Source organism: Ostrea edulis, chromosome 2 (genome assembly GCF_947568905.1).
Source record: "Ostrea edulis chromosome 2, xbOstEdul1.1, whole genome shotgun sequence".
NCBI classification, from domain to species: domain Eukaryota; kingdom Metazoa; phylum Mollusca; class Bivalvia; order Ostreida; family Ostreidae; genus Ostrea; species Ostrea edulis.
Window position 1 is genome coordinate 22,570,624 of NC_079165.1, and position 72,089 is coordinate 22,642,712.

The 72,089-nt window shown below is 35.8% G+C and overlaps 3 protein-coding genes, 1 long non-coding RNA gene and 1 pseudogene across 6 annotated transcripts; 1 reads left to right on the plus strand and 4 right to left on the minus strand.

The window, feature by feature from the left end:
• Window positions 1-3,317: 3,317 nt before the first annotated feature.
• Window positions 3,318-10,913, minus strand: LOC125681027 (casein kinase II subunit beta). Its single transcript, XM_048920911.2, has 7 exons — window positions 10,826-10,913; window positions 8,763-8,838; window positions 8,186-8,288; window positions 7,820-7,935; window positions 6,277-6,352; window positions 4,797-4,986; window positions 3,318-3,828 (listed from the first exon to the last, which is right to left on the minus strand). The coding sequence occupies exons 2-7, from the start codon at window positions 8,832-8,834 to the stop codon at window positions 3,723-3,725; spliced, it is 663 nt and encodes a 220-aa protein (XP_048776868.1). The 5' UTR covers window positions 8,835-8,838; window positions 10,826-10,913; the 3' UTR covers window positions 3,318-3,722.
• An 8,616-nt stretch (window positions 10,914-19,529) lies between these two features.
• LOC130046405 (sodium-dependent proline transporter-like) lies at window positions 19,530-34,892 on the minus strand. 3 transcript variants are annotated; one of them, XM_056156424.1, is made up of 15 exons: window positions 34,807-34,892; window positions 30,840-30,960; window positions 25,457-25,588; window positions 25,119-25,340; window positions 24,258-24,402; window positions 23,889-24,027; window positions 23,331-23,465; window positions 22,962-23,065; window positions 22,539-22,663; window positions 21,982-22,094; window positions 20,997-21,128; window positions 20,591-20,690; window positions 20,372-20,472; window positions 20,038-20,190; window positions 19,530-19,903 (listed from the first exon to the last, which is right to left on the minus strand). In XM_056156424.1, the coding sequence occupies exons 1-15, from the start codon at window positions 34,813-34,815 to the stop codon at window positions 19,715-19,717; spliced, it is 1,920 nt and encodes a 639-aa protein (XP_056012399.1). In that variant the 5' UTR covers window positions 34,816-34,892; the 3' UTR covers window positions 19,530-19,714. The 3 variants fall into 3 exon arrangements, with proteins under 3 accessions (XP_056012399.1, XP_056012400.1, XP_056012398.1); XM_056156425.1 differs by lacking the exon at window positions 34,807-34,892 and adding an exon at window positions 29,678-29,800 and having other exon boundaries at window positions 30,840-30,965; XM_056156423.1 differs by having other exon boundaries at window positions 30,840-34,838.
• An 8,746-nt stretch (window positions 34,893-43,638) lies between these two features.
• LOC130051420 (uncharacterized) lies at window positions 43,639-45,144 on the minus strand (annotated as a pseudogene).
• Window positions 45,145-50,514: 5,370 nt separating this feature from the next.
• Window positions 50,515-53,951, minus strand: LOC125651913 (uncharacterized). The gene is made up of 3 exons (XR_008800550.1): window positions 53,742-53,951; window positions 52,741-52,890; window positions 50,515-50,562 (listed from the first exon to the last, which is right to left on the minus strand). It is a non-coding gene; the product is annotated as an uncharacterized LOC125651913 (long non-coding RNA).
• A 5,938-nt stretch (window positions 53,952-59,889) lies between these two features.
• On the plus strand, window positions 59,890-60,339 carry LOC130052172 (complement C1q-like protein 3). Its single transcript, XM_056156426.1, has one exon. The coding sequence runs from the start codon at window positions 59,939-59,941 to the stop codon at window positions 60,329-60,331; it is 393 nt and encodes a 130-aa protein (XP_056012401.1). The 5' UTR covers window positions 59,890-59,938; the 3' UTR covers window positions 60,332-60,339.
• The last annotated feature ends 11,750 nt before the right edge of the window (window positions 60,340-72,089 follow it).

Here is a 72,089-nt window from a genome sequence, read left to right on the forward strand (position 1 = left end):
TCTCCGGGAGTGGAAGAAATTATTGCTTCTTTTATCGTTTAGTACATTTTTCTAAACAAGATACCACGGTTTACCTTAAATTTGAAAATTTTACAGGGGGCTGTGCCCCCCCCCCCCCCCTTAAATCCGCCACTAGGTTGAACAAGGTAGATATAATAATGTTCCAAGAAATGAGAGAATTTGTAAAATGTGTTCAAGATGAATTTCACTTTTTCTTAGTCTGACCATTTTATGATGATTTCAAAAAAATGTATGTCAATAAATATTACCCAAAAAACCCACAGTCTACTCTGGATATAACGAAATTCAGTGGACCGATCTAAATTGTTCATTATATCCAAAGTTCAATATAACCAATGCTGAACTACACAAATATTGCTACTGGGGGGTTTACTTTATCTTCAATATAACAGATAGTTCAATATATAAGTGAAGTGAACTGTACTTACAAACCAGTTCAGTTATTATCAACAGAAAATGTCACAGAATTATGTAAATTAGGAAAATATTAATATAAGAACAAATATGCATACATAATGCTGAGGTTATCCTCATTTTTTACCATATTATATCTCATATTCATTATGTTATAAAACTATATTCACCATCTCACAGACATCAACTATCTATATATATATATTAACTTACGTATAACTTTTGTTTATATTTATTTATTCCATGTAAAAACGTTAAACCTATGAACTGTATGGTTCTTGGTAATAAACAATACAATACTTGATTATCCATATAGCAACTAGGAACAACTTCAAACAGATAAATTTCCAGACAACAATTTAGAAAAACAAATTGGTACCATATAAGTTTTACATTACAACCCCTGGGCCGAGGCCTCTGCTGGTGGACTGTTACTCCCCAAGGGTCTCTACAGCCCAGTAGCTAAGTACTTCGTTACTAGCTTGAAAATACGGATGTATATTTAATTGCTGTGATAAGATTTAGAAATTCATTTCAAAATTAAGGATCATCTCCCTCATGCACAGCTCTTATCCTTAAGACAAATCTCCAGTCTTTGTTCTTACAAGTTTATTGCTATTTCAGATTTCCAAAATTTCGGCTTGAGCATCACTGAAGAGACAATATTTGTCAAAATGCACATCTGGTGCATCAAAATTGTTACAGTTCAAGTTTTACATGGATGCCCTGGACATTTTAAGATGTTGATACAATAATGACAGAGCGCTCATGGCATTTGTTGCACTTTTTTAAGATGTCGACACAATAATGACAGGGCTCATGGCATTTGTTGCATTTTTAGGTCACCTGAATTCATTCAGGTGACCTATTGCTATCTGTTTTTGTCCGTCGTCGTTCGTCGTGCGTTAACATTTGAACATTTTCAGCTTCTTCTCTGAAACCCCTGAACCAATTTTGGCATATAGCATCTGTGGGTGAAGGGGAACAAAAATTGTGAAATTCGTGGTCCCTGCCCCCTTGGGGCCTGAGGGGTGGGGCAAAAACCATCAAAATGAGTGTAATTCTAAAAAATCTTCTTCTTTACTCCTGGACATCAAGAAGCCAAACTGTGGGCATAATTATAATGAGCATTGAGCCCTCTACCAAATTGTGAAATTCATGGCCCCTGGGGCAGGGGTTCTTGTGTTAGGGTGGGGCTCTATTGGTCATATAGTGAAAATGGCAAAAACCATCAAAATGAGTGTAATTTTAAAAAATCTTCTTCTTTACTCCTAGACATCAAGAAGCCAAACTGTGGGCATAATTATAATGAGCATTGAGCCCTCTACCAAAATTGTGAAATTCATGGCCCCTGGGACAGGGGTTCTTGTGTTAGGGTGGGGCTCTATTGGTCATATAGTGAAAATGTAGAAATTCTTCTCTGTCTCTGGGTATTAAGTAGACAAACTAATAGCATGGTAATGATGAGCAAGGATGCCTCTTTATACCCCCCGCAACAAGTTGTGGGGGGGGGGGGGGGGGGGGGTATACTGGAATCGAGTTGTCCGTCTGTCCATCTGTAGATGCAATGGTTTCCGGGCTCTAAAGCATTATCCTTTCCACCTACCGTCACCATATCATATATATGGACTACCCATGGGATGAAGATGTTCCCTATCGATTTTGGGGTCAAAAGGTCAAAGGTCAAGCACACTGGACATCGAAGTAGCAATATGGTTTCCGGGCTCTAAAGCGTTATCCTTTCCACCTACAGTCACCATATCATACATATGGACTACCCATAGGATGAAGATGTTCCCTATCGATTTTAGGGTCAAAAGGTCAAAGGTCAAGCGCACTGGACATTGAAGTAGCAATATGGTTTCCGGGCTCTAAAGCGTTATCCTTTCCACCTACAGTCACCATATCAAACATATGGACTACTCATGGAATGAAGATGTTCCCTATCGATTTTGGGGTCAAAAGGTCAAAGGTCAAGCGCACTGGACATTGAAGTAGCAATATGGTTTCCGGGCTCTAAAGCGTTATCCTTTCCACCTACAGTCACCATATCATATATATGGACTACTCATGGAATGAAGATGTTCCCTATCGATTTTGGGGTCAAAAGGTCAAGCATACTGGACATTGAAGTAGCAATATGGTTTCCGGGCTCTAAAGCATTATCCTTTCCACCTACAGTCACCATATCATACATATGGACTACCCATGGGATGAAGATGTTCCCTATCGACTTTGGGGTCAAAAGGTCAAAGGTCATGCACACTGGACATCGAAGTAGCAACACTCAGAAAAGAGGTAGTTTATACCTATTACCAACACCCTTTGGGAGATTGGGGTAAGCGGGGGGTATTCTTAGTGAGCATTGCTCACACTACCTCTTGTTAAAAATTGTGAAATTCATGGCCCCTGGATCAGGGGTTCTGGTGCTAGGGTGGGGCTCTATAAGTCATATAGTGAAAATGCATTATTTCTTTGAAAATCTTCTTCTCTGTCCTTGGGTATTAAGTAGACAAACCAATAGCATGATTATGATGAGCAAGGATGCCTCTTTCAAAATTGTGAAATTTATGGCCCCTGGGTCAGGGGTTCTGGTGCAAAGGCGGGGATGACCACATAACTATTCAATGTTTCTTCCATCCAAAAGTAAAATTCTTATATTTAAACACAAACCTAATTCAAACATTGGAAGGTTGTTACATGATACTCAGGTGACCTATAAGGCCCCTGGGCCTCTTGTTTAAGATGTCAACACAAGAATGACAGAACACTCGTGGCATTTGTTGCACTTCTTAAAGATGTCGACACAATAATGACAGAACACTCATGGCATTTGTTGCACTTTTTAAAGATGTCAACACAATAATGACAGAACTATCACGGCATTTGTTGCAATTTTATTTCAACATATAAACACATGTAGACATGAGTAAGAGGAAAATAAAAAAAAAAATCAGATTTCTAACAATGCATTAAATGTTTCCTGTAGTTATAAAACATACTGTGTATCCGAGACATCAGTACAATAGATGAATTACTGTGATGCTGTACAATGATTCAACAATGTCCTTGAATTTTTCTAATGACTTATAACTTATAACTTGTTTTATAAAAGTATTCTAACCATGTAGTACAAAAATTAGTCACCATGGACTGAACAGTACACAAGACCTAGGACTGCACATGAAAACTAAGAAAATGTACGGTTGACATGAAGGACAATCCTACTTGTATATTTGACAATGATTGGTTGAGTGTTTCTTTTTTCTCCTCCCTCGGATGAAGATTCACCGTTTTCCACTACTGTGGGTCATCCTCATTGGCATTTTAAAATTGGATGCAGCTTGATACTGTAGATTGTAGGCCAGGGGATGGATTTTAAAGCCATATAACCTGAAAAAAACAAACCAAGATGTGTTTGTAAAACAAAAACACAAAAGCCCTCGATAATGGCCAATTCCAAAGATGGCCAATGTCACAAAGACAAGTATCTTGGTACCAGTACTTGTAGAAAGATCTTGTCACAAGAAATGCAATATGAAAGCTCTAATATTTACCATTTAGAAGTTATGACCAATGTCAAATTTTTTAAAAGTAAGTCAAACTCCAAAGTCAAGATCACAGGGTCAAAAATGTACCCACGGAAAGGTCTTGTCACAAAGAATACTCATGTGAAATATCAAAGCTCTAGCACTTACTGTTCAAAAGTTATTAGCAAGGTTAAAGTTTCAGACATAATGACAGAAGGGCAAAATCAATATCCCCCCCGATCTTCGATCTAAGGGGCATAAAAACACCCAATAACGTCAGCGTTTAATGACTATTATCATTGTTTAACAGGTCAACAATTTACATTTATTATGTTTACAGATTATATGCTGGGAAAATTTCAAGTATCATGCAACACCTTTAGAAGAAAAGTAATCTTTATGTAAGGTATGAACATCCACTGCCTCTTTGTATCAAATTTGTGGCATAGACAAGATTGCAAGGACCAGTAGAAGGCAATTCCTGGATATCCCTCCCCAGACATTATCTGTGGGGATATAATTATCTCCCCTTCAAAGAAGTAGCTAATCATTGAAAAAATAAAAAGTCCCTATTTACCCAGAGATATTTTGTTCCAGTTTGGTTCAACATTGGTCCAACAGTTCTTGAAAAGCAAAAATTATTTAAAGATGACAAACTTTGATCCAGAAAGCGCACTAGGTTTACAGTAATTCCGACTTTACAGAAGGCACTGCCTGGGCACCATCATGTCAACATTACGGACTGTATTTTATGGACTGTATTTTCGAGCATTGCTTTGCAAAAAACAGTAGAACTGTAGTTATGAAGTGACTGTATCAAGAGATACTTACCTTGCCACAAATTGATTGGCTGGACGTTTAGGTCTGTATTCTGGGTGGACCATAAACAACATATGAGGAAATCCTGTTCCAAAGTAAGCCCCGTCTGTGTGATGATGACGGGAGGATTTAGGGGTGTACACATCCTGACATTTAGGACAATACAGCTTCACCATCGCCTCTCCAGGGACATCAGACAGTCCTAAAATATACATATTAGTATCACTTCTGACCAACCTAAAATCAACAAAGTATTGCAGGGCAATACATGTCCCCTAGTGGCCCTAAGTCAAGTTATCTGCATAATATTCTGATAAAGCAAAATACAAGCTACCAAATATCTGCCAGCACGATGAAATAAAGTACAGAAAACTGATCACCTGGACTAACAAAGTGTTAAGCTAAAGCTTCGCTGGTAAGGGACCAATAATCGTATTCTCAGTGTAACTTCTGTATAGGAGGAAAATAAATCACGGTGAAAATTTTCGCTGTATTTGCGGTCTAGACAAATCTGTGAATTTAAGAAACTGTGAATATTTTTTTGTCAAAATGAGGTGTAATTATATTTTACTTTACTTAAACTACCTGAAAAATATTGAGATTTTGCGTAGTCAGTATATAATACACGTACATTAGAAGTATAGCTTTCAAAAATTACGTTCTGTATATCAATTATTTTTTTAATTGTCATGTATTATGTGAGTAATGTTGCCTGGGGATTAACCACTTGATTTTCAATCCCAGTTTTTTCTAAGGCCTTCTCGATTTCTGCAGTGTAAAATTTTTTAAATTCATTTTGCAGGCACTGCTTAAATAAATTGTTGCGAATCAAGTCGGGGGGTTGAAGAAAAGCACTCAAATTTTTTTCTTTGAAAGGTAATCAAGGAATTCCTCGTTGCAATGTGCAGCAACACGTCAAAAATGCACAAGGCTTTCTGTCCTAAGGGGTAGTCGTTTTCCTCGCGGACTTGCTGTAAACATGGCAGAATTACTTTGTCAATAAAACGTATCATGGTGTTGGTGTTTGACCAGTGATTTTCGCTAGATATCATATCCTTTTGGGAAGGAGAACTTTGAGTTTGCCTTTGTATATCAGCTGTGGGGGGGGGGGGGGGGGGGGGGGGGGGGAAATAACACCACTTCTCGAAATAGCAAGTAATGCCGTCACTGACATAAGGTAAAAAAAAAAAAATAGAGTTACCTTTCTTTAATACACAATGTGTTTTTAAAAAAAAAAAAGGGGGGGGGGGGGGGCTCATAGTGATTCGAATCCAAGAATGTGTCTAAAATGAAAAACCGCGAAGACTACAACCCGTGAAATTATTCCCCATTACAGTGTTGACCAATCTAAAATCAACAATTGTATTGACAGTTTCACTATGAACCAATCTAAAATCAACAAATGTACATTAAAATTTTACCACCACCTTTGTACAGAAAATTGAGTTTACAGTTTTTAAAAGCAGTTAATAATGACTTGACTTTTATTTACCTATTGGAAGCATGCATTGATTCTCACAGTAAACTCGGGGACAGGAGCCAAAATCTCCCTGCTGCCATTTCTCTATCTGCAAAATCATGTTCATATAATGGTCATTGAACAGACATTACTATTTGATATCAAAATGTGTTGGACTCATCCTTCAATGCCTAATTCACAATTGATTTAAATAGAGTGCACCGCAAGGGTACATGATACTGTAAGGAATAATATGCAAAGATCGTTATAACCAAACTTCGTTATATCAATATTTCCCTCTCATAGGGGAATAAATATCACTTCACAATAAACAAGACTTTGTTATAAGCATGGTGTACTGTATCTATAGATCTATCAGCAGACCAGGTTTGATGGAGCTAGGCTAAACACTGCTTAGAATATAATCGAAACAACATTTGAGTATGTAAAGCCATAAAAAATTTCAGGATGCATCAGCTGACCTAGCTGCAATAATGTAGCCCTCTCTGATTTTTTTTTTTTTTTTTTTTTATTATAGGAGAGGGCTACAACTCCTTAGGATCTCCGTAATGGTGCAAATGCGGGAGTGATTCACTCCCGCAACATTTGCGCTCATTCTAAACATTTCCTGACTTTCTTTACGTAAATAAAATGATATTCTATGTTTCTTAGTCAATATATAAATTTACAACCTGCAACTTCAGATTTGTGAGGCTCTACTCTACCGTTTTCAACAATTTCGATAAATTCCAATTTCTCGATTCATATTTGTGCGCCATGTTTGATGTACTGAAGTATAAACTTCCGATTGTCAAGTCATTTGCATATGCCATATAAGGTAGTATTTACATCAATGGAAAAGTATGGAGGCGAAAGCTATTTCGTCGGTATTGAAAAGGTTTGAATTTAATATCAAGTTAAAAACAGAACAGCAGAGTGTAAATTCTTTCTGCAACAATATGATTTTCCTTTCTTTGTCGAAGTGGCTCGAGTAACTACATTTTCGCGCTGATTGTCAATGTTTAGGTTTTTCATTAGATCCACCTACGAGATCTCGCGATAACAAGCATGGCGGAGCAGACGAAGAATTTTGCATGCTGTACATTGTATTTAATGAAAAACACCTTTATTAGACATGCCCGAGCACAAAGTTGGTACTCCTTTTGGTGTAAACAACATTTGGGACTAATACACAGAGTTTGTTATCGGTTATTCATAAAATTATTTTGCACCATTACGGAGATCCTATGGAATTGTAGCCCTATCCCGAAAACGTCAGATTTAAAAAAAAAATTGGATAGGGCTACATTATTGCAGCTACAGCTGACCAGGCTTGATAGTAATATGTCTTACTGTGTGGCTAGTCGACGGGATGCTTACCGCTCCTAGGCACCTGATCCCACCTCTGGTATATCTCTATTTTGTATTCCTTATAGGAGCTATGAGATTGATCACTGTTTGTTATCTTCACCTTTCATACGACTCAGACACGAAAAACTTAACCGACAGGAAAGCCCCTACCATAACCCATCAACACACGAGTGTACAGAAATTGTGATTGTGTATGGTTACTCACCATTTGAGCTATTCCTCGGTTTGTCATTATGTACCTAGCGTGGATTAAACCATACAACATTTCTGCTGCTTGTTCTATCAGATCACTTTGATTTGGGTTATCCTCCAGTTCATCATCTGAGAAACACAATCAACTGACTTTAGAACTCAACAAATACAACATAACAGACATAAACATCAATAATAATCAGTGTGCTTTTATGAATAATAGTATTTTTTGTGTTGCTAAGCCAGAACATGTTTCTGGTGTATGATTCATTTATCTGACATAAAAGATCAAATTAATGAACACAATGAAGTGATTCGGGCCTATTTCTCTCGTTTTCTGTTGAACAGTTTCAGAATTGAACCGATTGTGAACTCTTGCCTGGTTCTAAGTCCAGAATCATGTCTAGAGCTTGTCTGTAGTGAGGAACTTGTTCATTGAGTCCGGTCAAGTTAAACTTGTCCTGAATGTAATCTTCATCAACCTACAACACACATGAAGAGCAAATATTAGACATTACAACATGTCCTATTATCTTTAGGTTGCTGAAAAATATTTGGAATATGCACAGCAGAGAAATTTTCAACAGTAAGGTCAAACTAATTGAATTCTACATTTTTACATTAACTGTTTATAAAGGATTTTTTAAAATTGGAATAACAAAGAATAACAAGCATTCTGAGAGTATCGCACAAGAAATACATGTCCCTTAGTAGCACCCATCGCACAAGCAATACATGTCCTTTATCGACACTCCCATTAATTGACGCATGTAGTTGGAGAGAGTGTACATCTAATGTTGTTTGACCTTGAACTGTGGCCTAAAATATTGGTACCAAGTCATCACACACCCTTTATCCACGAAACTCTATGGGTAAAGTTTGAGCCAGATTGGGCTTAGGGGAGAGAAAATATGCTGTGGACAATGATATCGGATGGATGGACAGGCTAGACATACCTCACAAAAGAATTCATTTCCTCTCAGGCCACAAAACCAGGAAATCCAAGACACTTCCTCAGAGCTGCTCATGACTCTGAAAAATGAAAACAGGAATAAACAAGTCATTACAAAACTTCACATGCTTTCTGTACTTGTAATCTGTAATCAGTCACACTACTTGGTTTTCAGCAGTTAAATTTAGCATTGATAATAAGCCTTATATACCTTCTTCCAAGTTTCTACAGTGATTGGTCTCTAAAATGTCCAATATAACTTTCCCAGCAAAATAAATAACTAAAAGTTACAATATTGGAAAGAGAACTAACCAACAGCTGAATGGACCCAGTGAACAGCATTTAAAATTCCTGAGCAAGCAGTTGGAATTAGGTGTAGTCTACTCCAGGCTTGCAAATAAGCACTCGCCCACTAGCAAATGTGAGCAATTCTAGCAGTGGGCTTTCAAAGTCATGTGTGATTTGGGTTTATAGATTAAGTTGGAAAAGACGAAACATAAATTAGTGAGCTTCAAATGGAAGTGAAATAAGTTGAAAGTTTCATTATGCAAGGGATCTAAAAGGGAGAGATTTCGGAGGCAAGATTATTTAACAGTGAATGCTAGATGTTATTCAGTAATAAAAATAAATAAGATGAAATAAAAATTAAAACCAAAAATACATACACACGACAACATAGGACTAAAATGTAACACCCCACCCCCAAAACACTATAACTTGTAAAGCAACATTTAATTGAATATTGGTTTAAATAATTTTTATGAAAGAAATTTAATGCAATAATTAATATCAAGTAGATAGGCTTAATGTATATTATACATAGCAGAGGGCTTGCATAGGTCCTTCTTGTAGAGATTGGTAATTTTCATGTACAACTACACAATGATCAATTAACTCGTACATGTACAAGATGACAGTCGGACAACCTCAAATTATCTATGTTACACACATAATATCCTGTGTACAAGATGACAGTCGGACACCTCAAATTATCTATGTTACACACTATTTGAAACATAGCTGATTTCTAAACATGGGAGGTGTAAAACTTGGTAAAGGAATATGTTTCATATTGTAATCAAGAATGAGATTAATGGTTCCCTATCCAGAGTACAGCAAGAATTTAATTACATGGGACTGTTATGAGAATCACAACCATTGGACCAACCTGTTCATGTTGAAAATATCACTTGATTCATTTTAATCTTGGTGAGAATAGGCTCATTATTGCCATGGAATCTAAATAAATTGGCGGATTCAGCAATTTCTGAACGGGGGCACAGTAAATGGCTGGGTGTCTTACTGAATTCTGACCCATACATATTTCAGGACTCGAAATTAACATATGTCCGTCAGTCTGTGACTGGTTAAAAGTCTGACATATACATTTGATTTAGTCAGTCCAATGGGACTGGTTAATTTCCTAAAGCATCATTTTGGAAAATATTCTTATGGAATCTTATACATGCATTTGGCATTCCTCTGTAGATATCAGACAAACCTAGTTAGTAAATATACATCTCACATAAGTGTTACAATATTGTCTGAGGCATATTGAGTTAGATCAGATTCCATTATTGAAATTTAATAACATTAACGATATATGTTTAATTACTTCTAGAAAACTCTGGTGGATGGGTAAATTTTTCTGCGGACTGGTTGAAATTATACCCTATCAGTCCAGCTGGACTGGTGACATAAAAAGTTAGCTTCAAGCCCTGTATTCTAGCGATATTTGACATATTTCTATAAAAGTGGATCATAATAAGGTAGTGGGGGTGGGGTCAAGACAGACTACATGAATCCAGTGCGCACGTTTTTATATATTCTACACACACATAAACAAAACACTGCCCTATACAGATATACGCAACACAGATCTAACACATAACAATAGATCTTGCTAACAGTAGGGTTCCAGGGAACGACCCCCCACGCTTCCGCGGTGGATCCGCTAGCAGGGGCCGTTTGATCACAGGAAATACATTGTTTGCTGAGATGAATTAATTACCTACGTGTTCAACTATATTAAACATTTTACAAGAAACAAATAAGTAAACACCCTGCCTTTTTATGGTAGACCTCCAGCGGCCTGGCAAGTTCTCTCGATTTTTTTCTTCCTCTGCACATGCGCAGCTTTTATAATTTTAAAGCCGAGAAGCAACGGAGAAAATGAATACGATATAATCAATGCCAATGCTGGCGATACTAGTTAGACGAGTGTTTATATTTATATTTCTGTTTACCTGACAAGACAACATTCGAAACCTGAAGACATTTATTTCGTACCGGACCAGTGTCCAATGCTGTTATGGGACGAATATAATCGTGACACACGTGCACAATCTCATCCACAGACTATTGTCCATGGTTTGACATTTCATTTTCAATATTCTCTAGGTGTTTAATTGTACTCAGACGTTTCCAATGATTCCTATATAATATACATGTAATTTTGTTTTTACAGCGAATTACAGAAGACCGGTTGAGTTTTCAATATGCCCTCTGGATTTACAATTTGGTCAGCCAAGTATCACATTTGGTCTGAATTTTAGTCACAAAGTTACCCAAGCGTATATTGCTTTTTACAGGTAAATCTGAGTAGATTTCAGTGATGCAGCTGTTTCCTACGTACTGAAGCATCTAAGGACCGCAGCAGTATCTTAATTAATGATTTGTTATAACAAATTATTAATCTATTTTGACAAATTACTACCTACGAAACCCGGCTAGGCTCATTTTGAAAGAGTAAAAAAATATTTTAACTCGTTATAACGATGTTAGTATCTCGTTATAACGAGATAATTAAGTCGTTATAACGAGATACTAACTCGTTATAACGAAATACTAACTCGTTATAACGAGATAACTAAGTCGTTATAACGAGATAACTAACTCGTTATAACGAGATAACCAACTCTTTATAACGAGATACTAACTCGTTATAACGAGTTAAATTTTTTTTTCACTTTTCAAAAATGAGCCTATCCGGCTTTCGTAACTACCGGTACTTTGGTATAAAAAAAAATTAATTTGTTTTAACAAATTATCAATTTGTTATAACAAATTTAACAGATTATCAATATCATAGGCCCTAATATGCTTCCGTAATATCAAGAGATCTTAATAGACAATCGTGGATTTTCTCTCAATAGTCTCCACATACCAAACATCAAAGGCCTAGGCCTATGTCAAAAGACAAAAAAGTTGTGGCTCGGACAAACTTTGTATGAGAAGTGGAATTCACACTAAAACAACATCTCTCTCTCTCTCTCTCTCTCTCTCTCTCTCTACACAGTTTGTAAACAGATTTCTCTCTCTCTCAATCAAACTAAAATTTGAAGCATTATTTGAATATTGTGTTTCTATATCCTCTGTATTGAAAATAAAACTAATGATCCGAGAATAACAAAACAATGTCTAAAACCTACTATTGTTATGTTTACTCTCTCACGTAATATAATGTTTTTGACTGTTCAATCCATGTACAGACACTTTATAGAAGATGGGGATACTTAATACATGTCTAACGTTTTATGTTGCATAATTTAGTGTTGAACTCATATTTGATTTAGCGATACATGTCATCATATATACCTATCGATTTTATTATTATGATATCATAATTATTTTCAGTACAAGAAAATAGTAATACCAAGGCATAATATTACCTACCCCCCCCACCCACCCACACACACACATACAAATTAGAAGAATACGAATTAAAATTTATATACCAATCTTTGATAAAATCTTGTTAAATGTGTGAAATGTGTGAAAGCATATCTGAAAGGCTGTATAACGGTATTATATTTTTCAAATACTTAAAATACACTGATCAAAAAAGGAATCGCATATTAGCAATTTTTTGCTGAATCTTTTCAAATAATTTTTCATATATATATATATATATATATATATATATATATATATATGGTCTAGAATTAATCACTTGATTAGATGTCATTGTTTACTGGATTGTTTACTGGATAGATATTCTATAGAATTTTCGGCCGTGTTTTGATAAAGTCTTATACTCGGTCTCTTTCACTCTCGATTGTTATAAGTTCCTTATGCACGTGATTCAGGCGCCAGTAATCTGTCAAATGCGTGGGTTCTCGATTTGTGGAGGGGGTGCATTATTATATGCCTTGGTATTATAGTACTATTTTCTTGTTCTGAAAATAATCATGATAAATATATATCTATAATAATATGTTTATTCCCCAATCAAGGACCCTCGGGGATGAACAGTTTAACTAACAATTAATTATAACGATATATAGAGATAAATAACAATCATTCAGATGTACTATTACTGTCAGAGTTCACATTTCTGCACTGCACACATCTATAATTATAATATGAAATACTGATTGCAGACAAGATTTATATTAACAAAATGAAATATACAATAATAAACAACCAAACTGCTAATGATAATGTTGTGTGAATACATATAAAATTGTAATCAGTATCAGTATAAGAGTTTAGTAATTACAGTATGCAAATACATATCATACACATGTACATGCAGGATCCAGTTGCCCTGAATGTTTTATGTCTAAAGCAGGAAGGTTAGAATAATTATATAAATGAAAATAATTGTACTATATGAATAAAAACAAATGTTAAAGAAAGCATGATTTGTCGACTTGATTACAGAGGGTACCAAGAACAGCTTCTTCTTTCATTAAATATTCATACCTTGTTATCAGTCATTCAAAACATTACTTTGCTAAACATCACTCTGATTCAATGCTCTGTACTCAGTACTCTGAAGTTGATATTAAACAGATGCCGGAGTTCCTCATCGACAATATCTTCTTAGTCCTTGGTGACAAGGTTTCCCAACAGTCTGTTGGAATTTCCATGGCCACGAATTGTGCTCCTATATCAGCTGACCCATTTTTATAATCTTACGAGATCGAATTTATTCAATATCTTCTACATTCGAAGAAAAAAATATCTTGCTGTTGTCTTCAACTCGACATTTAGATATATCGACGACGTTTTATCTATTAACTATACTCATTTTAATTCATATGTCGATTTGATATACCCCAATTAAATAACTTGAAATGAATTACTCCACAAAGTATTGCACATCTGCTTCATACTTGGGTATTTTATTGAATATAGATGTTGACGGCAAACTAACAACTCAGCTTTATGACTTCGGCTTCTCCACCGTCAACTTCCCATATTTATGCAACAATATTCCATTATCATATGCATACGGTGTTTAAATCTTTCAACTGATTCAATACACTAGAGCATGTTCTGTGTATGAGCAGTTTATCAATCGAGGCAGGCTACCAAAAATAAGTTGATATATAGAAGTTTTAACAGTCTGCATTTCGCAAATTCTATGTTCGTTATAACGATCTATTTACCAATACAGCCTGTCATTGGGTCAAATAATGTTTGACGTGTTTCATATCAATCATTAAGTCGTTCTTTACACACTGAATTTGACTACAGATTACTCCGTCTACATGATAAATTAAGATGTAAGGCTCACGGCGGGTGTGACCGGTCAACGGGGGATGGTTACACCTCCTAGGCACCTGGTCCCACCTCTGATATATCCAGGGGTTCGTGTTTGTCCTACTCTTAAATATCGCGAAGAGCTCGCTCCAATGATTACACAAGTATGTCACGTGATTTGCTCTTGATCAAGTGAAAAATGATTATCCCCAGTGTTTTGGAAAAATGTCGCCGTCACTGCGGAACTATCGTGTCGCCGTCACTGCGGAACTATCGTGTCGCCGTCACTGCGGTACTGTCGTGTTAAATCCCGTTTAAGGACGCCCCTTGAATATTTCTCCTGCTTTGAAAAAAAATAATAATCACGGATCGATGGCGTAATTATGCTATTGATTATACCATAGACGTAAATTGCGTATATGATTATTAGCGCCTCGAAATATATGACGTCACGATACACCAATTTTTCGCTACCCGAATACAATCGCACATTCTCGGGCCTTTCCGACAAGCAGAAAAACAACTTGCAGTGAAGACTCGAGAAGTTGAGATTGCAAAGAATATAGACGAACTTACCAGAAGCATCATAAGAATGAATTCAATTCACAAGTAAATTGTTATGGCGTGTTTATGAATATATTCAAACAACTTATTATCCGTCGATTTTTACCCGCGTCTCTTTCTGTGACTGACGGAAACGTTACCTATCGTCTGCTGTCAACGAACAAACGAACTCTCATTGTGTGTATTTTAGCTGTAGTTATAGAAGCCTGAAGGAATAGATTATTTATAACCAAACAAATCTTCTCATAGCTTTGTACGTTTTGTTGTTATTATCAAATTGCTTAGTTTAAAATGGAAAAAAAAAACCCCAGCGAAGTTGATATATGACGTCACAAATACACTGGTTTCGCTCGTTAAATGAATAGGCATGTCAAATGTAAAGTGTTACGGGTCTTCGCTCGTTTAGAGCAACGGTCATACCGTATGAAAACATATTATGAGATTGTTTGTTATCTTCACCTTTTCATCAATATAGCGACCAAATGTCATAGGAATATTACAAAGCCCAAACAACAATGAATTGGAACAATCCAATTCTTGGACGTAAATGTCGTTTTCGGTTTATCAGATTCTTCCATCTCCTCTTGCCAATGTCCCCGAGTGAAGATCTAAGGTACAAAACCAGGAACATCCACTGAGACAGCAATCTTTAATTTTGGTGTATTAATTTTTATTAAAAGTTTAAGAGGAATATTAAAATCCCGCATTAGACATATGGAAACAAAAGTACGTACCATCTATCCTTCTGTGTTTAGTAAACCAGAAATGATAAAAGAATTAGATAGGTTACATGAGGAATATGTTTTGGTTTCAGCTGACAAAGTTTGTAACAACATTGTCTTTGTTTGTAAGGCTCATTATTACAACTGTATGCAAGGTGAAGATAGCGAACAGTCAATTTCGTAACTCCTATAAGCAATACAAAATAGATAGTTGGGCAAACACGGACCCCTGGACACACCAGAAGTGGGATCAGGTGCCTAGGAGGAGTAAGTATCCCCTGTATTTTAAACGAACTTGACATTACTTCCACTTTTGGTAATCGTACTGCCATTTCAAAAGACGAAATTCTTCAAAACCATGCTTCAGTTTTAGATACATTTAATATCCCAGTCAATTGGTCGGATGAATATGAGTTACCATACCTATACTGGATTCCCAGACTAAAAACCATTACAAACAAAGATACATTGCTGGATCCAGTAAATGTTCTACCAAGCCCCTATCTTTGCTTCTCACGAAAATATTAACAGCTGTGAAGGAGAAACTTCAAACGTACTGTGCGACTACATATACCAGAAGTGGTGTAAATCATTTAAATGTGGATCCTAAAAAAAAAAAATTCTAAAGAACTTTTAGTAAATTTGAAATCACAAACCTTTTCTCAAATCAACAACATCAAAACGTATGACTTTTCAACTCTGTACACAACCATTCCTCACGATAAATTAAAGACTAGACTTTTTGACATTATAGACAGTTGCTTCTTCAACAAAAATGAAAAACGCAAATATTCATATCTAGTGATCAGTCATCCAAAAGGTTACTTTGTTAAACGCCACTCTGATTCCACGCATAAGTACTCTGAAGTTCAAATAAAAAATATGCTGGAGTTCCTCATTGACAATATCTTCGTGGTCTTTGGTGATCAGGTCTTCCAATAGTGTGTTGGAATCCCCATGGGAACGAATTAGGCTCCTTTGTTAGCTGACCTGGTTTTATATTCCTCTATGAAGCAGAATTTATTCAAAAACTTCTACGTGAGAGGAAAACATCTCTTGCTGTGGTCTTCAATTCGAGATTTAGATATATCGACGATGTATTATCTATGAACAATAATAATTTTCATTCATATGTCGATTCAGTATATCCCAGTGAACTCGAAATAAAAGACACCACAGAGTCGTCTACTTCTGTTTCATACTTAGATATTTCATTGAAAGTAGATATTAACGACAAACTAACAACTCAACTTTATGAAAAACGGGATGATTTCAACTTCCCATATTTATGTAGCAATATTCCATCATCACCCGCATATGGTGTTTACATCTTTCAACTGATTCGATACGCAAGAGCTTGTTCTGTGTATGGTCAATTTTTAAATCGAAGCAGGCTACTGACAAACAAGTTGATGGTGCAGGGGTTCCAACAGTCTCGTTTAAAATAAGCATTTCGCAAATTATATGGGGTTAGGATAGAGTCACAATAGGGGATCAAAGTGTTATATGCTGATTTATTTATGAAAAATCATCAAAACTCTTTTGAAATATTTAAGCTAGGGCTTTTATATTTTGTATATACATTCTTTACAGAAAGACCTTTTATGTGATCCCATGGTGTGTGATCTTATGACATTGACCTGGAAGTTTGACCTACTTTTAATAAAATTCTGACCTATACAATATTTCCTGAACTATCTAAGATTGATCTTTCATATCTTATATAAATTTCTTATGGCAAGACCTTTCATTTCATATCATGTCCTTTAATCTTGTGACTTTGAACTCTTAGTTTGACCTACTTTTTAGAAAACATAACCTATCAAGTATATCCGGAACTATTTAGGCAGGGCTTTTATATTTTGTGTATAGATTCTTTGGCAAGACCTTGCGACACAATGGTGTTTGATCTTTTGACCCTGGAGTTTGACCTACTTTTGAAATAACCCCGACCTACTTAATATCTCCTGAACTATTTAAGGTAGGGCTTTCATATTTTGTATATAGACCTTGTTATACTTTGTTTGACCTAATGACCTGTACAACGACAGGGCTAAGATGGCTCAGGTGAGCGATGTGACCCATTGGCCTCGTGTTTGACAGCGTAGATTTCCCGTTATTTTTTACATTCAAAACTATCTTTACAGTCCAAAGTAAAATATATTGGGTTATACTCCCCACCCACTTTTCAAAGTAGTATCGAGGCTTAGGATGTAAGCTTGAACAAGTGAAGGTAACGAGCGTTGGCAGTCGCACTCCGCGATAAGCCCATATCTTGATCAGGCAATCGGAGTAATCCGTAGTCAAAAGTAGTATATAAAGAACGTCTTCACAATTGGTATGTACTGTAACTTGTCAGACAGCATTTGACCCAATGAATTGAACCCGTATAGAGGAGGACGAACACTTGCATCCCCGCCCCCGACCCTTTACGATTTAAGATTGTGAAGTTTGAGTAAAGTTTGTGTTTAGTGTGTGTGTGTGTGTGTGTGTGTGTGATTTTTTTGCACCCCTCCAGGATTTTGAAGGTTAGGTTTATTTAGATTTAAAATTTTTATTGATTGATTGATTGATTTATGTATCTATTTTTTTTTCTTTCTTTGCTTGTCAAGAATTATAGACAACTGTGAAACTTCTCATCAGACTGTCCTCTCCCTTACTTTGAAAAACAGGACTACGAGCCTGTAATGCCAATCCACCAATGAATGAAACAATCATTCATGAAGATATACCAGGTAGCAGACAGTTATCTGTCTGGCACTGAAAAATATCACTAAATGTACTTCATTTCTTCTATAAATCTAAATACGGGCTGACCAAGCTAACAGCAGCTTGGATTTATTTCTGTTGTTAAATATCACGATAAAATATTCAAATAGTGCCGGTAAGATATTATATATAAACTTACAAACATCTGCAAATTACGGAAACCCATTTAGGACTTATCAAAATACTTTGAATTTGAAATAACGAATTCCAGAATTCGTTATTACAGATTTGATTTGTTATTTCAAACTTTTGAATCCGTTATAACGGATTAAAATCTGTTATAACGAATTTGTTGAATTTGTTATATCAAATTTCAAAATTGGTTATAGTAAATTTCAAAATTTGTTTTAACGAATTCAATTTGAAAACACGAATTTTAGAAATGGTTGTATCAAATTCGATATAACGATTTATGAAACCGTTGATATCAAATTAGTATATGCTGATTAATTCGTTATAACGAGTTAATTATCTCGTTATAACGAGATAATCAATTCGTTAAAACGAGATAACTAACTCGTTGTATAAAGATAATCAACTCGTTATAACGAGATACTAACTAGTTATAACGAGATAATCAAGTCGTTATAACGAGATAATTAACTCGTTATAACGAGATAATTAACTCGTTATAACGAGATAATTAACTCGTTATAACGAGATGATTAACTCGTTATAACGAGATATTAATTCGTTATAACGAGATACTAACTCGTTATAACGAGATAATTAAGTCGTTATAACGAGATAATTAAGTCGTTATAACGAGATAATTAAGTCGTTATAACGAGATGATTGACTCGTTATAACGAGATGATTAACTCGTTATTACGACATAAGTAACTCGTTATAACGAGATAATTAACTCGTTATAACGAGTTAGGTTTTTTTCCACTTTTCAAAAAATGAGCCTATCCGGCTTTTCGTACTAAAGTATTCTTGAAATGTGATATACATAATAAACTTAAACAATAACGCACCCCCAATGTTTGTTTTCAAAACAAATAATAAACTCTCTATAATAAGCTTCTAGCACGACATATAACCTTAATTTTTTGTGAAAACTTTTAAACATATTAGACTGTAGATTTTAATCATTTAAAGTAAAAACCAAAATTTAGGGGGAAATCGTTTAAATTAAAGGGTAGATGGGGCGTTTATTGAGGATCAGTTTACTCATGTGTTATCCAGCCATGGTGTTTTCATATTGTAACATTACAATGCAATAACATTTTTGAGAATATTTAATATCATTATAACAAATGTAACAATGACAACATACACATATTTTAAAGTTTTCGCAACACAATAAATGAAATTTTCATAATAAATGTTATTACGAAAACAATTCCATATGCATTATCTTTTTCTTCACAGTTATTGTTGTTCAATAAATATAAACTTGTTGCTTTTAGAACTGGACTGTAATGGAGTCGTGACTGACGACATTTTTCTTCATTTCTATACCGTTCTCCATTTTTATACCGTCTTTTTCGCCCTCGGCCTCGAAGACCATATTATCGTGACCGTATATCCCGGTTTTGTTTTCCTCCAGTGCGGGGCCCCAGTTGTGTTCAGGTCTTGTTGCATTTTTAAAACCCTATATACAAAACAAAATATATCCATGAAAAGAGATATGAGTCATTTTGTAAATCGTAAGTTATTCTCAATAATTTCGTGGTGCTAAAACAAGTGGTTGGACACGAGTTTTGAATTGGTCACGTGGCTTCGTACCCGATATCGGATAAGCTGTATTGCTGCCGTGGCGAACAGGAAGAAGAGGGGCAGGGCTACCAGTCCCCATCCACAGTTCTGGGCCCACTGTTCAAACGTATAATCCTCGTAATGTGAAGGGGAGAATCGAACTGCACTCGCTATCAAGATGGCCTGTTAACCGTAAAACGAAAGCTAATGTCAGCAAAGTTATATTTTCTCTACTAGTTCAAGATAAGCATCATGTGAGAAAGAGAAAACTGTTTAGTTTGATTATTTCAGACTCCCCGTGAAAGGTGGTACACAAAATTTATGCGATAAGACCTTTGATGTCACAGAAAGTTTAGACACTCACCACTATAAAAACTGGAGCAAGGACAGTCCAAGTTCCGATCCAGTAATAATTAGGCTTGAAACCCAGCATCAACTCAATGTCTTCTGAAAACCTGCGCCAACCTACGGAATCAGATACATGTAACAGACGGTGTCCAGAATTAAGTCTTTTGTGTTGAAACAGAAAGCCCAGAGACCAAAACCTCAGACATCCTATAATGAGGACAGAAGGAGAACTTACCATAAACCCATGATATGGCGATTAGTTCACAAAAACAGACGAACAACAGGGAATAACTTCCGGAATAAGCGTCCATCAAAGTCAAAACGTAGATTCCACCCTGTTTGAAAATCGGAGATCATTCAGCAAAAAGAGTTCTAAAGCGTAACTTTAGAGATCATTCAGCAAAAGGAGTTATAAAGCGTAACTAATTCAGCAAAAAGAGTTATAGAAAAAAGGAAACGTTTCAGATTTGGTTTCTTGGTGTAGAGACATGCAAAAAGTATTCGGTCAATTTTATAAAATTATTTGTACATGTATATAGTGTTTGGAATACTTTTTGCATGGCTCTCTATAGTGCTTTGCTGGTCAGTCTTGGCATTATTCTCCATATAGCGACAAACCGTTTTTGTATAGGCTGATTTACCTGTGTAACTAGAGCTAGTCCTGCGACGAATAGAACGAGACAGACGACGAATGTGAGGATGCTTTTGTGTTTGCGGAGATATCTGGGATATTCGTCTGCTAGGGCCGAGATGATGGCTTCCACCATGGCAAACTGAAAGTAGCAAGCGTAGATGAACTATACCGAACAACCGACAGAATTACATCGAGTAATGGACAGAATTATACCGAGTAATGGACAGGATTATACCGAGTAATGGACAGAATTATACCGAGTAATGGACAGGATTATACCGAGTAATGGACATAATTATACCGAGTAATGGACAGGATTATACCGAGCAATCGACAGGATTATACCGAGTAATGGACATAATTATACCGAGTAATGGACAGGATGATACCGAGCAATCGACAGGATTATACCGAGTAATGGACATAATTATACCGAGTAATGGACAGAATTAAATTAAGTAATGGACAGGATTATACCGAGTAATGGACAGAATTAAATTAAGTAATGGACAGAATTAAACTAAGTAATGGACAGAATTATAACGAATAATGGACAGAATTATACCGAGTAATGGACAGGATTATACCAAGTAATGCACAGAATTATACCGAGTAATGGACAGGATTATACCGAGTAATGGACGGAATTAAACTAAGTAATCGACAGAATTATACCGAGTAATGGACAGAATTATACCGAGTAATGGACAGGATTATACCGAGTAATGGACAGGATTATACCTAGTAATTGACAGAGTCATACCGATTAATGGACAGGATTATACCGAGTAATGGACGGAATTTTATAGAGCCAAATATTGGGCGAAATTTTATTGAATAATGATTGGAATTGTACCATGTATTGAATGGGATTATACCGAGTATTGAATGAAATTATACCGAGTATTAAATGGAATTATACCGGGTACTGGACGGGAATTGTATCGGGAGACGGTATGAAAATGAATTATGATTGGTGCTGTCATATTTACCATACTGGAGAGTCCTAACAGTATCAACATGAAGAAGAAGAGGAAGGCCCAGATGGGCGGGTAGGGCATCCTGGCTATGGCCTCAGGGTACGCGATGAATACCAGACCGGGCCCTGTAATGGTGAAGACATGATAATCTGATACTAGAGAAATTCATATGCTTTAGTGGGTTATCTATTTCATACATAATCCTAACATTTCTTAATTGCACCCTCCCCAATATCCCCAAATATTACATAAACTGACAGATCAGCACAATCATCGAATGGGTATAGCGGCAGTGAGTCTATTGTCAGCCTTTTGGCACGACTAATTTCTGTTCGGAGACTGATTTCTCATACCGTTATTGGTTATGAAAGTAACCCACTCCCAAGACTTCCAATTCGATGTTAATTTTGTATATTAATTATGTTTTAATCGATTTTTGGCAGTCTAACGACCACTGATGACGTCACTGATAGATAAGGATGAAATATCCTCGAAAAGGACGTAAACAGCACATAAATAAATACTTTCCGCTAAGAACTAATTGACGATTTAGATCTATAAATACTTACCATCAGCCGCCACTTCCTGAACCGGTCTGTTGGTGACCTCCGACATGAACCCAAGGACAGAGAAAATGGCGAGACCGGCAAAAACACTAGTCCCACAGTTAATGATTGCTACCAGAATGGAGTCGCTGTAATGAAAATGGTATACAGTGAATTTCGATAATTAAGATATCGAGCCGGCATATGTAGGATTAGAAAGTGCACATACCGGTATTTTAGAATGGTTACCACTACACATAGTAACGTGACCAGTGGGTATTAGCGTAATAATAACCAGTGATTTTATTTCCACACTATGTAAATGAAGGCTTCGAAATATCCACTGAATTGTTCAATTAATGAAAACAGGAAAATTAAACAGAAAAATAAAATTCTTATTTCGTTAACTGTAATGCTGGTTCTGGCTGTTAGAGATACGTGTTTTACCGATAGCAGTTGTTGTTGAATGGGTTGTAACTAGACATAGTGATTAGACTTCCGAAGGCTGGGCCAAGCGAGTAAAAAATCTGAGAGGCGGCATCGGTCCACACCTATAAGTAAAGGTCAACGGATCAGATATAAGTAACTGGGGGGGGGGGGATATGTCCTCTTTCACAATCGGCAATTAAAGCCGAAATGTATATATACATGCAGTGATGTGGGCATGCGTAAGATATTAACCTCTTGGGCATGAGAGGAAAGACTTTTCATTTAAAAAAAATAATTATGAACACTATTCAAACGTGCTGCTCTGAAGTATGATATTAATTGCATGAAGAAGCCAAGTCTGTATACAATGTATTGTATATCATTTACCCTGGGATCTGTTAACTTGTCAAACTTTGGAATCAAGTAAAACTCCAGTCCCTTTTGGTACCCCTCTAATGTCACCCCCCGGACAAGAAGAATGATCAGGACTATGTAAGGAAAAGTTGCCGTGAAGTAGATCACCTGTAAAGGTAAGCAAAGTTAAGGTGACACTAATTAGATACCTGTAGTGGGTGTTGAGTAAAAAAACCAAATTAAAAACGAGGAAATCTCCTTCATTGCTATATATAACGGAATCTACAAGAGAAAAGGGGGATGAATGCAGCATATCTGAAACTAAGAACAAGTATTTATTAATATTGCCACCAAAAGCACCCCATCAATCCCGCTATCCGAGTACAACATATTCTAGTACCACGGCACAGCACTTTTTGTCCTCGAACGAAGTTCCCTGGAAACCTATATAAATCTGTTGGCATATCATTACATTGTAATCATGTTTTACGTAAAACGTCGTAAAATTGACATGTGGATTACTTGATGTGCTCAGTATGATATTGTGCACCGGATGTAGAGAACACCGGATGTAGAGAAATCCTAACCAACCTTTCCCGAAGATTTTACACCTTTCTTCAACGAGAAGAAAATAACGAGCCATGCAAACAGCAGAACAGCCACAAGCTTGGGACTTAAGTCTCCGATCCCACCGATCCCATCTGCCTGGTCCAAACCGAGGACAAAATTACTAGAAACAAAGACAAAAAAGAATTTATTTCCTGATGCTCATCATGACCTGCTCTTCCATTCGATGAACTGTTCGGTGGACGTATGCACGGGATGAAGTAACTCTCCACTGAAATAAATAGCAAATGTGGAAAAAACATTGATTATTCTTAAAATTTACTCATATATTTCACCATGTCAACTGAAACAAGTCCATCATCCCCTAGCGAGGGAATTTCAAGAGAATCCCACCTGAAGTATTCGTCACTCGGTGTTCGGATTTTATCCGTGAAACTGCAGGCCGTCAGGTTGGTAGAAGTGATGTTGTATGTAAGGTCGTCCCATTTCATCCCCCAGCTGGTCAGCTCTTTCTCGACACAAGTCTTATTCATTGTTCCTGAATTAAACAGTGAGAGATAGTACTAACCGGAAGGAATACTGGTACAACAGACTGAACAATTACAAGCTGTATGCACGTGTTGAACATTTGTGTTTCCCCTTATCAACATTCGCGGTAGCCCAGTGTTCAGATGCTCGCTTCACCACCGAGAATCCAGGGTTGAGTTCTCGATTCCAGCACCGCGTTCATTTAACATTCCGGTATATAGGTAGTGACAGTTCCTTCACTAAGTGTTCAGCGTTAGAAGTACAGACCACGGTAAGTTTTCGCATGATAAAGACACGGTCTGAGCGCCATACATTGGTAAAATTCTTTGGCACTTCGGCTATATATTGCGGTTGACGACTCTACATGTGTGAAAAATAACAAACAAATAATTTCCTCTACTGAAATATACACAGATGAATTCCTTTTAGAGACACTGTTAAATACTTTATACATTGTTATTACATCGAGACTACATTGGTCTTAGCTTGAGGGTGGTTCTTTTCTTCATTGCAATGCAGTGCTGTATTTTCACTGTAGGCCAAACTCGTGAAAATAAAACTGCATTGAAATATAACCTAGCCATATCATATATATAGAATGGCATAAATACCACGCATTAAAAACTATGTGAAAACATCTGAACAAGAAACCGTGAAAATAACCGAGAATGTAAAGCTGTATAAAGTAATATGTGCTGAAATACGTGCTGCTGCTTGTATACTGACCCAGGGTGATGTTGATTTTCTCGGATTCGTTCATATTTGAAGTGACCTTGAGGGTCTCTGTCCTGCAGTACATGGTGTTCCACTTATTGCCACATGTGGCCCAGGGAACGTTACTGTCCATGTTGACGAGGGACACAAGCAGGAAGTACATAGCATACGCAATGACCACGTTATAACTGATGGCCACCAAGGCAGAAATAATAATGGAGGCAAAACCAATCCCTGTAGAACGCATACAAACGAAATATATGTAAAATTATGAAAATTACGTGCTTGTGATCTAACTATTAAGATATGACCGTAACTCGTCTTCCAATTAAGTATATACAAAGCAGTACCTTTAAACAAGGGACACGCTCTCCATATCGTTATTGGGCCAAGGGAGGCGAATTGTCCGAAGGCCAGTTCCATGAAAAAAGCAGGAAGTCCCACCAAGGCGAGTGAGATGATATAGGGAATAAGGAAGGCACCTGCAAGAAAAGCAAAACAGAATTATCAGATGTAATTAGCAAGCAGGATATTAGTATTAGCTAAGAAGGTGAGACATTTATCATAATTTCCATAACTTTTTATCTACCTGGAAAAAAAAAATACAATAGAAACAAAGACAAACTAACACACTAAAACTAAACTACAAAGACTGAGAAAAATCTCAGAACGTCTACATTTTGAAATCATCATGTGTAACACGGAGCAATAAAAACGTCTGTTGCGGAGAGTCAAAACTGAATTGAACTAATTAGCTGTTTCGCGGGATGAAGTCAAATCACCTAATCAGTATAATTTAGCTGTTCATAATCTCGTTTAGATGAGGGTCATTATAAATATTTCGGACCTGGAGGTGTGAAGCAGAACCGTAATGACGCAGTCCGATATCGAAGATCTACTATCTCAGCGACAATACAGATGTACGTTACATGCAACCACAACAAGGAGAGAAGAGCTGTCCTTCCATCCCGCGAGGACATTATCGTAAAGAAAGTAGACAAAGAGTCTATGGTAGTTGTTCTAGATAAATAATCGTATATAGCTGAAGACAACTGATGAGTGGTTTTACAAAAAGCTGAATTCAGACCCGACAAAGAAATAACTGAAACTCTCGGCAAAATGGACGAAAATGGGGAAGTAGAACACTACATGTATGACACTCTGTCCTGTTGACTGCTTACCAAGGCAGTTCTATTTCCTCCAAAAATCCACAAAGAAGGCATGTCTGGTCGACCCATCGTAAGTGCCATCAGACATCCCACGGAGAGAATTCCGGCATTCATCAATTTATGTCTCCGCCCTCCGTCTCATGTAGAAGATTTGCCGCCATATCTCAAAGACACCACCGATTACATTAATAAAACCTCCCCGACCAGACATTATTGGTGACGATGGACCTCACCTCCCTACACACCAACATTCCACACCAGGAGGGCATTGAAGATTGTAGGAAGTTTGCGATATGTTGTCCATTCACAGACCTTATATTGAACCATTCGTCAAGCTCCAGTAACATGTTAAATAACTTCATGTTCAACGGCGAACGTTATTTACAAGTAAGTGGCACTGCTATGGACATCAACATAGCTCCTTCGTATGCTAATATTTTCATGGGAAGACTTGACTATAACCTACTAATGCAGGCAGCAATAAAACCTCTCAGTTGGTTGCAATTTATTAACAACATTGAGGTGAAATGGGTAAAAAGTTGAGTGGACCTCTACAACTTCATCGGACTAGCCTATGCATTTTCACATCGAGTAACATCTTTCTAGACACCACGTCTTAGATTATTGACGGGAATGTTGAGTGTAGTCTCCACACCAAATCCACAGTCTAAAATTCATATCTCATGTCATCAAGCTACCGTCCTCCCCATACCATCAAAGGAGTACCTAAAGATTTAGCCACCAGATACCGTCGCATCTGCTCCACTCCTGCACTTTATCATGAACAGAGCACCCATCTGCAAAACCTACTCTGCAAGAGAGGCTAAAAAGCCCCAAAAGTGCAAACAGCTATTGACAGAGTTCCAATGGTAACAAAGTATCATCCAGTCCTGAAAGACCTTATCAACGTTTTGAAGACGTATTCCCATTCTTTACACGAACCCCAAAATGGCCGATGTCTTCAAAGAGCTCCATATGGTTGCCTTCAGATGACCCAGAAATCTTAAAGGCATGGTGGTGTCAACCAAATTGGAAAATGATTTGACCAGTGGGGGATTTAAAATTTGTTTTGATGGCAGATGTTTGATGTGCAAAAACCTTGAGCGAGCACAGGCAGTATTAAGAATTTTGTCACCGGACGATCCCACCGAATTCTTGTGGACACATCGTGTCGCACGGACAACAGCGTGTACCTCATAAACTGCAAGGCCTGTGACAAACAATACGTGGGTGAAACTGGGGACCCACGTAGAAGGATCAATAAGCACCGGTCTACCATTAAATCAAAAGGGTCAAAGAACCTTTTGCCCAACATTCTAATCTCGCAGGAGACGAATAGGAAGATATCACATGCAGTAGATAGTATTGATCATAACACTAACTGGACCGATGCAGAGAGGAAGAAGAAGGAAGAATTCTGGAGGCATAGACTGAAGTTTTCCACCCCAATGGCATGAATCAACAGATCCAATGGCTTCACCAGAATAAATGTGGATCAACTTCTCCTATTTATTACCCTGTGCTGTCCTGTCTGTTGTACACTTCGTATTCGTGGTTTACTTTACATTATAACAACACCATCATCAGCAATCAAGTTTTTCCTATTTCCCTAATTTATATTTTATTTATCTGATAATTTTTCGTAATATATATATATATATATATATATATATATATATATATATATATGGATAAATCTCCGATATAATCTTCTAGAGTGCTCGACGTGGCCTCACGGAGCTACATAAATTGACGATCAGATGGAGTTCAATCACATAACATTTATTTCTCTACAGGCTGTTTCGTGAGGGGATGGTTTCCCCTCACTCGTCGGGAGAAAAATGACATCTAACGAAAAACATCCGCGTGGCTGAGAATATGTTACACAGAAACATACTGGATATATATATATATTAGAAGTTGATTCGGCACAGTTGTAAATAAATACCGAAAATCAGAATGACATATTCCATAAAAAAAACAATCATTTACTGCTAGCGCTTTCTCCATGTCTACATGGTTCATCGGGCAGTTCAAATATACAAAAAATTGTTTAGCAACGTCTTTGTTATGACGTCAATTAAACGAGTCCTTTATGACGTCATAATAACGTTAACCGGTAGCGTTTGGTAATTGTCTATAATACGCCGGTTTCGAGATAAACCCGAGTTATTTCCCTTTGGATAACTCGTATATAAGTGAGGCGCGAAACAATTTGTTTACACGCGGGAGTGGGACTAATATTCATCACTGCGTAAGTGAATGTACTCAGTAAGTTTCTCATACACTGTTTGATCACCCGAATTCGACTGATACACAAACTAAGTAAGTTATCAGTATTTAGGAAATAATTAAATACATAGAATTCTTATCATATCACGTTATTTCGTTGGTCAAAAGTACCATATCTAAGATAATATGTATACGGTGTGACCGTTGGACCGAGCGAAGCATGTAATGGTCATTGGAGTGTCCCAAGTGGTAATCATAATTCCGTTAAGTATGGTAGGTTATGATTCATTTAAAAATATATATTTTTAATGAAATTTTCCTTGCGCTAAAAACCCAGTAACATCTCAATATTAAAGGAGTTTATATGGGGACAACAGTTTTACAGGATCCGCCTATTCATTGAACGCGGGAAATAAAACGCAAGGCGACGTAAACTGTGTATTGTGACGTCACATTTAGCCTCAACCCTTTTCAAAGCAAACAATTATAAACAACAATAATACATTTCGTATGCAATGAAAAAGGCCGTTATAAAACTAAACAAAATTAACCAATGAATTCAAAATGGTGAAAATGTAACCGTAATTTTATCGTATATTCTAATTTAAAGAAACTCATGAACTCGTTCATCTATTTAGTCGTATTACGGTTTTATATGTAATTATTTGCTAAAACCTATTACAATGATAATTATACTATTCACTTTGAACAAACTAAGTGTTTAAATTACGAATTGCACGTCAGAGTCTTCTATTATTGGCATTCAAAATTAACACGAATAACTGTTGAAGCAGGTGATGAAAAAATAAATGGCGGCGCCCATATGGATCTAGTCTAGGTCACCTACACGTTTGTCAATGCAGCGTTCTACGAGACAAGTGGGAAGTCAAACGGCTTGCGTGACCTAGGCTAATATGGATCACGAAAATTTCAGTGAACGTATATAGAGATTGTCTCTTTTTCTTTTGCTGATTTTGACTTTTTTCTTTTACATACGTGTTACCTTTAGAGCCTTGCTTCGCGGACAGGCCTTCGGCCCGTCCGAGCTTCGCTCGGTATTACTTGCAAATATGACATTGTTTTTATGTTTTCACTTTAGTAAAACATTTCTATCGATAGTATTTTGTATTTCCCACATTTACATATCAAAAGAGAAGATGCTTTTAATACATTTCATCGTCTTCCTCGCTGACTGTAGGTCCGCTCTGTCCCACTTAGTCATTCAAAGTTCCACTAAATGCACCTCCTACACAGAAGAGTTCGTATCTCGAAACTGGCGTATTCCCACATATTCTATAAAAGTATTATGCTGAATTGTAGTTCAATTGTTCAAATAATTATTTTCTATTAAGGCTTGGATTAAAAAGTTCAATAAAATAGCCCTCTTTGGCTTTGCGAGTTATTTCATATATATATATATATATATAGATATAGATAAATATATATTATATATATATATATATATATATATATATATATATATATATATATATACACGAGAGAGAGAGAGAGAGAGAGAGAGAGAGAGAGAGAGAGAGAGAGAGAGAGAGAGAGAGAGAATTGCACAAAATGTCCATGGTATAGGTAATAAGTAGAAAAAATATATCCAAGGATGACTAAGTACACATGATCCACATTTAATTAATTAATTTATATTTTAACCCGTTGCTTGATTTTGACTTCTTCCCACACAAAGGTTAATTAGTTCAGTTCAGTCTTGACTGCCGTATAGAACCGATTTGTTTTTAATTGCATCAAGTAACACATAATAATTTCAAAATATAGTCAAATAAAGCTTTGTCTACAACAGAGGAGGTGTAAGCATCCCCTGGAGAGTAGGGTAAACACTATAGGATTAAACATTCCTTTGAAGAATTTATCGATGTGTAAACTCCGGACATTTTACCCACAAACTGAATAAAAGTGCGAAGCACTTTTATGTTAAGTCTCTGAGTAAAATGTCCGGAGTTTACACATCGATACATTCTTCAAAAAAAAATAAATGTTTAATTCTTATAATTCCAATTCATTCACTGTATTAACAATTTCAAAAATTTTAATAGTTTCCCCGCACTACGTTATTTGTTTTCAGGTGCGTATGAATACATCGCGTTTTCGGATTTATTGATGTGTAAACTCTTGTTCAGCTTTATTTTGTCCAATCAAAACAATTGTAATAAATAACATTGGAATTATTAAACTCTGGACAAAGCAGAGACATAAGCATCCCCTGTTGACCAGTCACATCCTCCGTGTTTCTGTGAATCGGCCATGATATTTTGCAAGTCATTAAGCTTTGTTTTTATAAGTATGATGTTTGTGTAGTGCTTACCTCCACCATTCCTGTAGCAGAGGTAGGGAAACCTCCATACATTACCGAGGCCTACGGCATACCCCACACAGGACAGGAAGAACTCCACCTTGTTAGACCAGGCACCGCGGGCCACCTCATTCTGTGAAAAAGAGAAAATCAGCACCCTGTATCGTGTAGGGAAACCAAAACACCAGTATATTGTACTATACAGAAAACCAAACAAAATCAACATATTATATTATGATAATATAATAAGAAAAAAGAAATAATAAATAATAAGATAAGAAAAAAAATCAACATGCATACCATGCAGAAAGAAAAATAACATACTAGTATTCAGTTATGGAAGGGGCTAAATCAAAACAATTCAACGTATTTACTTTGTAAGTTTGTTTTAAAGTATCATATACCATACTTCAAATCAACAGATTACATGCACGGGTATGAGATTGATCACTGTTTGTTGTTATCTTCCCCATGCACGGGTAAACTGATCTTTTCGCCAAGTTCTGAACTCTTAATTAATCAATAAAAGTAATTTATTCAGAAAGCGTGTATACTCTTAACCCAAATTATTTAAAGAAGATTATCACCATAAGCGACAAAATAAAGCGATCTGAGTTAAGATGCATTCTGCAGAATCCTAATGTCATGAAGGCGATTTAAATAATGTTATAATCATGAAATAGCGGAACCATGTTTACAGTTGATGTTATAATCATAAAATAAAGGGGCTATGTCTTCTATATTATTGTTATAATCATAAAATAAAGGGACCTTTGTAAAATTTTGATCATGATGTTATAATCATTAAGTGCAGGGACCATGTTTACTTGTAATGTTATAATAGTTAAATACAGGGACCATGTTAACTTGTAATGTTATAATAGTTAAATACAGAGACCATGTTAACTTGTAATGTTATAATAATAAAATACAGAGGCCATGTTTACTTGTAATGTTATAATCATTAAATACAGAGACCATGTTAACTTGTAATGTTATAATAATAAAATACAGGGACCATGTTAACTTGTAATGTTATAATAATTAAATACAGAGACCATGTTAACTTGTAATGTTATAATAGTTAAATACAGAGGCCATGTTAACTTGTAATGTTATAATAATTAAATACAGGGACCGTGTTTACTTGTAATGTTATAATAGTTAAATACAGAGGCCATGTTAACTTGTAATGTTATAATAGTAAAATACAGGGGCCATGTTAACTTGTAATGTTATAATAGTAAAATACAGGGGCCATGTTAACTTGTAATGTTATAATAATTAAATACAGAGACCATGTTAACTTGTAATGTTATAATAATTAAATACAGAGACCATGTTAACTTGTAATGTTATAATAGTTAAATACAGAGGCCATGTTAACTTGTAATGTTATAATCATTAAATACAGAGGCCATGTTAACTTGTAATGTTATAATCATTAAATACAGAGGCCATGTTAACTTGTAATGTTATAATCATACAAAACTTGTAATGTTATAATAGTTAAATACAGAGACCATGTTAACTTGTAATGTTATAATCATTAAATACAGAGACCACGTTAACTTGTAATGTTATAATAGTAAAATACAGAGACCATGTTAACTTGTTATATTATAATAGTTAAATACAGAGACCATATTAACTTGTAATGTTATAATAATATAATACAGGGACCATGTTAACTTGTAATGTTATAATAATAAAATACAGAGACCATGTTAACTTGTAATGTTATAATAATTAAATACAGAGACCATGTTAACTTGTAATGTTATAATAATTAAATACAGAGACCATGTTAACTTGTAATGTTATAATAGTTAAATACAGAGACCATGTTTATTTGTAATGTTATAATAATTAAATACAGAGACCATGTTAACTTGTAATGTTATAATAATAAAATACAGGGACCGTGTTTACTTGTAATGTTATAATCATACAAAACTGATTTTTCATATTCGCGATTTTACCATGTTAATGTACTACATATGTGTTTAAGGTCAGAGGAAACCCAAGCAATTTTGGAGACATTAGATTTTGCTGTGTTTACGTGAGATTTTCTATTATTTGATCAAACGTCAATGTAAACCGGGCACCAATACTTCAAATGTGCCAATAAATAGGATGAATTTCAAGTATTGCGTAATGTTCTTTCGTTGAATTTTCTTACAAAAATCTTATAAAATTTTCAAACTAGTGAATAATTTAAAAATAGAGGAGGTTAGATAGGAAAATTTCGTTGTAACTATGAGTTTTTAACAATATTAAACATTTACAAATAGTTGTACAAAATTCTGTAACAAATTCTAAGGGGTATCCTATGTCCTTAAAAATGGCATCCATAAATCTAGATTCTCAGCCATCGTGGACAGTTTTCATTCATAACTGTAGGTGTACCAGTGGGAAAACAGGTGGAAAGTTTTGCGTAAATTTCCACTAGTGATGATTGCCCAACGTCTCTCTGATAAGGTAATTCTGACATTGTTATGTCGGGTGACAAAATGCATTCCATTGACAAGAGAAACACGCCGCATGCCCAACCCGCGAGTGGTTCCAAAATTTATGTGAATGAATGTGTGGTATTCGGTCAAGTTCTATAAGTCAATTCATTTAGTGCCAACCAGGAGGATAATGAACACAGCCAAGGATCATTGTAATAAATTATGTTGGATAGTCGCTTCCATACTTACCTTCACAGTTCTTCCTAGCACAACAACTCGCTACACACTGCAGTATATTAGTATTATTATCATTATTACCAGTATCATTTTTATTATCACAATTCAGAAGTCAATGAGGCACAAAAAACCGGTAGCAAGCAACTTTTTGTATTTTTATTAAAACTTTTATTTTCGGACATGAAATAGGAACAATTACAAATTTAATCTAATTTGTAAATATATAAGTGCGATGACAATGGTCAATGTTTTATGCAAGATTGACACTTGTAAAACGTTTTGTTAAAAGAAACATAAAAGAAAAACAAGATCCGAAATGACAGAATTTTTATGCCTTTCATTTCATGACGAAAATTCCAAAGCGAAAAAGAAACCGAACTTTCAAAACATATAGGATTGATTACGGTTTTACACCGTTTAGGCAATATTTCAGCCATTTTACGGCGGAAAAATAGAAATCATTTGTATATTACATTGTACATATTAAAGTTCGTGCACATTTAAACAGTTATATTACATGTAACCTGCAATATTCCGTGTAAATTAATAAAAGTGGATGCAATATCAGATTTATTTCTTACAAGATAAAACGACAGCTTTATATACACTCACACTTCAAAATTTACAACTCACTTGACACAATTCTACCGCATAAATATGATTAATGTTGAATAGAAATTTACTATCTTTAACAAATCGAAAAATAATCTCCTGTGTTTTTTTTATGTAAAAAAAGGAATGATAGAGGTTTTATTTTGTGTGTACTTGTGTATCAATCCCAGACAAGAGCTTATTGCGTATTCAGTGTTTGTTAAACACTCCAGGACTGGGGTTTGACGGGCCGCAGAGATAATGGTCGCCAGGTCAAGGCACGAATGAAATTCATCAGTGTCCAAGAAAACAAAAGACAACCTCAATAAGAACTCGTCCACGGCACCCTTAACTAAAACCTTTTTATCTTTTAAAAAATGCGAATAAATCTTTGACCGCATTTTGCATGAAACAATTTACCATATATAATCCTTTTAATAGTTTTCTCCCCGAATTTTACTAATCAATAATTAAGGCATTAAATGTTCAAAGTTGAGAACAAATGCTAATTTTGTTATCAACAGAAAATTTAGAAACTGCAATCCTAAATACTTAAGGTTATCACTTTATATAAGATTTTAAGAATGAAACTGGTTTAATCAAATACATAGCATCATTCCAATACTTTATCAGTGTAATTTGTTTCGAAATTACAGATAATCAAACAATTCTACACAAAAAATTCACACTGGTCTTACCTGTGACATGTTGTAAAGTTATTGAAATAACTGATATTTCTTTTTCGGTCTGAACCGTTATCGGGAAACCAGCACACAGAATAAGTCCGGGTATAGATATGACCCAACGTCGAGGTCACGTGGTGACAGCAAAAATTTCCCATGGATATGTTGCGGTGTAAACCCCAAATCAATTTGTCTAAAGATTTCATGAAAGGGATATTTCACTCAAGCGTTTTACTACATGCAACATTGCTGCAATATCTACGAGAATGCCTATTGACCAGGTACATTCTCATTAGAGAAATGGTCAGGTCCATATTTCCTGTTATTTTACACCTTATTGAACGGCATAAAGACAACGTTTGATGAGATCTGTTGCTTAAAAACATTTTTTTAAATATAAAAGTCTAGTTACTGGTATATTATTTTAAAAGGACATAGGATAACCCAAAAAATGTTATAGAAATTTGTACAAATATTCGTAAATGTTTTACTATTGCTAAAGAAACCCATATTTACCACAAATTTTCGTATAGGAAACATTTATATATAGTTTTGCAAAATTCTATAATTTTTTTTTATTGAATCCCATGTCCTTAAATCCTTGAGTATGCCTGAAATACAGAGTAAGCCGGAATCCAGTTATTTTTCAAGACAAATTCTAGAATGTGAACTTGTATACACACAAGCAAATTCAGTTGTTGTATAAATATGGTTATCATTGACGAATTCTTTCATTGGTCGTCGAGGCACCATGGACATGGGACTCTCGTATCGTCACTACCCTCCAATTCTGGCTTTTTCTTGTCTGGCTTCGATTTCTCGAGAGAAAACCCCCCCAAACTTTAGTTTGAGTATTCCTTATTTGAGCAGTCAAAATTTGAGTAAAATCTCAGATTTAAATCCAAGTTTCGACTTAAAATGTAAGTTTTCAAGAAACCAGGCCCTGGGCCTCTGAAAAGTCAACCCCTGTCCGCGCCTGTAGGCTACGAAGTCCACCCGTTCCTTGTTTTGTTTGCCTAGTTTCCTATCCACGCCAGTATATGCTACGATGTCCGCCCGTTCCTTCTTTTGTCTGCATAGTTCCATATCCACGCCTGTAGGCTACAATGTCCGCCTGTTCCTGCTCTTGTCTGCTTTGTCCTAGTCACGGGTCATGAGGTATACAACTAATGATGATGCTCTAGTGAAAGGGGTTTTAAAGAAATTTTCTGTACATTTCTATGTAAAATCTGTTTACCCTTGTTGTGACCCCAATCTACACTATGCGGAGAAGCTTGTATCTTTTGAGGAAGTATACTAATGTGGTTCTGAGGAAGAGGATTTTAAGACCATTTTCCTAAATACCCCTAATATAGCTGAAATAATGTGGTCCTCTCCAACTTCTTTAATAAACAGCTTCTTCTTTCATTAAAGTGGGAAAAAAAGGGAAATATTCATACCTTGTTATCAGTCATTCAAAACATTACTTTGCTAAACATCACTCTGATTCAATGCTCTGTACTCAGTACTCTGAAGTTGATATTAAACAGATGCCGGAGTTCCTCATTGACAATATCTTCTTAGTCCTTGGTGATAAGGTTTCCCAAGAGTCTGTTGGAATTTCCATGGCCACGAATTGTGCTCCTATATCAGCTGACCCATTTTTATAATCTTACGAGATCGAATTTAGTCAATATCTTCTACATTCGAAGAAAAAAATATCTTGCTGTTGTCTTCAACTCGACATTTAGATATATCGACGATGTTTTATCTATTAACTATACTCATTTTCATTCATATGTCGATTCGATATACCCCAATTAAATAACTTGAAATGAATTACTCCACAAAGTATTGCACATCTGCTTCATACTTGGATATTTTATTGAATATAGATGTTGACGGCAAACTAACAACTCAACTTTATGACTTCAGCTTCTCCACCGTCAACTTCCCAAATTTATGCAACAATATTCCATTATCATATGCATACGGTGTTTAAGTCTTTCAACTGATTCAATACACTAGAGCATGTTCTGTGTATGAGCAGTTTATCAATCGAGGCAGGCTACCAAAAATAAGTTGATATATAGAAGTTTTAACAGTCTGCATTTCGCAAATTCTATGTTCGTTATAACGATCTATTTACCAATACAACCTATCATTGGGTCAAATAATGTTTGACATGTTTCATATCAATCATTAAGTCGTTCTTTACACACTGAATTTGACTACAGATTACTCCGGTCAACGGGGGATGATTACACCTCCTAGGCACCTGGTCCCACTTCTGACATATCCAGGGGTTCGTGTTTGTCCTACTCTTAAATATCGCGAAGATCTCGCTCCAATGATTACACAAGTAAGTCACGTGATTTGCTCTTGATCAGGTGAAAAATGATTATCCCCAGTGTTTTGGAAAAATGTCGCCGTCACTGCGGAACTATCGTGTCGCCGTCACTGCGGTACTGTCGTGTTAAATTTCGTTTAAGGACGCCCCTAGAATATTTCTCCTGCTTTGAAAAAAAAAAATCACGGATGGCGTAATTATGCTATTGATTATACCATAGACATAAATTGCGTATATGATTATTAGCGCCTCGAAATATATGACGTCACAAGCTCGTGCATTTTCACAGCCAACTCGTGCCAATATTCACCAATATAAGTTCAATAACCCTTTTATTATATAGCTAAAGTATTTAGTTGTTAAATTATATCCCTTTTAACTCAAACTACTCCAAAATAGACGAGAATTCATCAATATTGGCAGTGTGCAATAACAGCATGCATTTCTTACCTGTTCAATATTTAATCCGTCATTAATGCATGAAGCAAACTGATTTTGTAAATGGGGACATCATAATTTATGTACAGTAAAACATTTTGCTTAAGTAAATATCAAATACCGGCTCTGTCAGATTCGGAGGACCGTCGTCTGCCATTTTGGCTTGTTTACGTCGTTACGGTAACGTCAATATTGAACGCTCATACTCGGAATGTTTCGGGCGCATACAATTTACGCAATGCAAAGTTAGCGTTCAATAAATTCTCAGGATATTGAACGCTAACATTCTCTAGATTTTACGCAGATTTTATATTAGACTATTTATTAGTTATATAATAAAATCGCATATTCTCGGGCCTTTCCGACAAGCAGAAAAACAACTTGCAGTGAAGACTCGAGAAGTTGCAATTGCAAAGAATATAGACGAACTTACCAGAAGCATCATAAGAATGAATTCAATTCACAAGTAAATTGTCATAGCGTGTTTATGAATATATTCAAACAACTTATTATCCGTCGATTTTTACCCGCGTCTCTTTCTGTGACTGACGGAAACTTTACCTATCGTCTGCTGTCAACGAACAAACGAACTCTCATTGTGTGTATTTTAGCTGTAGTTATAGAAGCCTGAAGGAATATATTATTTATAACCAAACAAATCTTCTCATAACTTTGTACGTTTTGTTGTTAATATCAAATTGCTTAGTTTGAAATGGAAAAAACCCCAGCGAAGTTGATATATGATGTCACAAATACACTGGTTTCGCTCGTTAAATGAATAGGCATGTCAAATGTAAAGTGTTAAGGGTCTTCGCTCGTTTAGAGCAACGGTCACACCGTATGAAAACATATTATGAGATTGTTTGTTATCTTCACCTTTTCATCAATATAGCGACCAAATGTCATAGGAATATTACAAAGCCCAAACAACATAACAATGAATTGGAACAATCCAATTCCTGGACGTAAATGTCGTTTTCGGATTATCAGATTCTTCCATCTCCACTTGCCAATGTCCCCGAGTGAAGATCTAAGGTACAAAACCAGGAACATCCAGGAACATCCACTGAGACAACAATCTTTAATTTTGGTGTATGAATTTTGATTAAAAGTTTAAGAGGAATATTAAAATCCCGCATTAGACATATGAAAACAAAAGCACGTACCATCTATCCTTCTATGTTTAGTAAACCAGAAATGATAAAAGAATTAGATAGGTTACATGAGGAATATGTTTTGGTTCCAGCTGACAAAGTTTGTAACAACATTGTCTTTGTTTGTAAGGCTCATTATTACAACTGCATGCAAGGTGAAGATAACGAACAGTCAATTTCATAACTCTAAGCAATATAAAATAGATAGTTGGGCAAACACGGACCCCTGGACACACCAGAAGTGGGATCAGGTGCCTAGGAGGAGTAAGCATCCCCTGTATTTTAAACGAACTTGACATTACTTCCACTTCCACTTTTGGTAATCGTACCTATACTCCAACTACCATTTCAAAAGACGAAATTCTTCAAAACCATGCTTCAATTTTAGATACATTTAATATCCCAGTCAATTGGTCGGATGAATATGAGTTACCGTACCTATACTGGATTCCTAGACTTCATAAAAACCTTTACAAAGATACATTGCTGGATCCAGTAAATGTTCTACCAAGCCCCTATCTTTGCGCCTCACGAAAATATTAACAGCTGTGAAGGAGAAACTTCAAACGTACTGTGCGACTACATATGCCAGAAGTGGTGTAAATCATTTAAATGTGGATCCTAAAAAAAAATTCTAAAGAACTTTTAGTAAATTTGAAATCACAAACCTTTTCTCAAATCAACAACATCAAAACGTATGACTTTTCAACTCTTTACACAACCATTCCTCACGATAAATTAAAGACTAGACTTTTTGACATTATAGACAGTTGCTTCTTCAACAAAAATGAAAAACGCAAATATTCATATCTAGTGATCAGTCATCCAAAAAGTTACTTTGTTAAACGCCACTCTGATTCCACGCATAAGTACTCTGAAGTTGAAATAAAAAATATGCTGGAGTTCCTCATTGACAATATCTTCGTGGTCTTTGGTGATCAGGTCTTCCAACAGTGTGTTGGAATCCCCATGGGCACGAATTAGGCTCCTTTGTTAGCTGACCTGATTTTATATTCCTATGAAGCAGAATTTATTCAAAAACTTCTACGTGAGAGGAAAACATCTCTTGTTGTGGCCTTCAATTCGAGATTTAGATATATCGACGATGTATTATCTATGAACAATAATAATTTTCATTCATATGTCGATTCAGTATATCCCAGTGAACTCGAAATAAAAGACACCACAGAGTCGTCTACTTTTGCTTCATACTTAGATAGTTCATTGAAAGTAGATATTAACGACAAACTAACAACTCAACTTTATGAAAAACGGGATGATTTCAACTTCCCATATTTATGTAGCAATATTCCATTATCACCTGTATATGGTGTTTACATCTTTCAACTGATTTGATACACAAGAGCTTGTTCTGTGTATGGTCAATTTTTAAATCGAAGCAGGCTACTGACAAACAAGTTGATGGTGCAGGGGTTCCAACAGTCTCGTTTAAAATAAGCATTTCGCAAATTATATGGGGTTAGGATAGAGTCACAATAGGGGATCAAAGTTTTGTGAAAAATCATTAAAACTCTTTTGAAATATTTAAGCTAGGGCTTTTACATTTTGTATATACATTCTTTACAGAAAGACCTTTTATGTGATTCCATGGTGTGTGATCTTATGACATTGACCTGGAAGTTTGACCTACTTTTAATAAAATTCTGACCTATACAATATTTCCTGAACTATCTAAGATTGATCTTTCATATCTTATATAAATTTCTTATGGCAAGACCTTTCATTTCATATCATGTCCTTTAATCTTGTGACTTTGAACTCTTAGTTTGACCTACTTTTTAGAAAACATAACCTATCAAGTATATCCGGAACTATTTAGGTAGGGCTTTCATATTTTGTGTATATATTCTTTGGCAAGACCTTGTGACACAATGGTGTTTGATCTTTTGACCTTGGAGTTTGACCTACTTTTGAAAAAACCCTGACCTACTTAATATCTCCTGGACTATTTAAGGTAGGGCTTTCATATTTTGTATATAGACCTTGTTATACTTTGTTGTTTGACCTAATGACCTGTACAACGACAGGGCTAAGATGGCTCAGGTGAACGATGTGGCCCATTGGCCTCGTGTTTGACAGCGTACATTTCCCGTTATTTTTTTTACATTCAAAACTATCTTTACAGTCCAAAGTAAAATATATTGGGTTATACCCCCACCTACTTTTCAAAGCTTAGGATGTAAGCTTGAACAAGTGAGGGTAACGAGCGTTGCCAATCGCACTCCGCGGTAAGCTCATATCCAGGGCCGTAAATTAACCTTCAATTTGGAGGAGGTAGGAAATTAGGCGGGGGTCTGGGGGCCGCCCAGGCCCCCAGACGCTGAGCACATTTTGTGCACACTGAACACGTTTCGTGCAAAATCCTTGATTCTAGGGCCTTCTAAGATGTTACTTGACTAACTCATTCTAAAAGAAAGATTTGGAATGCTTTTTAAGGGAGGTATCATGTTCTTAGTTATTGGAAACAACATAAATTCTAATGAAGTTTAAATTTTAATTTTTTTTGGCTCAAAAGTTGGAGGAGGCAGCTGCCTCCTCCGCCTCCATGTAATTTACGGCCCTGATATCTTGATCAGGCAATCGGAGTAATCCGTAGTCAAAAGTAGTATATAAAAGAACGTCTTCACAATTCGTATGTACTGTAACTTGTCAGACAGCATTTGACCCAATGAATTGAACCCGTATAGAGGAGGACGAACACTTACATCCCCGCCCCCGACCCTTTACGATTTAAGATTGTGAAGTTTGAGTAAAGTTTGTTTAGTGTGTGTGTGTGTGTGATTTTTTTGCACCCCTCCAGGATTTTGAAGGTTAGGTTTATTTAGATTTTAAATTTTTATTGATTGATTGATTGATTTATGTATCTATTTTTTTTTTCTTTGCTTGTCAAGAATTATAGACAACTGTGAAACTTCCCATAAGACTGTCCTCTCCCTTACTTTGAAAAACAGGACTACGAGCCTGTAATGCCAATCCACCTATAAATGAAACAATCCTTCATGAAGATATACCAGGTAGCAGACAATTATCTGTCTGGCACTGAAAAATATCACTAAATGTACTTCATTTCTTCTATAAATGTAAATACGGGCTGACCAAGCTAACAACAGCTTGGATTTATTTCTGTTGTTAAATATCACGATAAATTATTCAAATAGTGCCGGTAAGATATTTTATATAAACTTACAAACATCTGCAAATTACGGAAACCCATTTAGGACCTATCAAAATACTTTGAATTTGAAATAAAGAATTCCAGAATTCGTTATTACAGATTTGATTTGTTATTTCAAACTTTTGAATCCGTTATAACGGATTAAAATCTGTTATAACGAATTTGTTGAATTTGTTATATCAAATTTCAAAATTGGTTATAGTAAATTTCAAAATTTGTTTTAACGAATTCAATTTGAAAACACGAATTTTAGAAATGGTTGTATCAAATTCGATATAACGATTTATGAAACCGTTGGTATCAAATTAGTATATGATGATTAATTCGTTACATATGTACTGCTGCAATTGACACGTATGACGTCATGAAGTACCACGTGACTAGATAGCTCATTAGTGACGAGTTGGGAAGCGGAAGCTTCGAATTTGTGCAGATAAAATGCATGTTTGTATCAATTATTGGGAGTAATGAAACAAAACAACAACAGAAACGTGATTTATTAAGGTTAGTCCTTCTGATTTCGTATACATTGAATATCGTGGTAAAAACCCTTTAATATTAACTAATTAGTCCGAATTTCCTCTACAAATGTTCTAAATCGAAAACGTATTCATTTTCAGTGCATATCTTTGAAATTCTTTTGGGTACAGATTTATGTTCAATTTCAATGTTCGCAGCCGAGTTAGGTTAATTTATCTGACCTTGTGATGTTGACAGTGAAGAATGTACATATGATAGTAAGTAATAAATACTTGTTCCCTGACCTAGTTTGAGGCAAAGGTCCTACAAAATCTACTAACACTCGACTAAAATGTTCTTCAAAAGCTGGAATTGGATGGAGAGGGACAGATGGAATTTTCTGATTAGGTTTACTTACAATCTGGCAAACGCGACAAGACTTGCAAAATTCAGAAAATGTTTTCTCAACCTAGGCCAATAAAAATGACTCAAAATCCTGTTACAAGTTTTATTGACACCCAAATGACCTGTCATGGGTGTATCGTGAGCAATCTCACGATGTCCAAACGATATATCACCGGGACGACTATCTGGTGAACGACACACCATACCTCATCTGGTGGTGCATCAGAAGGTCGCCATTTTCGCATAAGAACCGGTTGGACAATATCAGGGTAAAAAAAGTCAAATTATCAATTCTAATTTCATGTCATTTAGAACTTCGGACTGTATTTTGAGGTATGTGCTAAGTATTGGAATGACATAGATACATATACTATGAAGTTTCAATTAAAAGATTGGTAGTTATAGATATTAACTTTTTGCAGCTTGAAACGTGAACACATTTTAATATTGAAAGATGAAAATGGCCATGCAGTTATGTACAGAACATTTCGAGTACAAAAAGGTAAATCACAAACACATACACAAACATACGCACACGATTGTACATAAATGTAGTTAGTCAAACAATTGGAAGTTGATTGTGTGCATGGTATGCACCTCGGCACATATTTACCATACACATATCACAACCATAAACAATGTCTCTTCTTTTGCCCCCTTGTGTGCACTATTTACACCGTCCACGCCTCTCGAATTTGATGCTCTGATGTCGGCTCAAACCAGCAGTTGTAATAGGTTGTTGTGTGCTTGCATACCTACACTTTTTTCTTTTGGAAAAGTCGGCAATAAGACCCATGCCAATATCAACATGGATGTGTTTTCTAGGTTTCACAACAAAGGGTATCATCTTCCAAATTAGAAAGGTATTAACCAGGGCCACTTCCGATATGAAATTCATAAAGTACCTCCAGTACTCTCTTAATTGTCGCCCACATTGAACAGTACTGCTTGGCACGATCTACCCCATAGTAGTTTTCCTGGTAGTGGTCGCTTTATCAACATAACACCACCACCAGGTACTCGTCAGCTGTGGTTGATCCTATATGAACCTGTGAAATAATACGCAAAGTGAAAACGGATATCATACCTTTTTCAGTGATATTGAGTTTCCAAATTATGTATATCAAGATCATGAAAACCATGAAAAAGATTCAAATTAGCAGCTTACTGGTTCAGCATATTTCCATGTTGAGTTAACTGAATTGTCATGCTATAGTTCCTCAATTTTTCCACGACCAATGAAATGTGGGTTCTTCGGCTGTTGTGGAAATTCTTTGCGGTTAATTTGTCTTGATCATGGCATAAGCATAGATGCCATTAGCTTCAAGGTTTTGAAGTTGAGGAATCGATGTTAAATATCTGCAATAGAATTACTACTTAGAACTTGCTAATGTTTTATTGCCAATAACTTTATTTTATTAATTACAAAATGAAAACTATCATTTAAGAAAGGTTCTTCTGATTTTGGTTTTTTTTATTCTTTGAAAATGATATTTATTTCAAACATTGAATCACAGAACATAATTAATCATGACAAAATATAAAAGCAGATTTTTTTTTAATTCAAACGTGTACGTACCTGTCAAAGGAAAGATGGTATCTTTTCCTTTTTGATAGCTTAGAGAGATGTTTAACCACTCTTTCTCCAAAGTACTGTCCTTGCATTTTATGTTTTCTCAGATATATTTTATAATCATTGGTTCACACCTCATCCAAACCTTCCAGACAAAATCGAAATTATATTGTCTAACACATGTAACAGTGACTCTAAGATAATTCTAGATTTTTTTTTCTTGGACTATCTGCTCCTATATTTGTTAATTTTGTAATTTGTAGTAAGTTGGTAGTTAGTATTGATAAATTCCTGAAATAGCATCACTTTATATTCCGATCAAACATTTATTATGAAAGATATACAAGATTTTCAACTAATATGATACACTACTGAACGAAATCAACCTTCAATCTTCGTTTAATAGGTTTTGAGGTGTATACTGCTTTGCAAAGCAATTGCCCTTCTTGCGTATAATCCCCTTGTCCATATTTTGAGTGTCCTTGCTTCACGAATTGTTGAAAAACTTGAATTTGAACACAATGCATCGGAATTCTACAAGTCAAGAGCACTGAATGTTGCATTTCCCGCACAACCCTAGTCTACTCTGAGACCAACCATCAGTTACATTGGCTCTTAATACTAATGAAACTAATGAGCAAGATGTAAACGATCGGACTGGAAAACGTGAGAATTCATGTCAAATTTACTAAGAATTGAAAATATGTATAACGGACATTATTGGAAAACGTGAACATGGTCACCACAGTGACATTGATTGTGTAGTTAAACTTATTAACCAGAACACTGACCACTGCATAAAGAAGGTTACTCAGGTGATTGAGAGTTGTACTAAAAAAATGGCCAAGAAAGTGATAAATGCAGAAGAAGCAAAACTCGAGTAAATCGAAAAGGAGCTGTTGAAATTAGCGAAACATCCGAGAGTTACAAGGAAAGACCAACAAAAGACTCTTAGATTTAGAAGAAACAACAAACAACTGTCTTCAAAACCTGGGACAGGTACAGGACATGGGTACTATGCTCAACATGCAAGGTGAAGATAACGAACAGTGATCGATCTCATAACTCCTACAAGCAATACAAAATAGATAGTTGGGCAAACACGGACCCCTGGACACATCAGAGGTGGGATCAGGTGCCTAGGAGGAGTAAGCATCCCCTGTTGACCGGTCACACCCGCCGTGAGCCCCATATCCTGATCAGGTAAACGGAGTTATCCGCAGTCAAATCAGTGTGCCAAGAACGGCTTAACAATCGGTATGAAACACGTCAGACAGCATTTGACCCAATGCGAGGTTGTATTGACGAACTAGATCGTTATAACGACCATAGAATTTGCGAAATGCTGACTTCAATCGAGACAGTTGAAATCCCTGTACCATCAACTTGTTTGTCAGTAGCTTACCTCGATTTAAAAACTGACTATACCCAGAACAAGCTCTTGCATATCGAATCAGTTGAGATATATAAACACCATATGCAGGTGATAATGGAATATTGCTACATAAATGTGGGAAGTTGACGATGGAGAATCTGAAATCATCCCGTTTGTCATACAGTTGAGTTGTCAGTTTGCCGTTAATGTTTACTTTCAATAAAATATCTAAGTATGAAGCAGAAGTGGACGACTCTGTGGTGTCCTTTAATTCGAGCTCACAGGGATATATCAAATCGACATTTGAATGAAAGCTATCATTGTTAATAGACAAAACGTCATCGATATATCTAAAAGTCGAATTGAAGGTCACAGCGAGAGATTTTTTCTTCTCACGTACAAGTTTTTGAATAAATTCTGCTTCATATGAATATAAAAACAGGTCAGCTAACAAAGGAGCACAATTCGTCTCCAACGAAACAATTCCAAAACAGATGAACAATCCTCTGTCATATTCAGTTGCTGCTGACAGCATCCATGTGAAGAACAATGGCAAATGCATAGGTATGCAAGAAATGGTGTTGGAAGAGCATCTAGACCAGACGTATTGTTGATTGGTACATCCAATATATGATTGCTTGATTGAATATTGTTTAACGTCCCTCTCGAGAATATTTCACTCATATGGAGACGTCACCACTGCCGGTGAAGGGCTGTAAAATTTAGGCCTATGATCGGCGCTTACGGTCTCTGAGCAGGGAGGGATATTTATCGTGCCACACCTGCTGTGACACGGGGCCTCGGTTTTTGCGCTCTCATCCGAAGGACCGCCCCATTTATTCGCCTCTTACGACAAACAAGGGATACTGAGGACCTATTCTAATCCTGATCCCCACGGAAACAAATCACTGTGTACAGTGATCATAGCGATATGTTGATGAATGGTAATCCAAGTCCTGGATATCTGGCTGATGACAAATATCACCTCTCTACAAAAGGGATCTTGATATTGGCAGGAAAAAAAAATCAAGAAGTCGATGGATAACAAGTTGAACATTCCCCTTCCTGACCGTGGAAGATCCAAATTCCGCTATAACAAAAGGGGACGCGGTCGTGGTTGCAGCTTCTCTGATAAACTTTAAAGTTCGCCATATTTCGTTACAACAAAAGGGAACACGATCATGGTTGTGAATTTAATGATAAGCCTTAACTACCAGTACTTCATATGAAATATTTAATACATTACATGTAAAACTTTAATTGAATAATTGTCATTTGAATTTTTGTAATGACCATATCTCTTTTGCTGTCACTGGTAAGGTAGCTACTACAAATTATATAGAGAATATACCAAATGAGAAAGTACAAATATCGAGAATTTAAACAATCTTTATTAAGACAGTTAGAAACTTTGCACGTTGAAAACTCACAATAGTACCGTAAATTGATTGAGAAACTTCAAGGAGTTGAAAAAATAACAACACGGATTTAATTGAACCATCAACATTTTACATTCACAACTTTTTCATTAAACAAAGGTTAAACCTTTATAGTAAAGTTAAATTTGCTTAAGCCATTGTAGGAAAACAAGAAAACCTTTTAAAAGCTGAGTGATTGTGCCATTTATTGTCCAGATAAATGACAAGGAGTGAACAAAATCACATAATATAGAATTACCTATAAAAATGTAAAGCTGGGATAAGGTCAAATGATGAATAATTTAAACGAAGATATGTTACATTGCAAATTAGTGCTTATCCCAGGGGTATTGTAATAAAATGATTACAAAGTTTGTGTAACAAGAAGGTGACGTACACAAAAAGACGCCACCAATATCTTATTAAAAGGACAAAATTAAAAATTCTCTGAAAATCAGAAGGTGCAGAATCTCAGAGAGGAAATCAGATTTGCAAGAAGAGCAAGCGCATTAATTTTATTGGCTCTACTTTTTTGGCACGCTGTTTTTGGCTATATTTAGCTCTAAAACTTCATAGTTATTTCGGATTTCAAACATTTCGGTGGAGCATCACTGAAGAAACATTATTTGTCGAAATGCGCATCTGTTGCATCAAAATTGGTACCGTATAAATTTTACATGATAGAGATAATAAGGCTAAAGTTCAAACAGAAAAGATGGGTGAACTTGGCGAACAACAAGCCTATTCATGATTGGGCACTGGTCACGAATCGGGAGTTTAAAATCTGCATTGATGGTACCCGTAGTTACAATATATACAGTACCGTACTAAAACACTGTCCACAATATTTAGAATTAAAGACAAATATATAGATCATACTTCAAAGGATATTTAATCAAAATTATCATCAGAGTTTGTTTCACAGGCAGCATCATGTATATCAGACATTAAACGGTTTTTAACACACACGTAATTACACTGATGCCTGGAGTACCTAAGGTACCAAATGACACTGCACTGTATATAACATTTACAACCTACTGGTACTAATATACCAAATATAATAAAGGCATCAGTTCTCGCCTCTTTTGGTACAACTCTGGGGCCGATATTACAGTTACATGCGATAAAATTTCCCAACAAATACAAATTGGACAGAAACAGACACTTGATTTGTTTTTGTACTGAACTGTACTTCACTGTGCCTTTTAGACTGTCTACACTGATTTCATATTAGGCTTTTGTCATGATCTTTTCAAGTAACTTCTTTAAGCATTGTTGAAATTGATCTCCTTGACTTTCCTTCAAGTTGTCGTCTACATAAACAACGTCCATACTTCACAGGAGGCCCCATACTTGTTTACATTTATTCACTAGCCGCATGTTGGAAACAATTACTTGTGATCGTCATTAAGACTGCATGCTATGAGTAAAACTTAGCATAAAATGCCAGAGACAAATAATTATGGGAAGTCTAGTAACTCATAAGGAAAAAAATAAGTAGGAAATATTGGTATTCGAACCAAAGATATACAATCTGGGACTGTCCAAAAATTCACTGAGGCTGTCTTTATACCACCTCAGCTATCCATCCCATGAATAATTTCCAAATTTCAAGCTATATAAAGGTACCCGACATGGACATTTTCTTGATAATACGACAAAAGTTATACACAAGAAGTAAGTTTTTTTCATAGAATGAGTAAGTCTCCATACTTTTATTTTCAAAACATTTTACACCTGAACATGTGCTAACATATTTTACTGAATTTACAATGGAGACTTGGCCCACTCTTTATGAAAATCTGCTTGGAAATGTCGAATTTACTGTTATTTTGTGCGTTTTTCGCGTATATTGGTTTTAAATAGGATTTTTTTCAATGTTCCTTTGAAAAGAGCATATCGAAATAGCATTTTTGGGAACTATGGATTGTTTTAACTAGAATCCAAATTTTTCTTTTTCTGGAGTTTCAATTTTAACTTTGATATGTGCTTCTGTGGGTTTTCGGCTCGCCAGAGTCATCCATCTTCTTTCCACAATCAGAATTATATATGGGAGGAGGAAGGGAGGTACTTTCACCGGATTTCATTATTTGGAATTCGATCCCGATCTAAGCTTAACCCGATTTTAATACAACAAATAAGGATAATCGCAAAACATAAATTATTATGCAATTACAATGTAAAAAGCTTGCATATCAACCATTTTAAGAGACATAACATTTTATTTATGACCTGAACTAACCTTACCATATTTCAACCGATTACATTGATATTCTTAGTGAGTTGGAAAAAGAAAAATGCTTTAATGACTTGGACATACATATATCCATATCAAATGATATTTCAAAAATAAAAGTAGGGAAAGTTCCAGGTTTAGACAAAATTTCAAACTACATGATTAGATATGGTCAGACCCTTCTGTTGCCGTGCTTGTACAACATCTGTGACAGTTGTCTATAACTTAAGCCATTATCCTAAACCACGGTCTTCAGGTTACATTACTCCATACAAGTAATGACATTAACGATCCTAACAATTATAGAGGAATAACGGTTACAAATGCGGTTGGGAAATTATTTGATAAAATACCGATTGTTAGACCGTTCTTGGCACACTGATTTTGATTGCGGATAACTCTGTTTACCTGGTTAAGATATAGGGCTCACGGCGGATGTGACCAGTCGACAGGGGATGTTTACTCCTCCTAGACACCTGATACCACCTCTGGTGTCCAGGGGTCCGTGTTTGACCAACTCTATTTTGTATTGCATGTGGAAGCCCATCCCCCCTCCAATTTACAAAAATCTCACTGATAAAAGTTCATTCTGAAGGCTTCTTACATTAAACCGACATATGTACTAATGCTCCTCTTTACAAATTTTAACCCACCAGACAACTTTGTTGACAAATATTTAAGATTTATTTATTATGTCATCTTTTTAATATCAAGATGTTAAAATCATTCTAGAAATGGAAGTAATACATGTACATGTCAATATCAATAACAACATGAAAATTCATCTAAAAAGTTATCTATTAACAAATATAATTACATGTACATAATTGTATGCATAACAATGCATGTACATGTACTTAATTTCTTAAACATGTATTGTAACAAATTCTATTTTGCTGAATATCAAACTTTTTTTTATTTTACTGTCAATTTTTAAATGTCCATATGATATAAATGAATAAATAAATATATAAGATGACATCAATGTAGCAGATGGACCATCAGCATGGATTGATCAGTGGGTAGAGTACCAGACTACAGGTCATGGGTTAGGTTCTCAATCCTGCCATATATTTTTGAATCATTCCTCTGCTCGTCTTTTTACACAATCAAGGCAATGGAAGATGAACATTTCTTGGTTTCGCAAAAGATTTTTCAGGCCATTACAGCAATGTACCCATAGACCTAGAAAAATAATAGTATTACACTGATTTAAATAAACAACTGTCATTACACTGCAATCAAATTTCATAAGGCTTGAAAAATACATGCAACATAATTGTTAGTTAAATAAACTGTAAAATTGTGATAATACTGATTTTATTTACATTATATTTATCTACCGTACACCATATCTGGGAAGATATCATTAAGTATCACCTACAATTTCTAATTTTAATGATTTATAACCCAAGAGCCCATATTAAGAAAAAGATTTCAAATGACCCCAAGGTCAACTTTAGTATTTTTTCATTAACCATTCCCCTTGTAATGAAATTGGCTTCTTTCCAAACCAGAAAAAAATACTTTTTAACCAAGAATGGTAAGTTTCAGTTAAGGTCATTCACGTTTATAAATAAAAGATAAATTTTTGTGATATTTCAGGTACAATTCACTTGCATTCTATTTTCTTTCTACAAAATTCTCAGGTTTAATTAGTCTAGAGTTAACATATTTTGATAGTTCCTGGTTGTGGCAAGTAAAAATGTAAAATCAGCTGATATGTACTGCAGTAAGGTATATGAATGGGATTTTACTGTAGCAAAGAAGGTGAGAAAAATCTTTAGCAAAATTGAGTATTGAACCTGGTACCTTTGCACTAAGCTACTCAGGCTGACATATAATACATGGTAGTACAACATTATAAATTTAAAGGGGCATATTTGCTGTGAAAGTGATGGCAACCATTTTTATCTCTCAAAATCTCCCAATGGCAAAGGAATATGTATTACTGACTAATAAAAATATTTCTTTAGTAAAATAAAAAAAAACAAACAACAGAAACCTAACAAGAGGCCCACAGGCCTTATCGGTCACCTGAATACTAGTGGAAAAGTATCATTACTTCCATGGACTATGAAATCTAGAAAACATTTCCTGTTCTAAATATCTAAGCTAATTATATTCTAATGTTCAGCAACAGTATAAAACAAGATGTGCTCTTAAAACTTCACATCCCTCAAAGTGCATACACTGATGAAAGGCTTTAAATAGGTGTATTCACATGAAAACATCAAAAGATATGATTAATTTGGACTCATCTTAAAGTCATAACCCTTTTTTATACATCCTTTTCTGCATTTATATTTTATACAGTATCAGCAAACTTACACATAAATACTATATACTAAGTTTGGCCCCACCCTGGGGTCAAAACCCTTACTCTGGGGGAAATCAAATTTACAATTTTGGTAAAAGACTACCTGCTCTATCCATTTAGTTTCAATTTAGTATCAATAGCATTAAAGAAGATGTAATTTAAGTGTTTTATACACATAAACACTATATAACAAGATTTGCCCCGCCCTGGGGTCAAAACCCCTACCTCGGGGATCATGAAATTTACAATGTTGGTAGAGGCCTGCCTGCTCTACATCACTATGCATTTAGTTTTTCTTATATATGTGTGTTTCTTGATAAGAAGATTTTTGAAAATTGGTCCCCCTTGTCCCAATGATTCTTCATACCAAATTTGAAAAGAATTGGACTGGTAGTTATTAAGAAGTTAAAAATGTTCAATTGTTAACGCACGACGAATGAAAACTAATTGCAATAGGTTACTGAGTAAACTCAGGTGACCTAATAAAAGTACATTTGATAACCGCTTTTAGTGTAAAGAAATATATAAAGAAGAATTATTGGCTTGCAAGATAATAATTATTTAATCACCAAAATTACATATATTCATTTGCTTGCTTTGAGATTAAAAGGTGTTTCAAATAACTGAATACATGTGTTATTACTGATCAGAAATATATGATATAGAGCAATTTTTATTGAGAGTTGATTTAAAATTTTGGTGACAAAATTACAGCTATTATTTTGGAAATCATGCAAGAATTTTTAATATCGAGGAGATAAAAAATAATTTCAAAGAAACATAGTGTATGTCCTTAGATTGGTTAAATTTCTATTTGCCAAAAAGGTGAAGATATGCTTAGACAGACAGGTACAAAACTTGCAAAATGGACAAACTTTGATCATAAAAACTCATAAATGTATGTTCTTAAATCTTTGCCTAAGGATTTAATCATCAATGCATTACAAAAATCATTACATCATGTACCATAATTTGTTTTGGATTTTTTAAAACTTTGTAAGTACAGAAATGATTAAATGTGTACAAACAGTGGATATACTTACATCATATATATGTACTGTACATCTTGCATCCCAATCCTAACCCTGAGGCATCATGGAAAATCTTTCAGGAGAGGACATGAAGAGAAATGCATCTAAATCAAGGAATGCTGCTGTCTGATGGCAATTTATTTCTTGACCACCTTTATGACCCTTTGAAAAATAACAGAGGTCAGCTAACTTGGATATCTAGTGCATGTTACATGTATATCACACCTAATATCTCCAATTAATATACAGTCAATGTTATTCTACATTAAATAAATTAACACTGACTTCACACAGTTGTACAACTGTATTTGAATGCGATTTTGTTTCACAATATTTTCTGAAAGTTTTGCACAAGCAATATAATTGAAATGATGCTAAAAGAGACTGTAACTGTTCTCATCTGGTACCGAGTCCATTCACCCTATCTACCTGTTCGTCCAGAGTATATATTGTTAAAACAATAATAATTTCATATTTTATAACCATGCAATAGAGGGGCGCGTACAAATCACACATTTTAGAATTAGTGCCTGTATATATAATGTATATTTTAGATTCATTTTTCACCAATATTCTTGTTTTTCTTTTTGCGAAATGATGTGAAAGCATGTGCATACTTGTGTACAGGTAGCTATGATACTGCTTTGATGTTGTCCCAGTCATGAAATTAAAAAAATGGGATAAATAATTTTGAATTTCAATTGTGGTATTGTCAAAAGTTTGAAGTTACCATTTACACAAATGAGCTTGTGTCTTAATGTGTTAATAGTGGGCACATATCAAATTGTAAATAACTAACACATATGTATATGTGCTCACTATTTAGAAATTAAGATCCAGGCATTATAGCAGCTACATAGGTTGAGAACAAAATGAATAAGGGACTGTGATTTTACCATGTGTGTCATGTACTGAATCCCCTTGAAGTCAATTTAACATTATTTAGGGGCCTAGTGACGAGTAGTCAGTGGTAAAACATTTAAGGTTATTACTACACAAACAACTTAACTTACTTGTCAGTCCATGCCGACTTCTTTTTGAACACCTACAGCATCGCAGATCCATGCACAAGTCAAATGCGTTAAATTTGATGAACCTTCCATTTGGATTTGTAAACAACACTGAATAACGGTACAGTTGATCGACATGCCGTTGGCAGGCATACGTATACGTTGAAATTCGTTGCTTTCTCACAAAATTCTGTGTTCTTTTTCGTCATAATGCGGCGGGAGCGCAGGGAATTCAAAGTAAATGAGCAAATTCACACTTTTTACGCTTCGAAGTGAAAATAGCCACTGCGCACGCGTACGTGCAATCGTACATCGTAAGTTACGTTTGCGGCTACGAACGGTTTTGTAAATACCAATTCACGAGTACGTAACTCTAATCTTAAGTCAGACGTAAATCCTACGTTTACGTCTACGAACTTTAGTAAATATGAGCCCAAATATTTATATTCATGTGTAAGATGAATTATTGAGTGATTATAATAAAAATAGTGTTGGGCTGTGTCAATTTTCTTATTTGAGAAAATCATTGCATTAGTTTTATTAAGGTTAACAGTTAATTTTTCCTTTATGCAATATTCTGAAAGGCAGTCTATCGAAGTTTGAAGGCCTTCTTTTGTAGTTGAGAGGAGAATTAAGTCATCTGCAAAGAATAAATGACCAACTTCAACATTTTGAAGTCTAGGTGGGTTTGTGTTAAAATTCATAAGTTGTGAGTAGAAATCATCAATAAATACTAGTATATTAAAGAGAGTAGGGGAAAGGTTATCGCCTTGCTTAACCCCACGCGTAGCCACAAATGGTTCACTACATCTAGATTCATCTTTGCAGCAATATTTAGTGTTTGAATACATGTGTTTTATGAGATTGTAAAATTTCCCACCTACACCTTTTTTGTATAGTTTGGTTAACAAAGAAGTTCTATCAATTGTATCAAAAGCTTTGGTGAAATCAACAAAACATGCATATATGTTTTGTTGCTTGTGTTTTAAATATTTGTTAATAAGAGTTTTTAAGATAAATATGTTATCTGTAGTGCGATGATTCCTCCTGAATCCAAATTGGTAGTTACTAAGTAGTTTATTTGTTTCTAAGTATGAGTTTAGGCGGTACTGTAGAAGCCCATTAAACAGTTTACCCATACAGCTAGTAACACTTAATCCTCTATAGTTGGTTGGGTTACATGGGTCCCCAGATTTATAAATGGAAGATATTTGTACTAGATTAAACATACAGACTAGACCTATATGTATACACAGACAAGGGAAGGGTCATCATCGGATCCTTGGGGTTCCGACCCCTTTTTATAAAGTGCACTCCCGTGGGGATCCGGGTTAGAATAGGTCGTCAGTACCTCTTGCTTATCGTAGGAGGCGACTAAATGGGGCGGTCCTTCGGATGAGACTGCAAACACTGAGGTCCCGTGTCACAGCAGGTGTGGCACGACAAAGATCCCTCCCTGCCCAATGGCCGTAAGCGCCGAGTATAGGCCTAAAATTTGTAGCCCTTCACTGGCAATGGTGACGTCTCCATATTAGTGAAAATTTACGAGAGGGAAGTTAAACAATATAAAAATCAATCATCATAAAGTGTAATATCAATAATAATTTTTAATAAATGATCTAGATTATACATCATCACGTAAAGACGGAAGTTAGCATATGCTTACATGCCTAAACGGAAAAAATATATATAAAAGACAAACGCATGTGGAAAATAAATTTCATGTCATTTTAGGGACACATTGAGCCCATGATTTGTTTGAAATTTATACAAATAAGTGAATAGATATGTCATTAGTGTTACAGCTTATTTTACAACAATGTTTAAACGCCGGAGTACGTACATATCCATGGTTTGATGCAGGGTAAAATTTCCTATACTTGTGTGCAATATTATTTTCATTTTATTATTTCCTTTTATCAATATAATTTCATTTTCTTATTCATTTTTTTTTTAATCCGTTGAAGATAGTTTACTTATTGATGGAAATTTGGCTCACATGAGCAGATCGATACATGGCATTTAAAATTCTAAAATGTAAATCTTTTATGTTATTTCTTATATCACCCCCACCCAATTTTAGTTACATGAAAGTCAATAAAAATTATTCTATCAATTGTTTAAACATTCTAGGAATTTTCTTTACGTTACACTAAAGATCGGGCTCAAAATTTCCATTATTTTTGTTGACAACTTGCATGGCTTACTGCATTCTCTTCCACAGAGTTATCGGTCCTTTCTCTCCCTTATATATATAAGGGAGAGAAAGGACCGATAACTCTGTGGAAGAGAATGGGGTTACTGTAGACGATAAGGATATGTTTAAAACCATGAAGAAATAATGAATGATTATTTCTTTCCATGGTAGGATTAATTTTAAATCTACCTCCATAGAGAAAAGAGTTCTGAAAAGTCAGACGTAAATCGCAATCGTAAGTGTTACGACTACGTTAGGTTTCGTGAAACGCTCGTATACGTGCGAGTCAAATGATCTTAAACGTAATCTACAATTAGTATTTCATGTATAAATGTAATTATAGATGTGTGCAGTGCAGAAGCGTTAACTTTGCCAGTATCAGTACCATTTTATGAGTACGTAACTCTAATCTTAAGTCAGACGTAAATCCTACGTTTACGTCTACGAACTTTAGTAAATATGGGTCCAGATATATATGTCCAGGGGTCCGTGTTTGGCACACTATCTATTTTGTATTGCATGTGGGAGTTTTAGGATAGGTCGCTGTTCGTTATCTTCACTTTTCATACTTGATATTTGCTTACACAAATTTCTTAGTAAACATCATATAATGAATGTCAGATAGCTTTTACCCAAAAAGTAAGAACGTCTGACAATATGTTTATTCTCAAGACTATTACAGATAAATACTGCAAGACCAAGGATGGGAATGTGTATGCCTGCTTTGTTGACTTTCTTAAAGCATTTGATACCGTTATTCATTCAGGAATCAAAATCAAACTCTTAAAATTGGGAGTTGGAACAAATTTTTATCAGGTCATTAATAGTATGTTTTCTTCAAGCAAGTCCTGGTGCCGTTGAAGTTATGGAATCATAGTTTTCCCCAATAAATGTAGGTGTCAAACGGGGGACAATTTAAGTCCAAATTTATTTAAAGTATTCATTAATGACCTTCCAGATTATCTCAATTCATCTTCAGATCTTGTTGTCTTAAAATCTCGTACATTCAATTGCGTAATGTACGCTGGTGACATAATTTTACTTTCCTCCTCAGTTAATAGTTTACAATAAAAACTAAACATTTAATTTTGCAGCGGCATTGTAATGACTGGTATCTGAATATCAATTTATCAAAAACCAAGATCCTCATTTTTAATAAGGCAGGCAGACTCTTAAAAACTAAATCCTGTGTATCCAACTACAAATACCTTAGAGTTTCATTTTGTTCCTCTGGTTCATTTTCCCTTGCTCAAAAACAACTATATTAAAAAAGCTCTGAAATACAACCTATCATTGGATCAAATGCTGTCTCACGTGTTTTATAACGATTGTTAGACTGTTCTAGGCACACTGATTTTGACTACGGATAACCCCGTTTACCTGATCAAGATGTAGGGGTCACTCATGGTGGATGTGACCGGTCGACAGGGGATGTTTACTCCTCCTAAGCACCAGATCCCACCTTTGGTGTGTCCAGGGGTCCATTTTTGCCCAACTATCTATTTTGTATTGCTTATAGGAGTTATGAGATTGATCACCGTTCGTTATCTTAACCTTTCATCCTACAGTATATATCTTTTATGTAGTCTGGTTTTTTGTTGATTAATGAGATTGATCACTATTCGTTATCTTTACCTTTCATTCAACCTACATGCTTGAAAGCATCTGCATGTAAAAGAAAACAGTGAGAATATTATTTAGAAAGTAAATATAGTGTGGTACATATATAAATCATCCGGAAAACCTCGGGCCTTTCACCCAAAACACGGTGTTTTCGGTGAAAGGCCTGAGGTGTTCCAGATAACGCATAAATTATACAGTGTTAGACTTCTATAAAAAGACCCACGCGCATCAGGGGAATCCCAACATGATGTATTAACTCATACACAACTGTCTAGTTTTAAGGCTGAAAGAGCGTAAAACAACGAATTACTAAGATTTATTTGATATTTTTATTTCTATTAAACTTATGGCACGGTACTGTTGTAACAAAATACACAGCTTTACACAGATAAGACCACCGATGATCTGAAAGTTTGAACTGGTCACGTGACTGTCACTTGAAATGGCAGAGTTAAAATCAAATAATTTTGGTTAAAACAGGTGGAATAATGTATGATATCTCATACAGCCTCATAACTACATACATGCGATGATTTAATAGCGTTTTTACAAGATGGAAAAAATGTCGTAATTCGGACCATACAGCTTTAATAATGCTTCACACATTCTTTTTAGTTTTTAAAATATTCAAAAAAATACTTTCGATCTCTTTCAGGCCTTTGTTTCAGGATCTGGCCCACAAAATTGGATATTGGCAAAAGCATCTTCTCATTATCTGCAACTTTTGTTATATATGTCTTTACAAAGTATTTTCGTATAAAAAGATATTAACGAAAATGTATCAAAAATTGCACACAAAAATTTGTCGCACATTTTCGAGTCCAGGTGAGCTTTGGTGCCTTTTGCAACTGACAACTCGCAATACGCCTTATGTTTCATCTATCAAGTCTCCTCTACAATCGCTGAAAATTTAAAGTTGATATCTTTCATAGTTTTAAAGAACACTCGAGGACAAAGTGACCCTCTGGAAGTTAATATCGTACGTAATAAGTGACGTAATCAAAATCGGGAAAAAAGTTTCGAGTTCAAGTACATATCTACCGTCCCTGAAAATTTTACAAAAATCGGTTGACGCATATCCGGGAAATCGCGCACATAAAATTTCTTTAAAAGATATTAGAGAAAAAAACCTTACAATAACAATAAGGTCTTCCTTAGGAAACGGAAGTCCTTAGTAATAATAGACAAAAAATTACAATAACAACAAGATCTGTTAGAAACGGAAGACCTTAATAATAGAGGGGGAAAACTTACAATAACAATAAGGTCTTCTGTTGGAAACGGAAACGAAAGACCTTAATAAACCGTAGAATCACTGCAAGGTTTTCCGTTGCAAACGGAATACCTTAATGATAACTGATGTTGTACCACCGTGTATCCTAATGCAAAGCAGGACAATTCGGCCATACTGCTTGAATGGGAGAAACTAATAATCATCATAACAATACCGGAATTGCAACCGATATCACGTGATAATGCAAGGTTCTGATTATTACAATACATTAAAACTGTTTGTAAGTAACATACACATTGCACGCATAAACAGCAATACTAGATATATATAATTCCTCACCCTCTATTTCTATATAATTAAATTGGTTATGTACATTTAAATGGCATGTCTAGCTAGTTCACATTCAGCAGAAACTGGTTCAATATTTTCACAGTTAAGAAACCATGATAATTTGTTTTCATCGTCTAATTTAGCAAAGTTACAACAGTGTTTTGTATCACATTCATCGTATCCTCTCTGCATACTATATACCATTGATTGTACGTTGTTTAACGTCCCTCTCGAAAGTTTTTCACTCATATAGAGACATCATCATTGTCGGTGAAGGGCTGCAAAATTTAGGACAATGCCCGGCGCTTATGGCCTTTGAGCAGGGATATTTACCGTGCCACACCTGATGTGATACGGGGCGTCGATGTTTTTAAGTCTCATCCGAAGGACCACCTCATTTAGTCGCCTTTTACGACAAGCAACGGGTACTGAGGACTTATTCTAACCCGGAATTCCCCACGGGAATACATACAATAATTTAGACACTCAAAACGTATAACAGCTTCTCATCATATAAATGCAGAATTATCTACACACCATTGATATCACTGAGCAAATGTCATCAGTCCATCGCTTAGATGATGATTCGTATATTTAAGAATGGTAGTCGACAAAGTCTAAAGACCGATATAATTTCTTTACATAATGATCGAACAAGGCAATGTACAGGGTTTCAATGTGCCCATTGAATACAATTCCTTTAAAAGATACATTTCTACCATGCACAAAGTTTTTAATTCCTTGAAGATTTTGCAAACATTCGCTATCTTTAACTTTCTTCCTCGTGTACATGTATTTTACTTTGTAGAACCGAAAATGCCTGTAGCATTCCACGCCGAGCTTGGCTCTAACAGAATTTACAAAGGCGGTTCAGTCTGGGTCTTTGACAATGTCGTCACCAACGTAGGAAATGCGTACAATCCAAAGACGGGGAAGTTCACCACGCCAAGTAAAGGTATCTATCTGTTCAATTGGTACACTCTCAGTAACCCTGGTAAAGTGTCACATGCAGGGTTATACGTAAATGGGAAGATCAAAGGAAGACAGGCCTCAAATAACTCAGGCAATGACAAAAAGTATATTACTGCTGGTAGCAGCATCGTCCTGGCTCTGGAGAGGGGAGATTTAGTATATATCATGGATGCTCACGGATGGACATCAGATGTGATAAGCCCTTGGACAGCATTTGGTGGTGTGCAACAGGGCTGACATGCATAACAACCAGTTGTTTATCTACTTCCTTCAATAAACCTAGGTTTATCTCAATTATTTCCGATTATATTTTCATATACCCGTACAACTGGTCCAGAGACAACTTATTCTAAATTTATCAATACATTATAAATTATCAAGGTTATGCAATTTGGTATAACAATGTTCAGGTGTCTGTAGGATTGATTGATTGATGTTTTCCGCCACACTCAACAATATTTCAGTTATCTGGTGGCGCCCATTTTTTATTGGTGGAAGAGATAAATTAATTAGCTCTTGTGAGTGTGCTAATGGTACTGAGATATCTAAAGGCGGCTTGTAGTAATGATTTAAGGAGGAACTAGAGATATTTTTTTTTATGAAAAACAAATGTCTCCCCAGGTCCCCAAATTGGAAGTGCTCCAAATCAAACATCCCCCCCTTAATGTACTGCATGGTATGGAGGAGAAAGCATGAGCAGGACCATTATGAACTCCGATAAGCCACATAGGAAAAGTGTTCAGGAAAAGTGTTCACAAACTATTTTACACCCTCCATCCCTCAGATCCACTATAACTTTAAGGAAAGCAATTGGATTCCCCTGTCCCTACAATATGCACATCTGCAAACGACATTGAAGTATTGTACAAAATTTCAAGTTTTAAACACTTCTCCTATATGGCTCAATGCTTCACTGACATTTGTATATGTAGATGTGCATATTGTCGGAATATGAGTGTCCAATTATTTTAGTAAAAGTTACATAATAGTGGATATAAGAGGGGTGGAAGATGTAAAATAACCTGTGAACAATTCTCCTATATGGCTTACCGAATAGATTTGAAACTTTGTGCAATAGTTCATTGTCATTTATAGATGAAATTATTTTCCCAAACGTTATAGTGGATCTAGGAGGGCTAGAGGATGTCAAAATAGCTTATGAACCACAGGCACTTGTTTCTGTAAATGACTTATGACCTCTGTATACTAATAACAACACAAGGTAACTAGCTTCAAATGACACAGAATGGCACCCCCTGAGAATGTCGAACTTTTGAGCCTCCAGGGAATATGCGATGCTAATGTATTTACTACCGTTGTATTGTACAATCATTCAACTTAAAAACCATGTATGACATGACTGCATTCATTGCCTCTTATCGCCGAAAACTGCAACAAAAAATGGATTTTCCGTTTTATACCACGAAGTGCTATGTACTGATACCGCACAGAATAAGTGGGCGATTTTGACTGGCTAGCACGCTCTTCTAAAATTACGTTTGGAATTCTTTAGAGTTATTTATAGAAAGATAGAGCATCAGAGATGAATTAAAAATAACAGGCAAAAGGGTGATTTTAATGGTGACCATTAACCACAATTGATCTTATTTTATATAATTTAGTTACTAACATTAGGGGGGAAATGCTACAAAAAATAAAGGGGACTCCATCCCCCCATATTTTTTTCCACAGACACCTGATAACTATAATCCCCCCTTCTGATTTTTTTTTTTGCGGTGACAATGCCTCCAAAATGTGTGGATTCCTTGTCTCTCTCAACCCAATTTCGATTGATGTAGTTGTTTCACGCTTTTCACAAGCTTTAGAGATTGGCCTTCTACTGGACTGGTATAATATAGAATATACTTATTATAAACAGTATAAGGTATTTAAGGCTTACAAAAAGCAAGTTTACGATTACATAAATCGAAATTAGGATGGAATAGACGGGGAATCCACACATTCCGGAGAAATAATCGCCGCCCCAAAAAATCAGAAAGGGGGGGGGGGTGTCCATACTTCAGATGCCTGTGAATTTCCCCACTGATATCGGCACAGATCCGTAATATTAGGGATGCGGGGAGGGGATTCGTCGGAGAAGTTGTAAGTTGCACATGGCTTGTTTAAATTTCCTGACAGACAATGATAAAAATATGATAGTCATGATAAAGACCTTCAGAACCTTAATTAGTGTGTGCATGGGGGGGGGGGGGGGGTATAGTGTTCGTCATTGCTGTCTCAATTTCCCCCCTCAGGCTGGGAGGGGTCATTCTTTGCTCCAGGGCTTCAATTCATAACTTTCAAGCTTACATGCATTAATATCTTCTCATTCACTACTACATAGTACTATCAAAAATAGTGGAGGGGCCATTCTCGTAATATATCTTCATTTGCATGCATGAAAATAACAGTTAATGTTAAGGGTTGGCCAGTCGCCTCCGAAAAACATTGATATGTGCCTGCAGCGTTCTTGGTACTTATGGTGGGTTTCATAAAACTTCAATGTAACAACAGGTACTTGTGTAATATTCCGAAAATTTATCCATCGACCATCTAGGTTCTACATTGTAGTTTTCAATGTAAACATCCGTAATTTAGTCACATGACCTAACACTATAAATACAGCGCGAAACAGTTGTCGTCAGTCAGTTATTGTCGAAGCTCAGAGCGAGAAGACGTGGTGGACAAGATTAAGAGTAAGTTGCAAGCAATAAAGTGATTTACTGAGAAAGCCAGTGTTTAATTCCGTGTATTGTAACGGTGTTAGAGTGGAGGCATTGAGGCTGTCCTTTTAATAGGCTGACCTTAGTAGTAAGAGGCCTGCCACTGTTGAGGTCGACCAGATAAAGGCTAGCTACATAATTCGTCTGTCCTGTGTACTGGACTTGACTGACGGCCAGACTGTCGTTCACAGTGTCTGCCTGAATAAGGCTCTACAGTGTGTGCAGCGGTTGAAGGGCTGTCACTTGTACTGTGTGTCCTGAATAAGGCTGCAGTACAAGCGTTAGTCCGAGGTCAGCCAGTCGTTCGCTGAGGGTGGTCATACCCATTGCTAAATCGTTTTGATATTATAAATCATTTGGTGAACTCCTGATCTTTGTATGTTGATTGACTTTCCTTGATTTCATAGTAATTATTAACCTGAGTAGGGTTAGGCCATATTTGTATATATCTGCAGGCCCAATTTCTAATAACATTCCCAATCTTATTTTATCAATGAAAGTTGCTATTCTAATTACACCTCGAACCCTTGAATTGACAAGGCACGGACTTTGATAGCCTTCTTGCGTATAAGGAAATACGTTACAAAAATTGGTGGCAGCGTCGGGATTCGAGGGTATAGTTAAGTTAGAATTATATTGTTGTATAAAATAGGATAAAGGGCTATTATGGAGAATTTAGATTCTGATCTAACTAAAGTAGAGAGGGAATTAAGTAAGCTACAGGCTAGTGTTGATCAGAGCATAAGGAACGCCAGAGATTCAGGTATTCCTGAAAGTAGGCGAGAGACCTTAAATGAAGAATGGGGTGCGAGACCTAAATCAGTTAGGACGACCCCCAAAGATATGAAATGCCTGTGTTAGGTAGCTTAGATCATGATGCGAGAGATTCAAATAGATTCTCCTCAACGAGTACGCCTTTAGATAGTGCTAGGCAATATTTTCCTTTGCACTCAGAGGAAAATATAACAAGACGTCGTCCAAATGTTAGGGCAAGTTTTGACCAGAAAAAGAGTAGTAATGTCAAACCAGACAAGTTTGATGGTAGTACCTCGTGGTTAGACTTCAAGTCTCATTTTGATATATGTGCGGAATTAAATGGTTGGACAACCTCGGAGAAAGGCATGTATTTGGCAGTAGCACTGAGAGGTCGAGCACAAGGTGTCTTAGGAAGTTTACCAGAGGGAGAGAAATGCAATTATCGACTCCTGTGCAGGGCGTTAGAAGAACAATTTCTACCTTCCAACCAAACAGAGCTGTACAGAGCACAACTACGAGAGAGAAGGCAGCGAGCTTCAGAGACGTTACCAGAACTTGGACAAGATGTACGCAGGTTGACTAACCTTGCCTACTCAACAGCTCCAACAGAGGTCAGAGAAATTCTTGCAAAAGAACAATTTATTGATGCTCTTCAAAATAGTGATATGAGATTACGAGTGAAACAAGCAAGGCCGACAGACCTTAATGATGCGATTCGCCATGCAGTAGAGCTTGATGCATTTAATTTGGCTGAAAGACGTCGAACAGAAGACCAAGGATATCTGAGGGAAGCTATCACTCAAGAAGATGCCATTGCCAAACTGTTGAAGGCAGTTCATGACTTGCAAGAGGACATGAAGTCGATAAAGCGAGAAACAGGGAAATCAAAGAGTTCTAAACAAAAGTCTACTGATATTGTTTGCAATTATTGCAAGAAGAAGGGCCATATACAGAGGAACTGCTTTGCCTATAAAAGGAAATCAGAAACAAGGAAGAACAAGATAGACTCTTCTCCTAAACAAAAAGAGGAGAAAGTCAATGAGAATGACACAAGCCGTACTGGGGTCAGTCGGAGAGCTGGTGAAGCAGGTATATTTGTTGATGCAGCCATCAACGGCAATAGAGTCAAATTGCTCATAGATACAGGAGCCACAGTCAGTATCATCTCACCTGACATATTACATTCTGTGATAAGTAATCCAAAGCCAATCCTTAGTAAGGTTAACCAGGAGGTGCTCACAGCAGATGGAAGTGCTATGAAAGTTGAGGGTGCCATCTCAATTTCTTTCTCACTGTCGAACTTGGAGTTCAGTCAGTTATTTACAGTGATTGATGTTGGTATTGATGGTATTTTAGGGCTTGACTTTTTGGCATCAAACAATTGTTTACTTGATTTACCCCATTCTGCTATTGTCATTCGTGGGAAGCAGATGAAATTTTCCTTTGAAGGAAAGATTGGTTATGACAAAGTGGTTATTGCTGACAATGTCACCATACCTTCTTGTAGTGAAGTTATTACCATGTGTAATATTATAGCTCCTGAATACGAGAAAATACCAAAGTTGGGTGTCATGGAATCCTCAAATCGTTTCATGGAGTCGGCTCGTGGTTTAGTCGCTAAAGCTCTGATAAATGGTAATAAGGTCACTCAGGCTTTTGACCGTTTACAGCGATCAGGGACAGAAGAAAGATACAAGGAACACATCCTGGAATGTGCTCTGAGAATGTTTGAGTGCCCAATATGTGGTTTTACCAGCACAAGGGAAATTAATCTTAAGAGACATGTCAAAAGATGTCATCCTGGTCTAAAGCCTGATGATGAACTCATTAAGCTGGGCACAAAAGAGAAAAGTGGGGGGAAAGCAGGTGGTTCACTGCATGAAGAAAAGAAAGACGAGGAAAGCGGAAATGAAGATTGGATGGACCAGGACCCTGGTAATGTTATAGGTGAGGTGTCCTCTACAGACTCGTCAAGTGGTAGTTCAAGTGATGAGAATGAGGAACCTGATATTGATGAGAAAAAGGAGAGACAGAATCCAGAGAAGAAGGAGGACAACCTGTTAGAAGGAAGACTCTTCCGGAAAAAGACCCAACCGTCTTTACCATTTACAAGAAAGAGATTAAGTGTAGATGAGATCCCTGTTCCAGAGAAGATTGCTCTTGTGGACAGATCCACCCAAGTTGATATGGGACCAGCAATTCCATCTGTGGAATGCAGTAGAGTCGACGCTGGCACACAGACCTCCCCAAAGAAAAGGGTAGTTGTGACAACAACGGTCAGAAAGTGTAGAGAAGGTGATGCCGATGTAAAGGTCATCAGGAAGGAGAAGATCATTTTTAAATGACTTGTTGATATTTTTTTTTGTATTGTATTGTTATAAACACTGGTAGTGTACAGTACATATTCGTTGACAGTTGTAAACATTTTTAGGATTTGATCATTTTTGTGGATTTTAAGCATAAATCACATTATATATCATTCAACACTTATCATTGGTTAATTACTTTGTTTTCATGCGGGACGCATGACATCGGAGGCGTGGGTAATGTAATATTCCGGAAATTTATCCATCGACCATCTAGGTTCTACATTGTAGTTTTCAATGTAAACATCCGTAATTTAGTCACATGACCTAACACTATAAATACAGCGCGAAACAGTTGTCGTCAGTCAGTTATTGTCGAAGCTCAGAGCGAGAAGACGTGGTGGACAAGATTAAGAGTAAGTTGCAAGCAATAAAGTGATTTTTTGAGAAAGCCAGTGTTTAATTCCGTGCATTGTAACGGTGTTAGAGTGGAGGCATTGAGGCTGTCCTTTTAATAGGCTGACCTTAGTAGTAAGAGGCCTGCCACTGTCGAGGTCGACCAGATAAAGGCTAGCTACATAATTCGTCTGTCCTGTGTACTGGACTTGACTGACGGCCAGGCTGTCGTTCACAATGTCTGCCTGAATAAGGCTCTACAGTGTGTGCAGCGGTTGAAGGGCTGTCACTTGTACTGTGTGTCCTGAATAAGGCTGCAGTACAAGCGTTAGTCCGAGGTCAGCCAGTCGTTCGCTGAGGGTGGTCATACCCATTGCTAAATCGTTTTGATATTATAAATCATTTGGTGAACCCCTGATCTTTGTATGTTGATTGACTTTCCTTGATTTCATAGTAATTATTAACCTGAGTAGGGTTAGGCCATATTTGTATATATCTGCAGGCCCAATTTCTAATAACATTCCCAATCTTATTTTATCAATGAAAGTTGCTATTCTAATTACACCTCGAACCCTTGAATTGACAAGGCACGGACTTTGATAGCCTTCTTGCGTATAAGGAAATACGTTACACTTGCCACATCAATACATATCACAAAGTCAATAACACATCACTAAAAAAACTTTCCTTGCTCTATTTTGCATACTTCCAAATAATCTTTTATCTGTATTTTCTTTGACTTTCCATAGATCTGCATGAAACATGCAATTGGCAGAAATATTTCTCAAACTAGTTAACGAAGTTGTATATACAGTAAGTCATAATTTCATTATTATCTTTATCAGAAATGATTCCGACACGAAAATATTTTTAAATCTCCACTCGGGAGGTCTTAGCTTCTATCTTCTGATGACATGTAAAATCCCGAAACGTACGAACAGCTTTGGGTTTTTTGAGTAACTAAAAATAGCGTACAGCGTCTTCAATTCAAAATTTTTATTTTGTTAACAAAGCAATATGTTCAAGATTTTTTGGTAATAAACATCGTATCAATTTATTGTGATAATAAAACAATGAGACTTTATTTTTCAACACAACGAATATACAATTTTCATTCTGTGCGGTATCAGTACATAGCACTTCGTGGTATAAAACGGAAAATCCATGTTTTGTTGCAGTTTTCGGCGATAAGAGGCAAAGAATGCAGTCATGTCATACATGGTTTTTAAGTTGAATGATTGTACAATACAACGGTAGTAAATACATTTACATAGCATATTCCCTGGAAGCTCAAAAGGCCGACATTCTCAGGGGTGTCATTTGAAGCTAGTTACCTTGTGTTGTTATTAGTATACAGAGGTCATAAGTCATTTACAGAAACAAGTGCCTGTGTTATGAACGCTTCTCCTCCTGTATCTATACTTATAAATCAACACATTTTGCCAATAACCTCCGAAACACTTGCTCCAGAGTTTATGTTTGCACCTTTACTATTGTTCCACATGTGAGGTGAAGTCCGTAAGCTATAATAGAATTTTACTTGATTAGTAACTATCGTTAATCTAATTAAAACCCTACTTTCGTTTTCGAAAAACTACCCTGAAAATCACAGTGGTGGAGACGCTTTGGCGGATCTAAGCCAGTTTTATTATTTTTAATGGCAACTTAAGATAATACAATATGGGGTAAATCCACTGTTTATCAATGTTTGATTTTGATCCTACAGAAGAAATAATTTTCGATAATATTTGAATAGATAAAATATGTCTGTCCGTTTCTTCAATCCGTGATTTTAGTCTTAAATCGGCCAGATGGAAATATCCAGAACGAAGCGCCAAGTTACTATAGACGATTTTGTCTAAAAGAAATCGCACATCCTCGGGCTTTTCCAGCAAGCCGAAAAGTTGTGATTGGTTTACAACATGATCAGCATAAAATTATGTAGGTGTTCAGTGTTAGTTATGCTTATAATACTTTTGACCAGGCTTTATCATTTTATGAAGAACTTAAACGAAGGACATCCCCCCTTCCTAGACCAACGATCTGACACATCGAAAAGTTTTTAAATACGATATTCATCTGATATTTTCGATCTTCTTTAACTTTTTCCCGTGCTTATAGAAGTCACTATTACGCATTTTTGGTATTAATTTATTAACAGTTACTGATATGTACAAACACATGGATAAACACAAAAAAGTTTTTAGTTTAGTTCATCATGTTTTGTGATGACACAGATCGTGAAAGTAAGTAATTAGTTAATAACTGTCCAATATGTCAGATATCGAATGGTCCGGGACTGTTCTGGGAAGTTTGCGCCTTATAGATTTAAAGTTAAAACATTTTACCGAAATTAGCTTGTACATGTACACTACCTGACAATGTCCAAGAAATCAGACCACTGTTTACAATATAGCAGTTTTTCTGTTTGTCATTCATATAGTGCATTATGTTCTAATTGAATATTGTGTTTAACGAGAAGAAACGACACCCCTGGTGGGCCCAAGACCAAGCCCTGGTGTGGGGCCCAGGGTGCGAAGCCCTGGTGTGGGGCCCAGGGTGCGAAGCCCCTGGAAGCTCCTTGATTTTACCGATTTCATAGGGCTTTAAATATGTTTCCTATATAGTTATTTTTACTATTTTCTATCAGTTTTAGCAAAAGGAAATTAATAAAATGACGCAAATGATAAGGGTTTTTTGGGAAAACAAAGTGTAAGATCTCCCAATAAAGGTAATTCAATAAATCAGAAGATTCATTTAATTCTCCGAGAGTGAAAGAGATCATTCCTTCTTTTATGTTTTTTTTTCTTTTTTTTTTTTCTTTTTTTGCTCAACAAGAGACCACGATGTACTTTAAATTTGAACATTTTAGGGGGAGATGGCAGATGACACCCATCCCCCTCAAATCCGCCACTTCAATTGCTGTCGTAGAATCATAATCTTATTTTCAATACGGAGAGAGAACATTTATGTTACATAAGGAACATTTAATTTGGAGTTATTTACTGTATATGATATCAATAAATATAACAGAACTAATGCACGCAATTATTTATAAATTGTTCTTACATTCTTTTGAATTAAAGATATGTGGCCGGTCGGCAGGGGATGCTTGCTCTTCCTGGGCGCCTGATCCCACCTCTGGTGTGTCCTGGGGTCCGTATTTGCCCAACTGTCTATTTTGTATTGCTTATAGGAGTTATGAGATTGATCACTGTTCGTTATCTTCACCTTGCATCTTTCATTCAGTATATTTGTGCAACAATTCAAACATGCATTAAAAAAGCCTTTCGTCTATGCAATATTATTTGTGATTTCTCGCACTTGCGCGGGGTTTCATCTAGTTAAGGTCTTCCGTAACAACGCAAGACCTTCTACTGATTGGGCTGGTTAAGATTATTCTTATTATTCTTTTTTTTTCTTTTTCCTAGACGCTAACTTTGATGCTTCATATCTCGCCCATTTCTGCATGGATTTTGCTCAAATTTCCAGGGTTTATAAACTTTGCAGAACAATTTTAAAATCATGTACTACATTTAAGAAATTCCCTTTTGTTCACGAGTTATTCCCCTTTGAATGAAATTTTAGGGGCTTTGGTTTCCAGACAAAGGCTCTGAGACTGTATAAGCTTGAGCAGAAAATGCATTGAAAATGAAAAGTAGGAGCATTGTAGTTGTGCACATCGTTTTCTGTTTTTTGATTACAGCGTTCGAAATGGTGGTTGACTGGGTTAAAAAATTAGGACGCCTAAAGGAGCAAAAAATTACACATGTTTTCCTTTGTATCTTTTAAACTAAAAATATTTTGTTAAGACGTGTAGAACAAACGTTGTGCAAAATGTTAAGAGCTTTCTTTTGATATCCCTAAAAAGGGGCTGGCCCCTTAAATTAGGGATCTGGGGATCTTCAAAGTTTTCGCTTTATAACTCAAAAACGGTAAATATGGCTTTTGCTGGAAAAGTTGTTCTTTAACATCTTATTGATCTCATAAACATAATATTTTGCTCGAGTATTGTGTTATATATGAGTAAAAAGCTTGACCCGCAAACAGGTAACCGTATCGTTAGGTAAGTGAAGGGTGAAAAATATGCGTATAACTTAAATAAACTTGCTTTAATTGATAAATTCGACTTCATAAAATGCTAATATTCTTTTAAAATAAGGTTTTAACGTGATCTATGGTTCCTTTAAAAATCATCTATCGACAACTTTCTTTTTATTATTATTTAGTAGCTTTAATATAAACAATCGTTCCAAAGAAAAAAGAGGAAAAAGGTTATCTCTTTTACGATTGTTATTAACAATGATATATTTAATTGAAGAAACAAACCTTCAAGCATAGAATAACTCAGTCATTAACTACACGCATCTTACATACACCGCGGGTTTGTTTTTGTTTACAATTACGTAACCGCATCGAGGAACCATCGCGTGTGAACCAGGGCATGTACACAAAGTAAACATTGTCGTCCTAAATATAACACAGAATGTTATGTTTTTGATCATATTGGATTTTTCGAATAATTCAGTCTTTCCGGGGATGTATATACTTGTTTATACGTCCCTGGTCTTACGTTTGATTTGTTTTAAATTCAAAACTCTAGAGCATTGAGTCAGGCATCAATCTTAAAATCTGCAATTTAATATACAGTTCGTTTCTCAATCATGTCTAATTGAATGTGTGTTTAATATCGGAGATTCATCGCTGCTGGACTAGCGATCTGTGATTTCACACTACTTTAACTGAACACACAAGCTTTACTCAAATTCTTCGTTGTGAAAAAGAAAATGGATACATTTTACAAACATAACAAATTATTTCTGAACATGTTTTGAAATCAATAGTTTATAATCAAGATTAAACCAAATCTAAACATGCGTATAGAATGTTCAGAAACCCATGGCCGACCAGTCTCATTTCAAATGATTTGTTGTTTTATTGTTTAAAAACAATGACTTTGATTAAACATTGATTCAGAACTCTTGGTCCAAATTATGTAGCTTCGGCACGTGCCGCTGGCGTGAAATTCATACGCGACTTCTGTGTGCACTGTGTACATAATATACCTACATGTATTTACGCAGATAGATATTAAAGTTTAATAAAATATTCAAGATTTGAGAGCAATTTATTTGATTTGTATGTATAAATAAGTCAAACTCGATGAATTATTCTCTTCAGTCTGAATATTATGCTATCATAATTTTGTTGTATGATAAAATATTGGTAACAGCTATAAACCTTTATTGTATGTCCTGAGCCATAAATTTCATAAATTTAAATAGTAATTTTTTCTTCATTATTGGGACTGAAAAGTTAAATGCTGAAATAATTTAATCTCACATACACGCTCCATATGATCAAAGAATATGTCCTGCCCTTGACCCATGGTCACATTGTCAAGTTCACTTTTTAGAAAATACAAACCCTGTCCTGTCCATACCAAGTAATGAAGAAACATTTAGATTTCATACTTATAACAGATTTTCATGTTAACTGAGGCTGCATTAGGACCTGACCCAAGGACATATGGTCAAGTTTAAGGTTTTTATGTCACACAGCTCCGACGGAAGACCTCTCGTTGCTTTGCAACGAGCTTTGCTCTAGTTGCTTATATGATTATAACTCATAGGAAAATAATTGGGTCATCCAGTCCAACCAATGTGCACATCTACAAATCTACAAATGGCAATAAAGCATTGTACAAAGTCTCTAGTCCATCCGATAAGCCATATAGGAGGAGACGCGTTCACGAGATTTTGTGACTGACAGACGGACGGACAGAAAGTAAAAAAACAATGTCTTCCTCTGAAA

Bases quoted from the DNA above. Each gene is read 5' to 3' on its own strand.
- LOC130052172 (XM_056156426.1), top strand. From the start codon at position 59,939: ATGCCTGTAGCATTCCACGCCGAGCTTGGCTCTAACAGAATTTACAAA.
- LOC130046405 (XM_056156423.1), bottom strand. From the start codon at position 31,053: ATGTTGATTTTGTTTGGTTTTCTGTATAGTACAATATACTGGTGTTTT. The intron at 25,341-25,456 runs GTACTGCTTTGT...TGCGTTCTACAG, and splicing joins AGCGTGTCCCTTGTTTAAAG to GGATTGGTTTTGCCTCCATT. The intron at 23,066-23,330 runs GTAAATGATATA...CTTTACTTATAG, and splicing joins ACAAGTTAACAGATCCCAGG to GTGTGGACCGATGCCGCCTC.
- LOC125681027 (XM_048920911.2), bottom strand. From the start codon at position 8,834: ATGAGCAGCTCTGAGGAAGTGTCTTGGATTTCCTGGTTTTGTGGCCTG. The intron at 7,936-8,185 runs GCAAGAGTTCAC...TGTGTTTCTCAG, and splicing joins GATTCTGGACTTAGAACCAG to ATGATGAACTGGAGGATAAC. The intron at 4,987-6,276 runs GTAAATAAAAGT...TGTATATTTTAG, and splicing joins TCAATGCATGCTTCCAATAG to GACTGTCTGATGTCCCTGGA.